The sequence below is a fragment of the Peromyscus leucopus genome, chromosome 6 (assembly GCF_004664715.2).
Source record: "Peromyscus leucopus breed LL Stock chromosome 6, UCI_PerLeu_2.1, whole genome shotgun sequence".
Lineage (NCBI taxonomy): Eukaryota > Metazoa > Chordata > Mammalia > Rodentia > Cricetidae > Peromyscus > Peromyscus leucopus.
Window position 1 is genome coordinate 69,950,679 of NC_051068.1, and position 70,783 is coordinate 70,021,461.

Below are 70,783 nucleotides of genomic sequence, written 5' to 3' on the forward strand. Positions count from 1 at the left end.
CGCGCACGCGCACGCACACACACACACACACACACACACACGCACACGCACACGCACGCACGCACGCACGCGCACACAACACTAAAAATTAAAAACAAGGGGCTGGAGAGATGGCTCAGAGGTTAAGAGCACTGGCTGCTCTTCCAGAGGTCCTGAGTTCAATTCCCAGCAACCACATGGTGGCTCACAACCACCTGTAATGAGATCTGGCGCCCTCTTCTGGTCATACATGCTGTATACATAATAATAAATAAATCTTTAAAAAAAAAAAAATTAAAAACAACTCCAAAGCGAGTTCCAGGAAAGGCGCAAAGCTACACAGAGAAACTCTGTCTCGAAAAACCAAAAAAAAAATTAAAAACAACTTATTAGCAGAAATCCATTTCCTCAAAGGCGCCGTCGACCGGGCGGCGGGGGAACACTATCCGGCTCACGGAAGGTCCGATAACAAAATCCGAAGCCCGAAAACCACCCAACCCAGGAGGAAACCGAGTCTCTAGGGGCGCGGCACGGCGGGAAGGCCTGGTCTGTCCCCCGATCTAACCGATCGAACCGCAGCGAGAACTCAGGCGGCGGGGATCCGCGCGCCGGGGCCGCCGCGCCACGAGCAGGGCTCCCGGCAGGCCTTGCGCAGCTTTGGGCGGGAACGGGGGGGGGGATCCCGCCTGAGGTCAAAGGGCGCGGCACGTGCCGGGCGGCAGTTGGCGCGCATGCGCGGGGCGCGTCGGCTGAAGCGCGTGCCGAGGGCCGCCCGTCGCGCCTCCTCTTTCCCCGTGGCCGTGGCCTGCGCCCCTCCGGCGTCGCGTGACACGCGCTTGCTCTGGGTTTGGGTCTGGTAAGCCTGGCGGTCGCCGGTCTCCGTCCCGTGGGCCCCCGCCCGCCCAGCCGCAGGGCTGCTGAGAGTTTGTGGGCTCGGGTCCCGGCGGTGCCTGAGGGGCGACGGGGGCCGGCGCCATGGCGCCAACGGTTTCCGGGCGCGATGGACGGCGGCGGCGGCGGTGGCGGCTGGTTGGCTCGGGTTAACGGAGGAAGCGGGACGCCAGGGCAGCCCCAGTGGAATCGGTTTACCGGGACAGCCCTGAGAATTTAACGGGCGGGCGGGCGGGCAGGTTTTAGGCCGCCGTGGTCTACCTAGTGAGGTACAGGCTAGCCCGGGCTGCGCGGTGAGACGGACAATCCTAGAAGAAATGAGGCGTGGTGGCTCTGGGGAGGCTGAGGTGGCAGGGTCAGAAGTTCAGGGTCAAGCCCGGGTGTGGCGACGCATGCCTTTAATCCCAGCACTCGGGAGGCAGAGGCAGGCGGATCTCTGTGAGTTCGGGGCCAGCCTGGGCTACATAGAGAGTTCCGGGACAGCCAGAGCTAAATAGGAAGACCCTATCTCAAAAGGAAAAAAAAGTTAAATATCATTCTTGGCTACCTAGGGTTGGAGTCAGCCTGGGCAACATGAAGGTCTATCTCAAGATTTTTTTGGTTGTTTTTGGTTTTTCGAGACAGGGTTTCTCTGTGTAGTTTTGGTGCCTGTCCTGCCTCTCGCTCTGTAGACCAGGCTGGCCTCGAACTCACAGAGCTCTGCCTGCCTCTGCCTCCCGAGTGCTGGGATTAAAGGCGTGCGCCACCACCGCCCGGCTGTCTCAAGAATTTTTAAAAATCTGTTTCTGAAGAAAAAATTTTCTATTTATCTATTTCTGTTGCCTTAAAAACATCTAAGTCACAGCCGGGCGTTGGTGGCACACGCCTTTAATCCCAGCACTCGGGAGGCAGAGGCAGGAGTGAGTTCCAGGAAAAGGCGCAAAGCTACACAGAGAAACCCGTCTCGAAAAAAACAACAACAAAAAAAAACATCTAAGTCACATTTTATGGGAGGTGGTAGCATACACATCGTGTTATGGCGCGTGTAGACGTCAGAGGACTTGTGGGGATCTATTTTCTCTTCCACCGTGTTGGTCCTACAGCGGCAGCAAGCTCCTGTACCAACTGAGCTGTCCTGTGTCCCCCTGCTTTACCGTTTTATAGTTCCAGAGTGGACAGTGTATCCTGAGCCCTGATAAAGGAGTCACCTGATTTGAATATTTTTGATATAAATATATTTTAAATTATCAGGCAGAATCTTCCCCCCCCAAACAAAACAAAACAAAACAAAAAAAAAAAAAAAAAAAAAAACAGGGTCTCAGGTAGCCTTGTCTGGTCTGCAACTTGCTAACTAGCCAAGGCTAAACTTGAACTCCTGATCTTCTTGCCCCAGCCTACCAAGTATTATTCTAGGAGTACACTATAGTACTGGGGCTATACATTGTCATTTTTAAAGGTTCTATTTTAAGTAAAATTCTGAAATTTATTAAGATAAAAACCTCATGTAATAGAGTTTTAGAGATAAAAAATTAAATCTGAAATTAAAATTTGTATTTGTGTTGTGTTACATGGTTGAAGACAACATTTTATTGGAAGATGGCCACTATGCAGTTGCGGAGGACAGCTTCCATGGTATGATTTCTTATGACTTAATCTGTATTAATTTACCTGGGTTTCTTTCTTTCTTTTTATTTTTATTTTTTATTATTTTTTTCTTTTTTTGGCTTTTTGAGTAGTCCTGGCTGTTCTAGGATTAGCTCTGTAGACCAGCATGGCCTCGAATTCACAGAGATCTACCTGCCTCTGCCTCCTGCGTGCTGGTATTAAAGGCGTGCGCCACCAGGGCCCACCTTAGCTGGGTTTTTTGGATTTTTTTTTTTTTTGGTGTTTTGCTGCATATATACAGACTGTGTGAGGGTATCAGATCTTGGAGTTCCAGACAGCTGTGAGCTGCCATGTGGGTGCTAGGACTTGAACCCAGGTCCTCTGGAAGAGCAGTCAGCCCTGAGTTTCTTGTTTCTTGAAGCCATAAATATTTTACTGTTTAAAAGAATCAAATATTTGCAGCTTTAATGATATCAGGACACCTTGTACTTTAAGGAAAAAAAGGAATGTAGAATTCTTTTGGACATTTGGTATGTTACCATAAACTGTTCATTCAGTGGAATCTCCTTTTTCCGTGGAGCTCTCACCAGCTGAATGTGACAGTTGTAAAGTACAAGTAAGGTTGAGTTCTGCTTGCTTCCACTCAACCATCTGTGTATGAACCCAGTGCTTGTGTTTTGTTTTAGGAAATTTTTTTTTCTTAATGAGTTTAGCTGCTGTTCATGAAGAGTGAATACTTAGAACTGTGCCAATAATTAGAGGAAATCCTATCTAAGAAAGTGCATTTCTCTTTGTTATTACTATTATTGTTGATACTATTATATTTAAAGATTTAGTATGTATACAGTGTTCTGCCTGCATGTATGCCTGTGTGCCAGAATAGGGCACCAGATCTCATTACAGATGGTTGTGAGCCACTATGTGGTTGCTGGGAATTGAACTCAAGGACCTCTGGAGGAGCAGCTAGCTAGTGCTCTTAACCTCTGAGCCATCTCTCCAGCCTCTGCTATTATTATCATTTTCAACAACATCTCACTGTGTAGCCCTGGCTGTCCTGGAACTCTCTATGTAGACCCAGACTCTGCTCACAGAGATCCACCTATCTCTGCCTCTTAACTAGGATTGAAAATGGATATGCTACCACATCTGGCTCAAAGTGCATTTCTTTTCTACTTATTTATAATGTACAGTGGTTTGTCTTAATATATGTCTGTGCACTATGTGGGTACAGTGCTAGCAGATCCCCTGGAACTAATGTTAGACAGTGGATGCTGTCCACCATGTGGATGCAGGGAATCAAACCAGGGTCCTCTGGAAGAGCAGCCAATGCTCTTGACTGCTGAGCCATCTCCCCAACCCCTAGAGTGCATTTCTTTACAGAGTTTATCATACCATCCTTTGGACCCTTTGCTTGAAAAGTTGAATCAAGTCTCAAATAATACCTCTTCACTTGTATCCTGAGTATTGTAGCTGTGGGCCAGCACTGAGTTATACCTCCGGATGTAAAATAGATACACCTGCTGTTACATAAGCTGTAGTGACCATGCTCTGTTAGAGCTGCTTTTAAGCTTAGCCGGACTTTGTTTTCAACAAATGTCAATTAAGATGCTTTAATTTCCCTTGAATTTCAGAGTGCATTGGTATTTCCCAATAAGATCTCGACTGAGCATCAGTCTTTGATGTTTGTGAAGAGGCTCCTAGCAGTTTCAGTATCCTGCATCACCTATTTGAGAGGAATATTTCCAGAACGTGCTTATGGGACAAGATACCTGGATGGTAATTTATAATATTTAAGACTTTCTTTGTTTTTACTTAGAGTGATTTTTGTTTTATGTGGTTGTTTTGACTACATGTATGTATATGTACCATGTGTGTACCTGGTGCTCTTGGAGACCAGAAAGGTCAACAGATGCCCTGGAACTAGAGTGACCATGAACTGCTACTTTGGTGCTAGGAATCTAACCTAGATCGGGTCCTCTGAACCAGCAGACAGTGCTCTTAGTACTGAGCTATTCATCCCGCCACTCTCCCCTTTCCAGACAGAGTCTTACCTGGGTAGTCCAGGCTGGGCTTGCACTGCTTACATAGCTGAGACCAGCCTCAGACTCCAGGTCCTACTTCCTCTGCCTCCTCTGAGTGCTGCGGCTGTAGGCACTGTACCCAGTTTACGTGTGCTCAGGATTCAGCCTAGGATTTGCTAATGTGAGGCAAGCACTTATGAACTACTTACCAACTAAAGCACAGAAATAGGAGAAGTTTTACCCATCAACTTAAATTCTTAATCATTATGATGGCATTTTATAATGAGTACCAATTCTTTTTTTTTTTTTTTTTTTTTTTTTTTTTTTTTTTTGAGACAGGGTTTCCCTGTGTAGCTTTGTGCCTTTCCTGGAACTCACTCTGTAGCCCAGGCTGGCCTCGAACCCACAGAGATCCACCTGCCTCTGCCTCCTGAGTGCTGGGATTAAAGGCGTGTGCCACCACCACCTGGCATGAGTACCATTTATTTCAAAGCTGCCACTAATGTTATGTATATAATGAGCCAGGTGGGTGTCACACACTTGGGTAATCCTAATACTGGACAGGCTAAGGCAGGGGAACTCTTGCATTCAAGACCAACCTGGGCTATACATAGTGAGACCCTGTCTCAAAAAATAATATACCTATCATTTATAGCTAAAGAAAGTAAATATACTTTAAAATTTACTGTTGAGACTGACAAAATGGCTTAGCTGTTAAAGGCACTTGCCACCTAACCTGATGATCTGATTTGGATCCCCATAACCCACATGGTAGAAGGAGAGAACCAGCTCCCCAAAGTCTCTGACTGCCACACATATGTGTTTTGATACATGTGTACCCACACACATGTGCATGTAGCACAAATAAATACAAGTAATTCATTAAACCAACTGTTTATAAGTACTTCTATATTTATTTCATTTTTTCATTTAGATCTTTGTGTCAAAATTCTGAAAGAAGATAAAAATTGTCCAGGTTCTTCACAGTTAGTGAAGTGGTAAGTAAAAGAATGCTTAAAGGCAGAAAATTATTACTTTTCCTTTTTCGTTGTTTTTGTTTGTTTGTTTGTTTGTTTTGTTTTGTTTTTTCGAGACAGGGTTTCTCTGTGTAGCTTTGCGCCTTTCCTGGAGCTCACTTGTAGCCAGGCTGCCTCGAACTCACAGAGATCCACCTGCTCTGCCCCGAGGCTGGGATTAAAGGCGTGCGCCACCAACGCCCAGCTTGTTTGTTTTGTTTTTTGAGACAGGGTTTCTCTGTGTTGCCCTGTCTATCCTGGAACTAGCTCTGTAGACCAGGCTGGCCTCGAAGTTATAGAGATCCACCTGCCTCTGCCTCCCAAGTGCGCTGGGATTAAAGGCATGCGCTATTAAACTTGGCCTCCCTCCCCGCCGGCTCCCCACCCACCCCCGTATTACTTTTTTTGGTTGTTTTTTTTTTGTTTTTCAAGACAGGGTTTCTCTGTGTAGCTTTGAGCCTTTCCTGGAACTCACTCTGTAGCCCAGGCTGGCCTTGAACTCACAGAGATCCGCCTGGCTCTGCCTCCCAAGTGCTGGGATCAAAGGTGTACGCCACCACCGCCCAGCGTTATTACTTTTTTAATCATACTTTTTGTGCATTGAATACTTTTCAATGTATAACCAGATTTTAGTAACTAACTCTTTAGCCCTGGGTACCATGCTTTTAGTTCTTTGGATTTATGTATTTTTTTATTTCATGCTCCATGTAATAGGATTCATTTTCCTATTCTAACTCTACAAATAGCTATTTGATATTTTATAGTTATCCTTCTGTCTTCCCATCTCCATATTTATGGTCTTCCTTCCTTCCTTCCTTCCTTCCTTCCTTCCTTCCTTCCTTCCTTCCTTCTTTCCTTCCTTTCTTTTTGCTTTTTGTTTTGTTTTCTTGAGATAGGGTCTCTCTGTGTAACCCTGGCTGTCCTGGAACTCATGCTGTAGACCAGGCTGACCTTGAACTCAGAGATTCACCTGCCTCTGCCTCCCAAGTGCTGGGATTAAAGGCGTGCGCCACCACCAATGCCGCCACCCCCGCTAGTTTTTCTTTTTTGAAGATTAAAAAAAAAAAAAACATGTATGTGCCTGAATACATGTATGTGCACCATGTGAGTTCAGAAGCCCAAGAAAAGCAAAAGAGAATATAAGACCTTGCAACTGTAGTTACAAGCAGTTGTTAAGTGCCTTGTGGGTGCTGGGATCAAAACCCAGGTCTTCTACAAGAGCAGTAAGCACTGTTAACCACTGGGTCATCTCTCCAGCCCCTGTTTCATTATGTTTTAATTTTGTTCAGTTTTAAGCTAGTTAGTAAGAAAAGATGCTTTAATTATTAGTTTTATTTCGTAAGGGTAAATACAGAGATTTATGAAAAGGACTATTTTCTGAAAATGCATTAAATATAAAAGTGAACCTTTGACTTTTTTTTAGGATGCTCGGATGCTATGATGCTTTACAGAAGAAATATGTAAGTCTTTGCCATCTATTCTTCCCTTCCCTATAGCTACAACAGGAGTTATCATGTAGTAAGAGTAATTTAAACTAACTTGATATAGATCAGTCTCAATTACTAAAAAACAAACAAAAAAAACTGAGCATTGGAATAATTTAAATAATTACTTTTATTTATTTATATGCATGTGCACGTGTGTGTTCCTGTCTGTCTGATGGTGCCCATGGAGGTCAGAAAAGGGTGTTAGATCTCATGGAGATACAGGTGGCTGTGAGCCATCCATTATGGCTCCTAGGAACCAAACTCTGGTCTCGAGAACAGCAAGTACTGTTTTTTGTTGTTGTTTTTAAGAGACGGGGCCTCGCTATATTGCCCAGGCTGGAGTGCACAGGCGCGACCCCACTACTGATCAGCACGGGAGTTTTGACCTGCTGTTTCCAACCTGGGCCGTGTCACTCCTCCTTAGGCAACCTGGTGGTCCCCTGCTCCCAGGAGGTCACCCTATTGATGCCAGGCTTAGTGCATAGCTCACAACAGGCCAGAACTCCTAGACTCAAGTGAACCTTCTGTCTCAGCCTCCTGGAGTAGATGAGACTACAGGTGTGCGCCATCGTGCCCCGCCAGCAAGCACTCTTAACTGCTCTTGACTACTGAACCATCTTTCCAGTCCCACATTTGAATTTTTTTATTTTTGAGACAATATCTCACTATACAGTTCTGGCTGGCCTGGAATTTGCTATGTAGACCAGACTGGCCTTGAACTCACAAGAGATCAACCTACCTTTGCCTCCCCACTGCTAGTGTTAAAGACATAGGTCACAATGTCTGGTGCATTTGAATATTTTAAAATCTAGTCTTCAATTCATTTAAACTAATGCAGTTATTACTAAATAAGTTTTGCCAAGCTAGGTTTAACAAATTAGCACTCACTTCTTAGCATTAATAGCACATATTAATTTACAAAAATGAATTTAAATGCTTTAAAATATTACACTAGTTTTACATGTATTCTGCAACCATGCTTATACTAGTATTTTAATAATTTGTTCTGGTTTTTTTTTTTGAGACAGAAAAAAGCAAAAAGAAAAAGAAATGTGTTTGCACACTGTTAATTCTAGTACTCTGGAGGCAGAAATAGACAGATGTCTGTGAGTTCAAGTCAGGGATACACTGTGAGACCCTCTCTCACTTGATAATAATAATTATTGTTACTTACTGCTCGCCATGATGGCACATGCCTACAAACCTAGAACTTGAGGGACAGAGACAAGAGGATCAGTAGTTCAAGGCTGTTTTCTACCATGTAGTTAATGCTAGTATAGGACACAGCAGTATTTACTTCTTTTACTGTTTTGTTAACCATTGCTCACTTACCAATGCTCCTATGTGCCAGAATGTATATGGTGTTCCATATTTACTGTCTTAATGGAAAAGTTAAGGACTAGGAATAAAAATTCACCATCAGAATTCTGCTAGAACTGGACTTCTCTGTTTATATTGCTTAAAATGATACTATGTAAAGGGCTTGTAGTCTATTGTAAAATCTTAATTAAAATTTCACTATTTCGGGGTCATGGTGATGCACACCTTTAATCCCAGCACCAAGGAGGCAGAGGTAGGCAGATCTCTGTTTGAGGCCAGCTTGATGTAGAGAGTGATTTCCAGGACAGCCAGGGCTACACAGAGAAATCCTGTCTTGAAAACAATCCCATAAATTTTACTATTTTCACATACACCATGAGTTCAAATCCAGCCTGGGCTATATAATGAGTTCAGGCTAGCTATGGCACAGAGTGAGACCCTGACTCAAAACCTGAAGCAAATATAAATTTAACCATTTCAGAATTTGTGACAACTTAACTTGGACTGCGTGGGAACATTTATTTTTGCCGTGCGTAGAAATGAATTCAGGGCCTTGTACATGTTAGATAAGTACTCTGCCACTGATCTACAGCCTCAGCACAAGGAAACTTATTTTTAGATTCTAATTAAGAAATATTACTGGGTAGTGGTGGCATAGGCCTTTCATCCCAGCATTCGAGAGGCAGGGGCATGCAGATCTCTGTGAGTTCAAGACCAGTTTGGTCTACAGAGTAAGTTCCAGGACAGCCAAGGCTACACATAAGAGACCCTGCCTCAAAAAACAACAAAAAGAAGCAAATTCTTTCCAATAGTGTTAAATGCCATTATAATTTTTAGGAAAGCTATAGGGAATTGGAATAACTTTATTTCTTTTTTGAGTGAGGGTCTTACTTTGTAGCTCTGACAGCCTGGAGCTCACTATAGAGACCAGGCTAGCCTCAGACTCATAGTATTCTGCCTTCCTCTGCCTCTTGAGTGCTGGGATTAAAGTGTGTGCCACCATACCTTGTAACTAATTCTATTTGATTAAGACAGTGAAATAAAATGCTGACATGAATTTTAGCCATTAGAAAGCCAAGTGAAGGCCGGGCGGTGGTGGCGCACGCCTTTAATCCCAGCACTCGGGAAGCAGAGCCAGGCGGATTCTGTGAGTCGAGCAGCTGGCTACAAGTGAGTTCAGGAAAGCGCAAAGCTACACAGAGAAACCCTGTCTCGAAAAACCAAAAAAAAAAAAAGCCATGTGAAAAGAAATAATTTGGGAGAATAGACATGATATGAATTGTATCTTCCACAATGATTACTTGCTTTTAGAAATACATGTTGAGTGCTGGGTGTGCTGGTACAGGTCTTTTTTATTTCCAGCACTCAAGGGGCAAAAGCAGGTGGATCTCCAAGTTCAAGGCCAGCGTGGTCTATATAGCAAGTTCCAGGACAGCCATCAAAAAGCGACACACACACACACACACACACACACACACACACACACACACACACACAACGAAATGTTGAGATAGAACAAAATTCTTCCTTGGGGATGGTTCCAAGTCTTGCATGTGCTAAATGGGTGCACTACTGCTAACCTATGCCCCAAGCCCCTGAATGAGTACAAAGAATTTTTATGATCAATCATAAAAATGCATTTTACAGAATACAATTAAGATTTGTTCTCTTGTATTTCAGCTAAGGATGATCATTCTAGCTGTAAGTACTTTTAAATTGTATATCTTAACACTGTCAAATTTTTCCCTTAATTAAGTGACACTGAAATTGTAAGATGATTTATGTCACTTTATTCAATCTGCTGATGTATCCAGTGGGGAAAAAGAAGTTAACTTTTTTAAGATTTATTTTTATGTGCATTGATGTTTTGCCTGCATGTATGTCTGTGTGAGGGTGTCAGATCCCCTGGAACTGGAGTTAGAGTCAGTTGTGAGCTGTCATGTGGGTGCTGGGAACTGAACCTGGGAACTCTACAACAGTCAGCACTCCTAACCACTGAGCCATCTTTTCAGCCCTAGAGAAAAAGAAGTAAACTTCTTATTGGGAGGGTCATTTTGTTTTTTTTGTTTTTTGTTTTGTATCATTGATCAACTCAATACTTTAATGTCCAATTTTATTCTTTCTGAATACTTAGCTTCACTTTACTTAATTGTAATGCATTTTTACATAGGTATACACCAATCCAGAAGATCCTCGGGTAAGTGTGCTTGAGTTAGAAGTGTTAGAAATGTAATGCTTCTAATATCTAAAACACAAATTCTTTTAAAAGTTAATGCTTCTTGGGTTTTTGTTTGTTTGTTTTTCTTTGTTTTTGAGAGAGTTTCTTTGTGTAGCTCTGGCAGTCCTGGAATTCACTCTGTATACCAGGCTGACCTCAAACTCACTGAGATCCACCTGCCTCTGCCTCCCAAGTGCTGGGCTTAAAGGTGTGCACCACAACTTCCTGGCATGCTTTTGTATTTTAATCAATATACTTCTATATTTTTTTCATATTTGAACTTTGTCAAACTTCTGCAGTGAGGCATCGTTTGTATTGTTATATTTTAAGAGATTAATATACTCAGTACAGGAGATTTTGTAACTGATTTTAGCCCATGAGTCTAATAAACTATTTGAAATAACCTATGTTACTTGGTTTCTGACTCCATACAGTATTTTTTAGTGGTTGAGACAAGGTCTCCCTATGTAACCTAAGAAGGCCTCAAACTTGCTGCATAGCTGAGGTTATCTTGAACTTCTGATCCTCATACCTCCTGAGTGCTGGGATTTAGAGACTTGTGCTACCAAGCCACGTTTCCTGTATGATACGCAAGCCCTCTACCAATGAACTACAAGTTCAGTACCTTCCCCATCTTTATTATAAAGACAGAGACCTCTTCCTTAGCATAGGCTTGCCTGAAACCCGGTATGAAGCCCACGCTGCCCATGAACTCACAGTGATACTAGTGCCTCCACCTCCTGGGGTTGCAGGCATAGGTGACCACATTCAGTTTTGGGAGGTTTATTTGTATTCATTTTATTTTATTGTTTTACTTGGGTTGAACCTAGGGCCTAGAACATGGTAGGCAAGCTCTCTACACACCACACCCCTAGCCTTCAGAAGATCTTGTGTGCTTATTCTATAATAGGCTTGGCTTTGGGTCTTTATGGGCATTATCCCTCATTTATTCACCATAACCTAATTAGAATTATCATCACCACTTTACAGATTAGGAATGTGTGTTTTGTATATCTGTGGTGCGTATACACACAGGTTGTGTGTACATGTTGGGTGTTCTGCTTTATCATTCTCCTTATTCCTTTGAGATAGGTTCTTTCTCTGAACCAGGAGCTAGGCTGTTGGCCAGCAAGCCCTGGTGAACCTCTTCTCCTGCTTCCTCACAGTGTTAGGATTGCCAGTTCATGCAACCACACTCAGCAGTTTTTACATGGGTTCTGGGAATTAGGAATCTGTTGCTCATAATTGTATACCAAGTTCTTTTACCAGCTGAGCCACTTCTCTGGATTCAAGGTTTCTTACCTAAGTTTGTGTGGCAGAGAAAACAAAACCAGTTTGGCCAGGCAGCAGTGGCTCATGCCTTTAATCCCAGCACTGAGAGGCAGAGCCAGGCAGATCTCTGTGAATTCAAGGCCAGCCTGGTCTACAGAAAGAGATCTAGGACAGGCACCAAAACTACACAGAGAAACCCTGTCTCAAAAACCAAACAACAACAACAAAACCAAAATTGAACTAGAAAAACAGCTCACCATGTGGTGGTTTTAACCATTAAAATGTAACCTTTCACTTAGTCCTGGAAGCATATTTGAACTGATCAGAGATAAGGATGTGGCTCAGTTGGTAAAAAGCTTATCCAACTTATCAAAGCCCTAAGTTAAAAAAAACAAAACAAAACTAGATATGGTGAAGTTGGGAATTTCAGTCAGGAGGATCAGAAGTTCAGGTTTATCCACTGCATAAAGAGATTGAGGCCAGGCTGAAATATTCAAAACTCTGTTATAAATATGAAATTATTGCCGGGCGGTGGTGGCGCACGCCTTTGATCCCAGCACTCGGGAGGCAGAGCCAGGCAGATCTCTGTGAGTTCGAGGCCAGCCTGAGCTACCAAGTGAGTCCCAGGAAAGGCGCAAAGCTATGCAGAGAAACCCTGTCTCGAAAAACCAAAATAAATAAATAAATAAATATGAAATTATTTTTTTAAAGAGAGCTTATCTCTATTCCAGAGAGTATACTGACATGCATTGAAAGCAAACCATCTCCACCCTTAGCTAAGGCACTATTGGTAGTTAATGGTTGCTTGGGGAAGGAAAGTCATTTTCTTCAATGGAATAACCACTGGTAAATTGCTCATGACTCATTAACATAGTAACCATGTGCATACAACTGGCCCTAATTAAACACAGTGGATTTTTAAAAATTATTTATTTTATTTTTTATTTTATGTGCATTTGGTGTTTTTGCCTGCATGTGTGTCTGTGTGAAGGTGTTAGAACTCCTGGAGCCTACAATTACAGTGGTCAGCTGGGAATTGAACCCACATTCTCTAGAAGAGTAGCCAGTACTCCAAACCACTGAACTTTCTCTCTAGCCCCACAGCAGATTTTTTTAAGCTAAATATTCTGAGCTTAAGGAGGGCTGACTGTGTCTTTTCTTTGAAATGCATGACAACAAGTAATGCTATATATGTCCATAATTACAAAGCAGATTGTTTAAGGGAAAGGCTATAATTAAGTTAATTGTTCAGAAAATATTCATTACTGGGTTTGTTTGATTGTTTTTTTTTTCTTCAGACTGGGTCTTTCCCTGGCTATCCTAGAACTTACCATGTAGACTAGGCTGCCCTCAAACCCACAGAGATCTGCCTGCCTCTGTCTACCAAGTGCTGGGATTAAAGGTGTGTGCCACCATGCCCAGCTTTATTACCATTATTACATTATTATTATTATTATTATTATTATTATTATTATTAGCTTTTTTGAGACAGGGTTTCTCTGTGTAGTTTTGTGCCTTTCCTAGAACTCACTTTGGAGACCAGGCTGGCCTCTAACTCACAGAGATCCACCTGGCTCTGCCTCCCGAGTGCTGGGACTAAAGGTGTGTGCCACCACCGCCTGGCCCATATTTTTATAGTTATGCCTTTTTCCATTAACAAGTAAACAGCCTTCCTGTGCACCTGAGTGGTACTTATTAAATAGTTATTGTGTGCTATCAACTTCATTAAGGGCTCTATAAAATAGCTATTTGATAATAACATGGAATTATTAATAAGACTCCTTTCTTAGGTGGGGAAATAGAAAGCTTAAATGGTTTGCATGTGGTTATAGTATAGCCAGGGTTAAAAAAAAAAAAACCTGGGCGCAATCCCACACTCACAGAGCAGCGATCTCTGTGAGTCAGCAGCTACAAGGAGCTCAAAAAAAAAAAAAAAAAAAAAAAAAAAAAAAAAAAAAAAAAACCTGGGTGTGGTGGCACAGGCCTAATATCTTTGATCCCCGCACTCAGGAGGCAGAGGCAGGCAGATCTCTGAGTTCAAAGCTAGCCTGGTCTACATAACTACTTCCAGGCTAGTCAGGGTTATATAGTGAGAACCTGTCTTTTAAAAAAGTTTTTTTTTTAAATCTGTTTTTACTGGTTGTGGTGGTGCATGGCTGTTATCATGGCACTTAGGAGGTAGAGCCAAGAGAGTTGAAAGTCAATCCTTGGTTACATAGTGAGTTCAAGGCAAACCTGGATTCATGACAAAAATAATAATAATGTAAATTATAATAAGCAGGGTGCTGGTGGCTCACGCCTTTAATACCAGCACTAGGGAAGCAAAGGCAGACTGATCTGTGTGAGTTCGAGGCCAGCCTGGTCTACAGAGTGAGTTCCAGGACAGCCAGGGCTCTTACACAGAGAAACCCTGTCTTGAAAAACCAAAATAATAGTAATAATATAATAATAATAACAAAATAAATCCTATACTTAGTATCTGTCTTAGTTCCTTTTCTTTTATAGAGATTTGGTAATTTATAAAGAATAAAAGTTTATTCCATTTATGATTCTGGAGGCTGGGATCTAAGGTTTAGAATTTATTTCTTTTAGTTGTAGAGGCTGGGAACAAAATTTAGTCCAAACAAAATTTAGTAATGACCTTCTTTGTCTGTCTGTCTCTCACATACATACATACATACATACACACACATACATACACACACACACACACAGAGAAGAGAAAAACGCAGACATCTTTTTATAAGGAACACACTTGCACAACATTTGACCCACTTCTGTGATAACCGAGTTAATTTATTTAATTAACTCATGAGGACAGGATCATTTTAATCCAGTGGTTCTCAACCTGTGGGTCAAGACCCCTTTGGAGTCAAATGACCTTTTCATAGGGGTTGCCTAAGACCATTCATAAAAGTAGAAAAATTACAGTTATAAAGTAGCAATGAAAATGATTTTATGGTTAGGGGATCACCACAACATGAAGAACTGTATCAAAAGAGTCCAGCATTAGGAAGGTTGAAAACCACTGCCTTAGCCTAATTATTTCTTTAAGATCATGTTCCTTTCCTCTGGATAGTCAGTTATAATCTAACTGTGTCAACTCAAAGCAGCAACTTTTGTATTTGATTGCCCTGTCTAGTGGGCTCATTTAGGTTAATAACAGAAATGCTATAGATTTGATGGATGTCTACCCAGTGCAGTCTTTTTGCTTTTGTTTAGCACTAGTTGATCAAATTGGCTTCAACTGCTTTTTCTGATAGAAGCAGCATTTTAGATACTGTGCAAAATCAGTGTCAAGAATTTTGACTTCAATTAAAACAGTCATCATTTTTTGCTTCAAAAAAAAAAAAATCCCGTTCTTCAAATTGTTGCACTGGGGACATGTATTTCCAATACATAAACTTTGCAGGCAATTCACACCACAGCCCTTACCAACTCTGCTGAGGTGTGGTTCCTCTCCAACCTCCCTGCTAAAGCATTCCTACCATTTAGTATCTATAACAGGCATAGTAGTGAGTCAGAGACTCTCTCTCTCTCCAAAACTAAAGTACCAAATCCCATACCATCAGCATTAACTATGAGAATTTGAAAACTCCAGTGGACCAGTAGGGGTTAACACATTAGAGAAAACTACTGACTGAATGTTTGAAGTCATATGAAAACCAGGGCAGTCAGAACTATGCATCAGTTACATAACTGCAATGTTTTCTATTTAAGACAATCTCAGAATGTTACCAGTTTAAGTTCAAGTACACCAAAAATGGACCAATCATGGACTTTATAAGGTATTGTTTTATAGTTTTATTTTTGCATTATCAATTATCACTTATTAATGCTATTTAGCTAGACGCCAAGACTATTTTTGAAACTTCTCAAACTCCCAGTTAGCAAAACTCCCAGTTGGCTTTACAAAATAGAGTAGTAGGATGTGAGGTCGATATGACTGTCAACCATTGTTGATCCCCAGGATTTTTTTTTTTTTTTTTTTTTTTTTTTTTTGGTGTTTCAAGACAGGGTTTCTCTGTGTAGCTTTGCGCCTTTCTTGGATCTCGCTCTGTAGACCAAGGCTAGCCTCGGATCCCCAGGATTAATTTGACTGTTCTGGGTGCCTAGCTTGGTGCTCCCTTCCTTTATCACCTGTCGGGTGATTCCTTCCCAATGCCACACACACACACACACACACACACACACACACACACACACACACACACACACTCAGTCAAAGAGGACAACCTTCCCTGATAGTGGAGGATTGTTCTTCATTCAGGGTTTATGAGTAGCTGTGATTTTTCTGCTAGAACCCCCAGACAAGCTCTCAAAATGGAACAAAACTTAGAATGCCACAAGATCATGTGTTAATTATGTACTATTTTAATTACAAAAAAATGAATTTGAGTGGTTAGAAATGTAATTAAAATCCATCGTTCATTTCCTTTAAACACCATGTATAAAATGTGTATTTAGCTTATAATAATGATGTTAATAATGATACTAAATTTTTATAATAGTGACATGAAAATATTTTTGTGGTAACTTTCAATCTAGTAACAATGTTTTAAAAGAATAATCTCAAATTGTTAAAATGTGAGATAATATTAGAAGTCATAAGTCTTATGAAAGAAATTTATTTCTGATTCTTTTCTAGCAAAAATCAAAACAATAAATCTAGTACAACATCTGCTGACACCAAGAAAGCAAGTATTCTCCTCATTCGGAAGATTTATGTCCTAATGCAAAATCTAGGACCTTTGCCTAATGATGTTTGTTTGACCATGAAACTTTTCTACTATGATGAAGGTACTACTTGCAGTATATCTTGATTTAGTTTTATATTTCAAAAACTGGTTTCTACTTATAATGTTTTGGCACCTAAATTGTTACAGAGTCTTTGAAATTAGAAAATTTGCATTTAATATAAGTATTTGAAAAAGAAACATTGGTGGCTGGGGAGACAATTCAGAGGTTAAGAGCACTTGCTGCTCTTTCAGAGGACTAGGGTATGATTCCCAGCACCAATTGTGGTAGGCGACAGAATTGCCTGTAACTCCATGTCCAGGGCAATCCAGTGCCCTCTTCTGGCCTTCTCAGGCACCTGTGGACAAAGACAGACAGGCAGTCACACATACAAAATGAATAAAAATAAAATAAACATTGAAAAACAAAATTGTAAGCCGGGCAGGGGGGGCGCACACCTTTAATCCCAGCACTCGGGAGGCAGAGGCAGGCGGATCTCTGAGTTCGAGGCTAGCCTGGTCTACAAATCGTGTTCCAGGAAAGGCGCAAAGCTATACAGAGAAACCCTGCCTCGAAAAACCAAAAAAAAAAAATTGTTGCTGGGTGGTGGCGGCACACATCTCCCAGCATCTGGGAGGCAGAGGAAGGTGGATCTCTGGCAAAAGTAGGATTTAAAATGCTTTTCTCTGGGCTGGAGAGATGGTTCAGTAGTTAAGAGCATTGGCTGTTCTTCCAGAGGTCCTAAGTTCAATTCCCAGCAACCATGTGATGGCTTACAACCATCTATAGTGGGATCTGATGCCCTCTTCTGGCTTAAAGTTGGTTAGGGCACTCATATACATAAAATAAATCTTTTTTAAAAATTCATTTCTCTAGTGATAAGAACATCTATAGGAAATGCAACTTACTCATAATTAAAGAAATGGAATAGTAAAATGCTACTTTTTATTTACCAGATTGATAAAACTTGTGAACCCACAATTGAGAAAATATGTGCTCTTAAACTTTCTTGAGCGAATGCACATAGGAGCAAAATTTTCTTTTTTTCTTTTTTCCCCGGAGCTGAGGACTGAACCCAGGGCCTTGCACTTGCTAGGCAAGTGCTCTACCACTGAGCTAAAGCCCTATCCCCTAGCAAAATTTTCAGAAGACTTTTTGTCAGTATTTTTAAAAATGTTGGCTTTTGAGGGGAGCTGAAGAGATGGCTCAGTGGCTAAGAGCACCACTTGCTCTTCCAGAGGACCTGGATTCAATTCCCAGCACCCACATCACAGCTCACAACTGTCTGTAACTCCAGTTCCAGGGGACCTAACACCCATGGCAAAACACCAGTGCACATAAAGTTAAATAAAAAATTTTTTTTAATGTTGGTTTTCAACATTGCATTAAAGAGCTGGGCAAGTCAGCCAGGCTACATTCAGTGTGACACTGGAGCTACCACATTCTAAAGTAGTAAGTATCAGCCACCCTTGTTTTGTTCTCCTCTCCGTTAGTCATGCTGGAACACCTGAGCTTGTTAACCATACAATGGATTATTACCATAATGTAGAAGCCAGCTGAACAGATGTTTCAGGGAATTATTCCTATTTCTGGAGTAGTTGGGCTTATCTGTGGATATGTGGCTGAATAGTTTGAATGGCCTGTCTATAAAGTTATAGGCAGATTTGCTTTCTCATGTTTGCTGACACTTCCTCTGTGGCCCTATTTTACCAACATCCCCTGAAATGTTTACCATGGGCTTAAACTGCCAAGTTTGAGACAGGGTCTCTTTGTGTAGCCCAGGCAGTACTCACTCTCTATATAGACCAGAGTGACCTCAAACTCACAGGGATCCTCCTGAGTGCTGAAATTAAAGGCACGCACCAGCACCACCTATGTTCTTACAGACAGCTTTGTAAAGATTTAGTCGTCTGTGCTTCATTTCTAATCTGGTTGTGTTTTAATTTTAAAACTATATCATATTATCATAATTTTTGTAGATAACAGAAAAATAAATATGCAGTGTTTCTTTCAGGTATACATAATGAATAAACACTTCATAACTGGAAAAAAAAGGTTTTGGTTTTATGGTACTGGGGCTTGAACTTAAGGTCTTATGCATGCTAGTCAAGCATTCTACCATGAAGCCATATCTCTCACTCCAAAATTTAATATTTTAACTTATAAATGATATACCTAGAAAAATATTTTGAGACTTGCTTGCACAATTATTCAAGATTATGTATTTATAAGAATTTTTATTATAACAGTGGTTAAAATAGGAATGAAGTGTAAACAAATAGAATATCTTCCTTGGAGACTTGAGTAAGTAAATTATGTTGCATCTATATAAAAAAATACTATATGAACTGTTAAAATCACAGAGGGGCTGCAGCAATGCTCTTGTTACTGACCAGCCCCTTGCACTTGCAAGTACTGAAAAAAGCAGAGCAAGGCATGATCTCCCTGAATTTTTCAAGGATGTTTAAGGATATATAGTGCATAGAAAGTATGCAAACATGAAATATTACTGTTACATGTATAATATATTTTCTATGTAAACACAAGGCATTCTTTTTATTACATGCATGATATTTTTTAGCACATAAGGCAACAACAAGTAACACCTTTTAACAATTACTTGCTATGTGCCTATTCAGTTCTGAACATTTTACACTTTACTATTTTATATCCACAGCGATCTCTTGTGGGTAGGTATTGTTATTTTCTCCATTTGACAAAGAAAATAAACCAAGAATGATAAATAATTTGCTCACAGTCAAATAGCCAGTCAAGAAAAATGTTACCCTTAAAGACTTGGGCCAGGTGGTGGTGGCACACGCCTTTAATCCCAGCACTTGGAAAGCAGAGCCAGGGGCTCTCTGTGAGTTCGAGGCCAGCCTGGTCTGCAGAGTGAGATCCAGGACAGGCACCAAAACTACACAGAGAAACCCTGTCTCAAAAAAAAAAAAAAAAAAAATGAGGACTTTGATATAGGAGTTGCATCTCTACATTTTTAGCTTAGGTTTTTCTGTCTGAATTTAATCTTGTTGTGTTTCTATATGACTATTTCAATTTTTTCAGTTTATACTTCCTTTTTTGTAGTTACACCCCCAGATTACCAACCTCCAGGTTTTAAGGATGGTGATTGTGAAGGAGTAATATTTGATGGGGACCCTACATACTTAAATGTGGGAGAAGTCCCGACACCTTTTCACACCTTCAGATTAAAAGTGACCACTGAGAAAGAACGAATGGAAAATATTGATTCAACCATATTAACACCAAAACAATCAAAAATACCATTTCGAAAAATCATAATGGACAAAGATGATGTAGAAGATGACAGTCATGTAAGTGGAACATATTTAATTATAAAGTGTAATAGTAGCAAACTTTAACTTTGAGGACTTTGATAGAATTTAATGTTTCTATAAATACTGTAGTAAAATCTTCATTCTGTAGAAGAAAAAACTTAAAAAAAAAAAAAAAAAAAAAAAAAAAAAAAAAAAAAAATCTTCATTCTGTAGAACTTCATTCTGAGACAGGAACAAATGGCTGGTTATACAGGAGATCAAATTCTGATTGCTAGGCCTATTCCTTGAGCACTTTGTCTGCTGCACTATCTCACAGGCTTTTGTTTTTAAAAGACAGGGTTCAGGCTAGCTGTTAACTTGCTGTGTAACTGAGGCTGCCCTTGAACTTCTAATCCTCCTGCCTCCACCTCCTAAATGTTGAGATTGCAGGTGTGAACCACCATGCCAGCTAGGAATTTTGTAGCATTCTTTAAAATATTTGAGTCTCAGGATGAGAGATAAAGTTCTTGCTGCACAAGCATAAAGATGTGTATGATCAGTTTCCTAGAACCCATGTAAAAGCTGCATATCATTGTGCAAATCTGTAACCCTTGCACTGGGAGGGTTGGGACTAGAAGCAGGATTCTAGGAACTTGCTGTCTAAAACACTCAGCTCCAGGTTCAGTCAGTGATACTCTGTCTCAAAATACATAAATAAGTTTAGCATGGTAGTGCACACCGTTAAATCTCAGCACTCAGGAGACAAAGGTATACAGATCTCTGTGAGTTTGAGGCCAGCCTGGTCTACAAAGCGAGTTCCAGGATAGACAGGGCTGTTACACAGGTGAATTCTGTCTCAAAAATTAGTTAATTAATTAATTAAAAAACAAAGTTGCCTTGTGGTAGTAATTGTAGCATCATTTGTATTCCTAGCAAACTTAAGATAGTTGTAGTTAACCGTTACATAAAGCAAATGTGTTTATTAATATTCATATCTAATGTTTTCATTTATTCTTAAAATGTGTTCAATTTGTCTTCATATTTATATAGAATAATTTCGACATTAAAACTAAAATGGATGAACAGAAAGAAAACTTGGGAGCTTCTGAAATTAAAGGTAAGAAGCTAACAAAAATGTTTATTAACTACCAATTCAATTTTATACCATTTTAACTTTATTTTTTTTTTTTAACAGAACCAACTTTAGATTATAAGGAAGAAGAAATTATGCAGTTCAAAAAAAGCCCAAGTCCTTCAATTTCTCATTGTCAGGTATAAACTCCATCTGGCTTTCAATTTTATTTTGTTTTGTCTTGTTTTATTTTACCTGTTTGTTTGAGACAGATTCTTGGTGCTGGTGGCACACATGCCTTTCTGGTGGATCTCTGTGAATTCAAGGCCAGCCTGGTCTACAGAGGAAATTCCAGGACAGCCAAGACTGTTACACAGAGAAACCCTGTTTTTAAAAAAAATAGGGAGGGGGAGAAAGAGATAGGGTCTTACAATATAGCTCTAGTTGGCCTAGAACTCACTATGTAGGCCACACTGGCCGCAAACTTGCAGCCATGTTCCTACCTCTGCTTCTTGAGTGTTGGGATTATAGATGTGAACTATCACATCTGGCCTTAAATTATTTTATGTGCATGGATATTTTGCTTATATATATTTTATGTATACTATATCAATGTCTAGTGCCCATGGAGGCTAGACGAGGACATCAGATCCCCTGGGACTGGAGTTAAAGCCAGTTATGGACCACCATGGAGGTGTTAGGATCCCTTGTCTTCTGTAAGAGCAGCCAGTGTTCTTTACCATTGAGCCATGCAGCCCCTGCTTTAATTTTTTAAAAGATGATTGCTTATATGCTTATTTCATTATTGCTCAGGTTTTCTTATCTTTTGTGTTATAGAATAAAAGTAGGTGTTTATTATATAAAATTATTAAGAAGGTTTTTTAGTATATCACTGTGAATTTATTTAATAATATACCTTATGATGGCTGATGAGATGGCTCAGAAGATAAAGGGAATTGCTACCAAATCTGATAACCTCTGATTCCCAAAACCCACGTGATGGAGGGAAAAAAGCCAATTCCTTCAAGATGTCTTCTGATCTCTAACATGTGTACTGAGGTGTACATGCTTCTTTCCCCAATAAATAAATACAAAATAAAATTAATGTTCATAGACTCTAAGAATTTCAGAACTAGATAAAATCTTACACATTTTTTTTTGTTTGTTTGAGGGATTGAGAGATGGTCCTAGTAAGTAACCTTAGCTAGCCTGGAACTCACTAGACTAAGCTGGCCTCAAATTTATGGCAATCTTCTTTCTGCCTCTTGAGTGTTTGTGACTAGAAGTGTGAGCTATGCAAGTCAGTGGTGTCGCACGCCTTTAATCTCAGCACTCAGGAGGCAGAGGCAGGCAGATCTCTGTGAGTTTGGGGACAGCCAGGGATACACAGAGAAACCCTGTCTAAAAAAAAAAGTATGAGCCACTATTTAGCACAAGATACTAAACTTTGTATGATTAATATTTTGGATCCCACTTATTATGGTATGTTATATTGTTTTGTGAAATATGTTTTCTAGGTTGAACAGTTAGTCAGTAAAACATCTGAACTTGATGTGTCTGAAAGCAAAACAAGAAGTGGGAAAATCTTTCAGAGTAAAATGGTAAATATAATTCCATCTTCATGTGTGAATTTATGTTTCTGTATTTTTGGGTGTTTTTTTTTTCCAGACAGGGTTTCTCCATGTAGTTTTGGTGCCTGTCCTGGAGCTCTCTCTGTAGACCAGGCTGGCCTCGAACTCACAGAGATCCACCTGGCTCTGCCTCCTCAGTGCTGAGATTATAAAGGCCTGTGCCACTGCCACCCAGCTTCTGTATTTTTCTGTTTGTTTGTTTTGGTTTTGGTTTGTTTTTAAGACAGGGTCTCTCTGTCTATCTCTTTATCTATCTACTCTCTCTCTCTCTCTCTCTCTCTCTCTCTCTCTCTCTCTCTCTCACACACACACACACACACACACACACACACACACACACACTCACTCACTCACAAACATGCAGGCACATAGGCTGTCCTGGAACTCACTATGTATGCCAGGCTGGATCTCAGAGATCTGCCTACCTCTGTCTCCTGGGTGCTGATCTTAAATGCATTCACCACCACTTCTGGCTATTTTCTGGTGTTTCTTTTTTTCATGATTTATTTTTATTTTATGTGCCTTGGTACTTTGCCTGCATTTCTGTCCATGTGAGAGTGTCAGATCCTCTGGAACTGAAGTTACAGATAGGTGTGAACCGCCCTGTGGGTGCTGAGAATTGAACTCGAGTACTCTGAAAGAGCAGCCAGTGCTCTTAACAGCTGATCCATCCTATCAGCCCCATATTCTCAAGTATTTCTTAAGTAGCTGTTTATTGTGTGTCAGGTACACACTAGGTGCCAGGGACACACACACAGATGGACACACACACACACACACACACACATATTTAGATGGATGGATGGATAGATGGTAGATAGAGGAATAGATAGATGAAAGAGAGAGAAATAGAACAATGATATAAGGTCATTATAGAAGTCTTAATGGCTTACATGGAGGTGCAAAGCAAAGAATAGAAATTTGAATCAAATACATCAGCATGAAGAATCTGAAAATAGTTCTGAGAAATATTATCTAAACTCTTAAGGAAAGTATTCTAGAATACCAGAGAGTTCCCATGTTCTATTTTGTAAATTGATTATTTACAAAATTGATTACATTACAGATTGATCTTTGTAGATATCTTGCATAAAACATATTAAGAAATCAGTTTTAGTTTTCATAACTAATTTTACTAAATAGAAGTTTAGATTTGATTTGATTTTTCAAGACAAGGTCTCAGGACACCCAAACTGGTGTTGAACTCACTGTGTAGCTGAGGATGACCTTAAATTCCTGCTCCTCCTGTTTCTGCCTTTAGTGCACAGTGACTATAGCTGCATCCTCCATGCCTAGCTCATATTTTATTTTAGACATTTAAGTTACTCTCAAAGATTTAGTTCTATGCTAGAACATAGCTTCCTAACATCTTGTTCAGTGACATCATAATGGCAGTTTGAAATTGGACATTAGGAATATTCACAGCATGGAAATCAACAAATGCCTCAGGAGTTCTCCCATAGAGCTGATTGTAAAACATCTCCCAGAGTCGCAGTAATTATGCTACCTTGTTTATGTGTCTTTTTCTTCCCCACATTCTCAGTAGGAAGTTAGAACTAGTGGAAGGCAATATTGAAGCTAGTATGCTGATGGAAGCAAGAAACAAAGAAATGTAAGCTGGGTGTGGTGGTGCACACTTGTTATCCCAGCACTTGAGAAGGGGCATGTAGAAGATAGCTGTGAGTTTGAGGCCACCCTGGGCTACTTGGCACATTGCAGGCCAGCATGAGCTACAGGGGAAAACTCTGTGGAGGGGAAGGGCTCAGAAATTAGAGATATCAAGAATTATTACTTCCAGCAACAAAACATTCTTTCTAGCCAGCTTCAAGTTAGGATGACTATCTTTTACTAGGATATAAGAAGATAGTCAGAAGTTGGGCAGTAGTGGTGGCCCTTGTTTTTAATCCCAGCACTCAGCAGGAAGAGACAGATCTCTATTAGTTCAAGGCCAGCCTGGTCTACAGAGTTCTAGGACAGCCAAGGGCTGTTACACAGAGAAACCCTGTCTCAAAAAACCAAAATAAGGAAGAAACGAAGAAAGGGAGAAAGGAAGGAAGGAAGGCAGGAAGGAAGGAAGGCAGGAAGGCAGGAAGGCAAAAGGATTTAGCAGTGTTGAGAATCCAGGGCCTCACATATGCAAGATACTGAGCCATGCCTCCTGCTGAAAGGGCAATTTCAAGCATAAAAAAAGATGTATCAGGTATGGTACCAGACACCTATAATCTCAGCACTCAGGAGGCAGAGACAAGAAGATTGTAAATTTTCAGCCAGCCTGGGCTACATGGCAAATTTGTGTCTACATAGTAAGACACAGTATCCAAAATTTTTTTGAAAAAATACTGTTAAATACTGTAAAACAAGAAGTGTATGTCTTTTTTAAGCAAAGTAATGTTAACAATTTTTTACTTTCCAACATTTATTTTAATAATTATGCATATGACATTACTCACTATTGTCAAGTAGAAAAAAATAATGTCCATCAACAGATTGGATAAATAGTTATAGCCACACGACAGAATTATTCAGCCATAAAAGGAACAAAACATCAATATACATGCAACAACTAATTGAAAGAAGTCAACCACAGAGGCCACATACCATGATTCTGTTCATATGACAGTCATAAATTTCACAGAGAAACATTGTCTCAAACAAAAAGTAAGTCAGAATTGGAGGCTGGACAAAATGACACGTCTTTAGTTCCAGTACTAGGGAGGCAGAGGCAGGCAAATCTCTTAAAGTTTTAGGATAGCCAGGACTACATAAAAAAAACCAACCTACTCTGAAAAACAAACAAAAAAGTCAGAATTTGGAAAGCTATTGAAACAAAGTATTAGGAATGGCAGGAGATTAAAGGATAGGAGACTGATAGCTGAAGATGGGCCTTCTATAGTGCTTCCAGAGTGAGAAAATGTTCTAATACTGACTATATTAGTAAATTATACAACTATGAATACTCTTAAAATTATTGAACTGTACACTTAAAATAGAAAAACCATGCAGCATCTTACATATCATGTGTCAGTGCATAAGGCTGAAAAAAATTAACTGTTCTTTGAGAAATAATGAAATAGTAATTTTTCTATCTTTGGGAGGTAAATGGAAATCAAGTACAAACTTCTAAAGAAAATCGAAAGAGAAGTCTTCGTCAGCCTGGGAAAACAGTAAGTCTAATGATAGTGTATGGATTGAATAAAATGGCAGATATCCGAATGTCATGACTATAGATTAAGATAACAGATTTGGTATTCCTGAACATACTTCAAAGCTCTGATACTCAAAACTTGTTCAAATATCTGAGGCTGCTGGGTATGGTAGATCTTTCCTGTAATCCTAGTTCTTGGGAGACTAAATAAGGAGGATTACCAACAATTGAAGTTCAACATGGCCTATATAGTAAGTTCCAATCCGGTTTGAGCTATAGTGTGAGACACTGCCTCAAACAAATAAAATGTTTTCTGAATGTAAGTAGCTCCTGTCCATTCCATGAGCAATTCAGTTATTAAAGAAATTTATAAAATAAAAATCTGTATCTGGAAAAATATAAGTAGAATGATACAATGACCTAAGAATATTCATGACTTTTGGGCTACATAATTGAACAGAGCTTTTGGGAGATCAAAACTAAGAAATAACCAAGTTGCCATATCCACATGTTCCTTGAAAATATAGTATCTCAGGAGAAAGGAAACTACTTACCTAAACTCTGTAGTTGTTTTATTTTTGGAAACTTATTTTGCTGAATCAGATAATACATTTGTCCTTTTTAAAAATATTTATATTTTAACTAAGGTTTGAATATTACTAGTTAAAATTAGACAACTGAAGGACTGGGATGTTAGGAGTAGAGTGCTTGTGTAGTATTTGTGAGGCATTGAATTTGATTTCCAAGAACAAAAAGAATTTAGACACCTGAAGTCTTAAAACTGTTTGAAATGTTTAAAAGAGAATCTAAATTATATAAGGGTTAATTAATGTTCTTTCGATTTAGACACAGGTCTGTGTAGCCCAGGTTGTCCTTGAACTCCCCAGGAGGCCTAGTATGACATTGAACTACTAGTCCTCCTTCCTTCTCCTGAGTGATGGGGCTACAGGTATGCACCACCGCACCCAGTTTATGCAGTGATGGGGATAGAACCCAGAGCTTCCTGCATGTTGGGCAAGCATTCTACTGACTGAGCTACATCCCTAACTGATATTTAAAAACAAAACAAAAAAGGTTTTATTACATTTAGTTATGCATTCATTCATTCTGCATATGTAGGTATGCATGTGTATATGTATGTGCATTCACTTCCCACAGTACCCATGTGGAGGTCAGAGTACAACTAACGTGCCAAAGTTGGTTTCCTTCTTCTACCATGAGGGTTCCAGGGATCAGACTTAGGTCATCATGCTTAGTGGCAAGTACCTTTACCTACTGAGTCATTTCACCAGCATACCCCTGCCCCAGTTAGTGTTCTTTTTTTTTTTAAACTTTATATATATGAGTACTTCATCTGAGTATATGGCTATATACTACATACATGAAGTACCCATGGAGGCCTGAAGAGGGCATCAGATCTCCTGGAACTGGAGTTACAGACAGTTGTGGGTGCTAGAAATCAAACCAGGGTCCCCTAGAAGTGCATCCTGTGCTCTTAACCACTGAATCATTTGTCTACATCCCTTGTCATAGGGTTTCTGTTGCTGCAATGAAATACCATGACCAAAAAGCAAGTTGAGGAGGAAAGGGTTTATTTTGTCTTACACTTAGCATTGTTTACCATCAAAGAAGTCAGATCAGGAGCTCAAACAGGGCAGGATCTTTGAGGCAGGAACTGATGCAGAGATCATGGAGAAGTGCTACTTACTGGTTTGCTTCCCCTAGCTTGCTCTGCCTGCTTTCTTATAGAACCACCAACACAGGGATGGCACCATCCACAGCATGCTGGGCCCTCCCACATTGATCACTAATTGAGAAAATGCTTTACAGCTGAATCTCATAGAGGCATCAACTGAGGCTCCTTCCTCTCTCATGACTCTATTTGTGTCAAGTTGACACACAAAACCAGCCAATGCACCCTGCCAGTCAGTATTTTTAATATACATCATTTCAGAAGGGAATGAATGGAGCAGGATGAAGTGACATACTCCTGAATTTCTCAGCAGTTGAGAAGATAAATCAGGATGACCATGAGTTTGAGGCCAGTTTAGATTTCAGAGTGAGTTCCATGCTCTGGGCTACCCAGTGAAAAAGAATAGAATAACTTGACACCCCACTAAAGATGTTAGGTTTCTTTCATTTCTCCATTATTGAAGAAGATTTGTATGGCGTGGTGGTGCACACCTTTAAGGGAGGCAGAGGCAGGTGGATCTCAGTGAGTTCAAGGCCACCCTCGTCTCCTGGTCTACAAAGGAGTTCCAGAACAGCCAGGGTTGTTACACAGAGAAACTATGTCTTGAAAAACCAAAAAAAAAAAAAAAAGATATGTGGTATATTTGCCTCCATGTATATATATGCACTGCATGCATGCCTGGTGCTTCTGGAAGTCAGAAGAGGGTGTTGAATTCCCTGGAATGGAAGTTATGGATGGTATGAGCCATGTGGGTGCTGGGAACTGAAATGCTCTTAACCACTGAACATCTCTCTAGCCTCCCAAAGATTTATTTTTTGTAAAACATATATGTATGTGTGTATGTTTGGCCAGGCATAGTGGTCCATGCCTTTATTCACTCCCAGCACTCAGGAGGCAGAAGAAGAACTCTTGAGTTTGAGGCCAGGCCAGTTTATATATCGAGTCTCAGGCCAGGCTGGTTTATATAGCAAGTTCCATTTCAGTGAGGGCTATATAGTAGACCCTGTCTCAAAAAAGAAAAAATAAATAAATAAATAAGGATAGCTGGACATAGTGGCACATGCCTTTAATTCCAGCATTCAGGAGGCAGAGGCAGGTGGATCTCTGTGGGTTCAAGGTCAACCTGGTCTGCATAGTGAATTCCAGGATAGCCAGAGCTATGTAGAGAAACCCTGTCTCACAAATAAAATAAAATAAAATAAAATAAAAGGATGTTTATGTGTTTGTGTCTCTGCATAGATAAATGCACATAAGTGCTGGTGCCAAAGAAACCAGATGTCCTGTACCTGGAGTTACAGGTGGTTGTGAGCCACCTGACAGGGGTGCTGGAATGGAACTTAGGTCCTGGAGGAGCATCCTCTTAACCACTAAGCCATATCTCCAGTCTTAATTTTTCTCAATGTTTTAAACCTTGATACTTGATGCTTTCTTAGGAACCACAATCCAATTTGTCATTATACTTTAACTTTTCCGGAAAATGATAGTTCAATAAAGAAATTTTGTTAGTTCTCTAATTCATTCTTTCGTTTATTCAAACTTACACTCTGAAGCTAAGGATATTGTACTTAACCTTTCATTTGTGAGGGTTTAGATTTTCATCTTCAGCACTGCAAAAGAAAAAGAAGTCAAGAAAATGGGTTCACTGAATGTCTAATTTTTATCAAGACTTGATGGGGGGCGGGGGTTAAGTGAGATCATGTAGCTGAGGCTGGTCTTAGATTTGTGATCTTCCTGCCTTTGCCTACCAGTTGCTGCAGTTATAGGTATGAGCTGCCCTGTCTGCCTTAAAATGTGATTTAAATCGTACATGGTCCCAAAGTAAAATATTTTCCTATTATGATTAAAATCTTTATTCCCTTCTCATTTCTCCAATTTTTTTTTTACTATTTCAAAGATACAATGTTATAATTATTTTTCCTTCTATCTTCAACAACTCAAATGAGTATCTTACCTTTTGTGAGTATATGCTTTTAGCAGCTATTCATAGGTAAGTTATATGTCAATAATAAATTGTACTCTACTTTAAAAATACCCTGGGTATCCTATTTTAGTAGAAAATACCTATGCTGGGCTGGAGATGTAGCTCAGTTAGTAGAGAGCTTGCTTGGCATGCATGGAGCCCTGTGTCAGACCTTCCGCACCACATCAACCCATATGTAGGAGCACATCACTGTGATCCCAGCACTGAGTATATCATGAGAGATAAGAAGTTCAAACCAACCTCTGCTACATAGTGGGTAGGAAGCAATCCTGGACCATGGGAGACTCTCAAAAATAAGAACAGGGCGGTGGTGGCACATGCCTGTAATTCCAGCACTCTGAAGGCAGGCCGAGCTCTTGAGTTCGAGGCCAGCCTGGGCTACAGAGAGAGTTCCATGACAGCCAGGGCTACACAGAGAAACCCTGTCTTGGAGGGAAAAAGGGAAAAAAAGAAAGAAGGAAGGAAAGAAAATTAAACTGGAAAGTCTCTAAGTAGTTGTTTTCTTTTGACAGGTCCTTCATCTCTTGGAATCTTCTAGTCAAGAGTCAGTGACAAAAAGAAAGAGAGTTAGTGAACCAAAGGAACAGACCTAAAAATTATTTTTCTTATGCAGATTTGTAGTTCTCAACATTTAAACTGAAATGTATTATTATTTGAAGGTGTGCTTTCTGTACCTCTGAAAATTATTTTGTGGCTCACACTAATCAATGTTTTAGGTATTATATTGTGTTTACCTGAGCTAAATCCAAGGGAACTTTTGGCTAAACCAAAGTATAAATGTCACCATTAATTCTGCTCATTATCCACTGAATACAATCTGCCTTCCATTTTAAAGCTTTTTAAAAATATGTATTAACTTTTAAGGCTCTCTAGAACCATTTCTGAAATGTTTATTCTAACATTAAAATTTTGTAAGGATTCTCTTTTTATATATGTTAAAACTGTACCATTTAATTGGTGTTATTAAAATAATGTTTGATGTTTTGATATAGTGTGTTATTAACATAATATACAACATTCAACTTTTAAACATGTATTTAGGGCAAAAATATGACTGAAAGCAATGGCTAATAAAAGACTGGCATTTTACTAGCATGATTAAGATACTTAGTATGCAGGCTCTTTCTTAACTTCTAATTTTTATTTAATTAGCACAAAGTGTTTAGCTACTAATTTTGAGAGAATTTAGGTAAGCATTACCTTGCAAGAGTTGAACACACTTAGAACTTTTGAGTGGTAGCATGAGCGACTTCTTTGATGAGAGACCTGGGACCTAGTTACAGCCTTGCCATTTTCTGAAGCAAAGGAAGACCTAAAACTTGATCTGTTTGTGTCTTGTAGTTTCAGCAGCCATATTCCAAAATGCACAGTAGCCACAGGATTATCAAAGTGCCCCATAGGATATTGTGTGTGTGTGTGTGTGTGTGTGTGTGTGTGTGTGTGTGTGTGTGTGTATGTGTGTGTAATGGTAGGAATGTACCCATCCGTTCAGTGTAAACCGGATAACGTCCACAAACTGGTCAGATCAGGTTTTTTCTAGAGTCAGAGTTAAGACATGGGGGAGGGTGGGTATCTGATTTTAGCCTTATTTTGCTTGGATGCCAACATTTCTTACACAGTTGTGCCAATACTCAAAGCTACAGAAACACACCTGCCACACTGAAATTGGCTAACAGAATCCTTTCGTGATTGGCAGCATTTGTTGTCTCACGGGATACTTTGATTGGGTAATTTCATTGGGGTGGGGCGCAGCCTTTTCCTGCCCTCCACCGAGGTTTCTTCATTGGATTGACCAGCTGTCAGGTTGAACCCAAACCTGCCTCCTTTTGGTGATGTTTGTCTGGATCGCAACACAATAGCCGGGAGGGCCTCCCCTCGTAAGCTCCGATTGGCTAGGCTCAACCTTGGGGGATTCTGATTGGCTCAATGAAGAAACACCAAGGTAGGTTGCCTAGTGATCCTGAGGAAGCTGATGTGTTATTCCCTCTCTGCATCGAAGGATCAGGAAGTTTGTGCTCTCTGCGTGGCTGAGAAGTTTTTCACCTACTAGTACCGGGCTGGGGTGAGGGAAACAGGTGCCCTCCAAAAAGAGAGTGCGAACTGCAGCCTACGTCCCACTGCAGCCCCAGAGCAACGTCAGGTAAGGAACAGAAAATAACACTTCTTAACGTCCAACAGAGCTGCTCAGTATTTTACTTTAGAGAGAAAGGGTGATTTTTACTACTCATTGTTGGTCATCATGTCTTCAAATAAGGTGTTTTAACTAGTAAATGTCCACGGGGAAATGATAAATTCCGCAAAGAAAATTGCCCCCATTCCCTCGAGGGTGTAAAGTTTCTTGGATTGGGTTTGGAAATAACCCCAATTCAATGCCAAATAGAATTAGTACCCTAAGGCATTATTCCGTGTTCTGTTCCTTCTTCACTTTTCTTACTTCCCACCAAAAATTATATTTGAAATGTACCCTTGTACATTTATTTGTAAGACACTTAGTGCGTATTTCTATTTTTAATGTCCACATGCCTTTTTGAGTGTCCATTTTACTGAGTATATATTTATTAAGCAGTTACAACGTTAACGATATTGTGCTAGTTGCTATGGAAAATATAAAAACTCAAGATGACAATATCTCAGCCCTCAAGAAGTTTAAGTTAACATAAAGCCATAACAAAAGAGGGACTATAATAAATATTGAAAGAGAGTAAGTATGAATAAATTTCTGTACGGCTGAGAGAGAAACCAGTTCTAGCCATGGGATATATGCATAATGGAGAGATAGAAATTGACCTTAAGGCCTCACAGTGAGTCTTTGGTAGACCTTCAAAGACTGGGCAACATTTAGGAAGGAAAGGAAAAGGGAAAGAACCCCAAAATAACAAGGATCAGAGGCAGAAAGAAAACAAGACATGCTTGATTAAATTGTTATAAGGTGGAACAAGGAGCAGCCATAGCATCTTTTAAATACTGTTTTTAAGGATAAAAATTGACATTTAAATTTGTATAAGATGTGCTAACGTTAAGCTTTATCACAGGTGATTTAGAGTGTAATGCTGAAAACAGGGGTGTCTACTCTGATTTTTTCCACCATTGCTGGGAATGGCACTTAGGACCTTATATATGCTAACACATGCTGTAACACTGAGCCACATTCCATCCTCATTTTCTTTTGAGAATTTGATAAGCTTTACACAGTCTTGCTGGATTTTTTTTTTTGTAGCTATTTGTGTATTCACAAGATAGCCAGATAGAACAAGGATGTTAAGTTATTATACTTGATATTCACATAAGTGTTATTTATACTCTAGTGATTTCCAAAATGAATGCATGAAATGAGTTGTTGTGATAGAAAAAAGAAAATAAGTTGGCTCAGTGGTTAAGAGCACTTGTTCTTACAAAGGACCCGGGTTTGATTCCCAGAATCCACATGGAGGCTTACCACTTCCTCAGGCACCAAGCATGCATGCAGTAATACAGACATACATGCAGGCAAAAACACTCATGTACTCAAAATAAAGTAAATCTTAAAAAAAAAGAAAGGAAATATTAAAACACGGGGGGCATGGAGAGATGGCTTAGTGGGCAAAGGAAATTACTGCACAAGCCGAGCAACCTGGGTTCAATCCCCAACACCCAAGTAAAGGTAGGAGAGAGGGCTCCAAAAAATTGTCCTCTGACCTCCACATGTGCATGTGGCACAAGCACCCACAAATATGCACACACAATAATTTTAAAGTATTGAAATGTGGGTTTTTGTTATGTATATTTTTGTATATTCCATAATGTGCCATTAACTGTTTACAAAAATTATAAATTATGTGTACTCAAGGCCACATGTTCATGAAGTTTTGCTATTCCATTTTATTTAACTTGGGGACCCATTTTAGGAAAGAGGAGTAATAGTGTTAGAAATTCACTCCTGGGTTGTAGGTGAAATAAGCATACTGAAAAGATGGTCATTTCTAATGGACTTTTAAATTACTGTTGATCACTTTTTATTGCTTTCTGGAATTTAAGCTGTTATGCTTTGAAAAAGAAAGCATGTTATCCAGTGTTCCTATTTACTACCTCTTTCTATATTTGCACTTATATATTTTCCTGTGTGTGTGTGTAGGTCTTCTGTGGACTTATATTTGTTCATTTGCTAAAACACAGGTGTTTTTCACATCTCTCCATAAACAGGTGAGAATGACCACATTAACTCACCGTACCCGTCGAACTGAAGTCAGTAAGAGTGCTGAAAAGAAAGTAGAAAGTGAAGAAGACACTAATCAAGAAAGGAGTCCAGATAGTGAAGACCCTGGAGACTCTAAGGATATCCGCCTAACTCTTATGGAAGAAGTATTGCTCCTGGGACTAAAAGATAAAGAGGTAATGACATTAGGTTTGCTAAGTTTAGCTCAAAGACACAAATCTTAGAATGTTTTAGGAAATAAACTTTAGCCACGCTGATTTTGGAGGAACATGGGAAAGAGAATATCTACAAGGTAAAATCCAAAAATACAATTATTTGAAGTACAATTTAATTGAAAAATTATGGAGGACAGAGATGGATAACATAGTGTTAGCACTTGTAGTTTCCCAGCTCAGTTTAATGGTTAATGGTGGAGTAATGATCTCTTATTAAAGCAAGAAAAAGAGGCCCATTCAGTCAAGTCTTCTTGAGCCTGGAAGAGAAGTCTCTAATTGTTTTGTTTTGTATTTTTGAGACAAGGTTTCTCTTTTGTAACCTTGGCTGTCCTGGATCTTGCTCTGTAGACCAAGCTGGCCTGGAACTCAGAGATCCACCTGACTCTGCTTCCTGAGTGCTAGGTTTAAAGGTATGAGCCACCACTGCCGGTTGAGGAATCTTAAAAGACAAGAACAACAGCAGGTATGGTGGCATAGGCTTGTGAGCTCAGTATTCAGGAGATAAGAGCAAGACCATGAGTTCAAAGCCAACCTGATGTACCTAATGAGTTATAGGTTAATCAGGGCTATATAGCAAGACCCTATCTCAAAATTAAATAAGCAAATAAAAACAACAGAAAATATGTGTGACTATCTGTTTTATGGAAACAAATGATGACTGAGTTTCTTGTAGTAAAAATAATATTTTTCAGCTTAGGATTGATGATACAGATCTATAATTCCAGCACTGGGGAGGTGGAGGCAGGAGGACCAGGAGTTCAAAGTTATCTCACTCACATACTGAGTTGAACTGAGGTACTTGACAGTTTGAAACCCTGTCTCATAAAACCAAAGGGGATCTGGGTATGGCAGTGCCACACACCTTTAACCCCAGCACTCGAGAGACAGAGGGAAGCAGATCTCTGAGAATTCTAGGCCAGCCTAGTGCACATATTGAGTTCCAGGTTAGCCAGGGCTATGTAGAGAGTCCCTGTCCCCCCCCCCCAAAAAAAGGGGGATTAGAGGAGGAAGAACAATAGGTTTTATTTTGTTTTCTTGTTTTTTCATTTTTTTCTGTGGATCTTTAAAAATAACAATTGATTAAGGGCTTGTTTTTGTTTTTCATTTGTATATACATTTATGTGAATATATTCCATTTGTGTGTCAATGCCTGCAGAGACCAGAAGAGGGGCCAGATTCCCCTGGAGCTGGAGTTATAGACATTTGTGGGCTGCCTAATGTACGTGCTGGGAACTGAGCTCAGGTTGTCTGGAAGAGCAGAAAGCAGTCCTGTTGTAATTACTGAGTCATTTTACCAGCCTCAATGAAGATTAATTTTAAAAAATCATTTTTCAATAGCAACCCCCATTTTAAAAAAAGTAATGCCTATTATCCCAATATGTGGAAGGCTAAGGGTTGTTAGTCCAAGGCTACCCTGTACTGCATAATGAGGCCAAGACCACCTAGGTAACATGTCAATACTCTGTCTCAAAAGCAAAACAGAATAATAATTTCATTTCTTTATTTCTAAATTTCTCCTTACTCATAGAAAATTTAGGCCAAGTATCATGGTGCGGTTCTGGCATTGAGGAATCTTAAGGCAGTATAATCAAGGATTCAGTATCAGCCTGGGCTACATAGCAAGTTTGGGGACAGCGTAGATTACTTGGTGAAACTTTGTTTATTTTTTATTATTTTTATTTGAGTCTCATATAACCCAGACTATCCAAAGTCTTCTATATTATATCATATAGAAGATGGCCTTCATGATCCTCCAGTCTTCACCTCCAGAGTTCTTGGATGAAGGCATATGTCACTGTGCCTGTTTTATGTAATTCTGTGAATTGAACTCAGGGCTTCATACAAGCTAGACAAGTACCTTATCAAATGAGTGACATTCCCCAGTCCAACAATTTTTTTCATTGTTTTTTGTTAGAGACAAGTTTTGCTATGTATTCTTTTTTTTTTTAATTTATTATTATTATTATTATGTATACAGTGTTCTGCCTGCATGTATGCCTGCAGGCCAGAGACGGCACCAGATCTCATTGTAGATGATTGTGAACCACCATGTGCTTGCTGGGATTTGAACTCAGGATCTTTGGAAGAGCAGCCAGTGTTCTTTTTTTTTTAAAGATTTATTTATTTATTTATTATGTATACAGCATATATGGCTGCAGGCCAGAAGAGGGCACCAGATCTCATTATGGATGGTTGTGAGCCACCATGTAGTTGCTGGGAATTGAACTCAGGACCTCTGGAAGAGCAGTCAGTGCTCTTAACCTCTGAGCATCTCTCCAGCCCAAGCAGCCAGTGTTCTTAACCTGTGAGCCATCGAGCCATCTCTCTACCTCCCAAAAGGTCTCTCAGAGTACACAATTTTTTTTTTTTTTTTTTTTTTTGAGACAGGGTTTCTCTGTGTAGCTTTGCACCTTTCCTGAAACTCACTCTGTAGCCCAGGCTGTCCTCGAACTCACAGAGATCTGCCTGCTCTGCCTCCCAAGTGCTGGGATTAAAGGCGTGCGCCACCACCGCCTGGCTTGCTATGTATTGTTAACTGTACTAGAACTCACTAGCTAGACCAGACCCTCAAACCCACAGCAATCCTCCTGTTTCTTCCTAGAGAGAACACTTACTTTGTAGTAGATTGGTCTTGAGATAGTTTTCTGAGTTTTGGGGTTAAAGGCATGTGCCACCACTGTCTGGCTAAGAGTTTTTGTTATCTATTAGAGTCCCAGCACTCAGGAGGCAGAGGCAGGCAGTCTCTGTGAGGCCAGCCTGGTCTACAGATCAAGTTCCAAGACTGCCAAGGCTACTCAGAGAAACCCTGTCTTGGGGGGGGGGGGGGGGGGGGGGAAACAAAAACAAAAAAAACCCAAAAAAACAAAAACACCTATAAGAGAAGCGAGCCTATTAGTTTTAACTTGGTAATAATTTTTAAAATTTTTTTACAATTATTTGTTTGTGTGAGTTGTGTGTGTATGTGTGAGTATGTGAGCATGCCACAGTGTACAGAGGTCAGAGAACAATTTATGAAAGTTGGTTCTCTTATTCTCCAATGATATTTGTTTTTACATTTATTTAGAGTGTGTGTAGTTGTCTCCTTCCACTGTGTGGGTCCCAGGGATGAAATCTAATTTGTCAGCCTTCATGGCAAGCACCTTTACCTGATGAACCATCTCGCCACCCCTTTTGGTGACAATTTTTTAAGCTTACGTATCCAGAGTCAGGTGTGGTGCTCATGCCTATAATTGCAGCACATTGGAGGCTAAGGCAGTGGTACATAGTAAGTCCCTATCTCACTTAACCAACACTTGAGCCAGGAATGCGGCTCACTTAATAAAGTGACTGCTTACTATACAGGAAGCCCTTGGTTTGACCCTAAGTACCGAAACCCCAGACCACTCAAGAAGTGGAGTAAGGAAGATCAGAAATTTAGGGTTATCTTGTTCTCCAGAGGGAGTCTGAGGTCAGCATAAGCTACATGAGAACCTGTTTCAAAAAAAATTTTTTTTAATGAAAATTTTTAAAAAATTGGAAGTCTGCTGAGCAGTAGTGGTGCACGCCTTTAATCCCAGTACTTGGGAGGCAGAGGCAGGTGAATCTCTGTGAGTTCAAGCCTGGCCTGGTCTACAGATCGAGTTCCAGGACAGCTAAGGCTGTTACACAAAGAAACCCTTGTCTGGGGAGGTGGGGGGATTGAAAGTCTAATTTAGGTCACTATCTGCATTTTCCTTTTAGTTTCCTGATTGTGTAGAATGAACACTGAGTCTTGTTAGTAGTTACTGCTCATTGTGAATAGTGCAAGTATATTAGAAGGGCCATTTGCCTTTGTGTGTGCACTTTACATGGGCTTAAAAAAGAAGAACTTTGTCTTGCTCATTATTATATCCAGTTTTAAAGCCCAAAGAAATGAGCCAGAGATCAAAGTTCTATTTTGAGTAGGAGAATAAAGCTTAAGCTACTTCCTTCCTGGTTCCTCCCAGTTCTAAAATGCACACTGTTCTAAAATATATGATACCAAAATTAAGATAAATCTACCTACCATTTAAAATTGGGCCTTTGGCTATAACCGCTGAGCCTGTAAATTTACTGTGAGCCTTTTGTCTCCTTCATAGTTTGATTAGCTTGCTTTAAAGTTTTTTAAATGCTTTACTTGCTTCACCCTGCAAGGTAGGGAATATTCTCTATGAGGGTGGAAGCAAAATGATTATCTGGGAGTTTATTGTTGGAGTTTACATTTAAATTTACTCTAAGGTTAACAAAGGAGCTTGAAAACAAATACCATACCAACACATAAGTATTTAAAGATTTATTTTTATGAGTATGAGTGTTTGTCTGCATGTATGTGTATTACCATATGTGTGCAGTACCTGCAGAGGCCAGAAGAAGGCACTGGGTCCCCTGGAACTAGAGTTACAGATGATTAGCTGCCAAATGGGTGCTTGGAGTCAAACCCAATTCCTCCGTAAAAACAGCCAGTGCTCTGAACTTCTGAGCGAGATAGGACTCCACAAAGTTGACCTTTTGCCTCCATACATGCACATGGTATGAGTGCCTACACATACATCATGCACACTCACAATAATAAATTGTTTATGTGAAGAATTGTAATGTTGTCTCTTCAGAATAGACTGTGGTTCTGCTCTGGAATTATTGCTGTTAAAATGACTGCTTTGTTTCCTTTCCTATGGCTGTGATAAAATACCCTGACCAAAGCCACTTAAAGAAGACAAGGTTTATTTTGGTTCATAATTCCAGGTTACATTCCATTCTGTGAAGCAACTTGTCACATCATATCCAGTCAAGAGCAGAGAAAAATTAATTAATACATGCATTCTAGTGTTTAGCTCCCTTTCTCAAAAGAGTTCAGAATTTCCTTCCTAAGTAATAATACGACTCAATTCTTCACAGGTGATTCTAGATTATGTCAAATTGACAATTAAAACTAATCATCAGAGATGGAGAGATGGTTCAACAGTTTAGAGCACATACTGCTTTTCCACGTGACTTGAGTTCTGTTCCCAGCATCTTTATTGGGGAGCTCTCAGCAGAGTTCAGTATCACATGACCTGTAGTCCCAGCTGTCTGAATGTTAAAGGCCAGCCTGTTTTACATAGTAAGTTCAGAACAAACAGGAGTTACATAGTCAAACCCTGTATCAGGATTTAAAACAAAAACAAAAACATAAGGGAATCCTGGTTTAAAGTAGAAAGAATTGAATTACATTACATCATTTTTTATTCAACTTTATCATAAGCATTTTCTAAGATTTGGGGTGGGGGTTAAAAATATTCTTCTTTATTTTTAATTTATGTATATGGGTGTTTTGCCTGCATATTATGTCTGTGTACTAAGTGTGTGCAGTGCCTATGGAGGCCAGAAGAGGGTGTTGGATCCCTGGAGACTGGAGTTACAGACTTGTGAACTGCCATGTGGGTGCTGGAAATCGAACCAGGTCCTCTTAACTACTGAGCCATCTCTCTCTCCAGGCCCAATTGGTTTTGGGTTTTTTAAATAGTCTCACTGTCTTGGAAATCACCATGTAACTCAGGATGGCCTCTGGTGTTTGGGGTAGTTTTTTTTGAGACAGAATCTCTTGTAGCGTAGATTGGTCTTGATTTCTGTAGTCATGGATGACCTTGAACTCCTGACCGTTCTGCCTCCACTTCTCCAGTGCTGGGGTTATAGATGAGCAGTGGCACCATCCTCAGCTGGATACCTGGTTTTTAATGATGCTTTAATTTTTTTTTCTTTGCTTCCTCATTTCTATTTGCCACTCTCAGCTGCCAACTCTAAGATATTTAACATTCATGGTTGTTTTAAGGTGTGTCTTCCAGGATGTTTGACTAAGGACGGGCACTTTGAATGCTTGACTAATTGGAAATTCCGTATAAAGTGTTGACTCTTTGTATGTAATGAACTCCTTTTGCTTAGGCTTTTTACAGTATCAAAATTATCATAATTATGTATAATCTTTAAAATGTTTCTCTTAGGGGTTTATTTAGAAATACACCGACAAAAGAATATTACCTTTCTTTTCATCTTTTTTTTTTTTTTTAAAGACTGGTTTTCATTTACACCAGGCTGGTCTAAAGTCACAATGTAGAGGACCTTGACTTTCCGGTCATCCTGCTTCTACCCCAGTGCTAGAATTTCAGGCAAGAACCACTAGACCCGGTTTTGTTTTGTTTTTGTTTTTTGTGCAGAGCTAGGGTTTAAACCCAGACTTCTTCCATGCTAGACAAGAACCCTACCAACTAAGCTACATGCCTAGCCCTCCTTTTTTTTTTTTTTTTTTTTTTTTGGTATACAAATAAATATGTGTTAAATTAGAAAAATTACCCATTAAACTAGTTATAATAGTCACCTGAAGGAGGTTTTTTTGTTTTTTCTTGGTTTTTCAAGACAGGGTTTTCCTGTGTAGCCCTCCCTGGCTGTCTGGTTGGTTGGCCTGGAACACACCATGTAGAGCAGGCTGGCCTCTAACTTAGAGATGTATTTGTCTCTACCTCCAAAGTGCTGGGATTAAAGTTGTGGGCCACCATGCCTGGTTTAGGCTTTTACTTTTTAAATTAGTGTTTTCATGTGTGCTTCTTTCTTTTTAAAAATTACCTATTTTTATAATCAGTACAAAACAAAATTACTATCCAAAGATCTCATTCTGACCAGGTATTGTGTTACATGCCTGTAATTATAACACTCAGGAGGTAGAAGTAGCAGGATAGCTGTCCATTGCATCCTGGTCTACATGATAAATTCAAGGCTAGCCTGGGCTACAAAGTAAGACCCTCTCTCAACCTTTCACCCAAAACAGGAGTTTTTTGGTGGTGGTGTTGTGGTTTTCAAGCTGTCAGCCTGCAAGTGTCCTTGGACAGTCCCCAACTGGTACTGGAGTAGTATACAATTCCATCTATCTCTTTCTCACAAGCCCCAAAATGTTTTCTTTTTTCTTCCTCATATATGTAGTTTCTGGTAATGTATTTTAGTGATTCAGCGGTGACCTTTGTGTGTGGTAGTTCTTCCTGCTCGGGCAATCCAAAGAATTGGCCCTTTAGCATAGAATCTTAGTTGTGTATGCATAGTATGGGTAGTTTGAGATTTCACCAAACTATGTACATGAAGAGAAAATAACCTTGGAAAGGTAAGGAACGATATAGTCCTTTCTCCCTGGCTACTCTACATCTAATTATGACACAAATGTACTCTTGTTTAAGATTTTACCCTAGAAAATGATATGATGGTCTGTATTGTCATCTGTGGTCTTCATAAATGGGACATATGCCTACTGCTTTTTTTTTTTCCCTCAGTCGTTATCTTTTCTAAATTGATGTTATAGTTCCACAAGTGCTTTTAATTTTTAAACTAAGTATGTTTTTACACTTTTTTCTATTGCATATTAATGAGTTTAATGACTCATTTGGAGAGTTTCACATGTTTTGAAATGCTGTGATGGGACAGAGTAATATTTAAAGAGTTCCTATGAGCCTGGAGGATAGCTCAGTTGGTAAAAGTCCTTGCTGAATGTTCACAAAGCCCCGAGTCCAATCACCAGTAAATAGTGGTGCACACCTATAATCTAACATTCCAGAGGTAGAAGTAGTAATAGGTTCCATTCAGAGTTATCCTCAACTACAGTGAGTTCAAGGCTAACCTGGACTATATGAGACCCTGTCTCAAAACAAAAATAAAAAAATCTACATCCTGGTTGCCATTTTGTCCTTACTTACAGTGCTTCTCTTCTATAATTCTGTTGACAATCTGAATTGTCCTTAAAACAGACGCTACATGTGACAAGGAAGAAATGGAAAAGGAAAAATTCTCTCCAGTTAATTCTAGCTGTGATGTTTGCACACCTGTTGAGGATATGTATGTTGTGCCTGAGTCAACTGTCTGTTCTGAAGTAAATTATAGTTTAACAATCTAATTGAGCAGCTAAATTGTATAAAAATCAAATATTAAGCTAAAAAAAATACTCTATACTTTCCTTCAAGAGGAATCTAGTGTGTCCCTGGAGTGGCCATGGCTTGGGCAGGAGAGAAAAGTAACCCCTGCCTTGGGTCAGAGATCTCAGGCCCTCAGGAAATACAGAGATGTCTCATGAATGTTTATGACCTTAGCTGAGGTTTTTGCAAGCTAACATATTTGCTTACTTGCTTTTTCCTACTTTAGATTTTTGAGACAGCATCTCATGTAGCCCAAGTCGCCTTCAATTCCTGATCTTTGCACCTTCCAAGTACATGTGCCACCATTCCTAACCCTAACAAACATTTCTTGAATTGATAAGTTTATGATTGAAAGTTTGTGCCTTAGGTTTTATCCCCACCACTACAGAAAAAAAAAAAAATAATTTATTGAGCAGATAATATATGTCAACCATAAAGGATATCATTCTCTTTTTTTTTTTTTTTTTTTTTTTGAGTCAAGGACTGGCTTTGTACTCACGGAGATCCACTTAAATGGATTAAAGGCATACATTACCATGCCCAGCAAAGATATTCTATTCTTAAGGTATAGTAAAGACAAACACGCTAACCGTGATATAATATAACAGAGGCTTAGAAAAGAAGTGTGTGTGTAGGCACATTCAGGTAAGGAGCATAACCCAGATGATGGAGTGGAGAGAAAAACAACTTTAGAAAATGTTACACAGATGTGATCCCTGCACTCAGTCCTTAAGTGCAAAGAGAAGTTGGAGAAGGAACAACATTGGTTCCATGTGTACAAAGGCATTTAGAGCACTTAACAAGAAGGGCTTGGTATGATACAGGTCAGTGTCTAGAGTGCTCATGAGCATGCATGAACCTCTTTGGTTCCATCCCCAGCAATACAGACACCAAGAGAATCAGAAGTTCAAAGTTATCCTCAGTTACATATTGAATTCCAGGACAACATAGGCTACCTGAAACCCAGTCTTATTAAAAAATAAATAAATAAGAAAGAAAGAAAGAAAAGAATGCTGGGTAGTAGTGGTGCATGCCTTTTTTTGTTGTTGTTGTTTTGTTTTTTTTGTTTTTTTTTTGAGACAGGATTTCTCTATGTAGCTTTTGGAGCTTGTCCTGGAACTCACTCTGTAGCCCAGGCTGGCCTTGAACTCACAGAGATCCGCCTGCTTCTGCCTTCCCAGTTCTGGAATTTAAGGCGTACATCACCACTGCCCAGCCATGGTGCATACCTTTAATCCCAGCACTTGGGAGGCAGAGGCAGGCAGATCTCTGTGAGTTTGAGGCCAGCCTGTTCTATGGATCGAGTTCTAGGACAGGCACCAAAACTACACAGAGAAACCCTATCTTGGAAAAAAAAAAAAAAAAAAAAAAAAGACAAAGAAGAAAGAAAAACATCCAGAGCACTCAATACAAAGTGGAGTTCGCAAGTGGGCCTGGGTAGGTAGCTTAAGTGCTAGAGGGCTTACATATATGAAGCTCTAGGTTTGATTCCTAGCACTATATACACCTATATCATGCTGAATTCCTGTAATCCCAGCACTTGTGAAGCAGGAGAATTGTCATGAGTTAAAGGCTAGCCTGGTCTTTATAGCATGACCCTTTCAGGGGAAAAAAGTCAATTGATAAATATAAATAAAATTGTTAAAAATATATAACAAAAATATGCGGTTAGAGAGATAAATAGCAATTAAGAGCACTGACTGCTCTTCCAGAGGACCTGAGTTCAATTCCCAGCACCTATATGGTAGCTCACAACCATCCAGTTCCAGGAGATCCAACACCCTCTTCAGGCCTCTGTGGGCAGCAGGCATGCACATGGTACCCAGACATACATGTAGGAAAACCACTCACATACATAAATAAATAAATATAAACAAAAACACTTAAAATAATTGGTGATAGTTAAAATATAGTGATCCAGAAGAGGGAGACCTGAGAGCAGCTGGTCTCTTTCTATATCTCTGTTGATAAAAATGAAGCCCTGGCTAGATCCGCAGGACTGCATAAACTGCATAAAGCTAGTATGGTGGCACATGCCTCTGGACGTGAAAGCAAGAAGAAAAAAAATTTTTTTGAGACAGGATTTCTCTGTGTAGATAAGATTAAAGGTGTGTGCTGTCATGCCCCCCATAGGAAGAAACGTTTAAGCTATATAGTTTGAGGCCAGCCTAGGCAGCATTAAACCCTGTCTCATAAAATATAACTAAGTAGATGCTAGAGAGATGGTTCAGTTGTTAAGAGCACTTGTTGCTCTTGCAGAGGACTCAGGTTCAGTTCGCAGTACCCACCTCCCAAATCATCCATAACTCCAGTTCCAGGAGGTCTGACGCCCTCTTCTGACTTCTGTAGCCACCAGGCATGCACATAGTGCACATGCATACAAACAAGCAAAACACTAAGACACATAAATAGATATTTGTTTGTTTGGGGGGTTCCTTGTTTATAATTTTTTTTATTTTATGTGCATTGGTGTTTTGCCTGCATATATGTCTGTTGTGAGGGGGTCAGATCCCTTGGAACTAGAGTTTCAGACAATTGTAAGCTGCCATGTGGGTGCTGGGAATTGAACCTGGGTTCTCTGGGAGGGCAGTCAGTGCTCTTAAAGGCTGAGCCATCTCCCTAGCCCCATTTTTTGGTTGTATAGGGTTTTTTGTTTTGAGACAGGGTTTCTCTGTGTAGCCTTGACTGTCCTGCGACTGGCTCTATAGACCAGGCTGTCCTCAGACTCAGAGATCTGCCTGCCTGTGCCTCCTGAGTGCTAAGGTTAAAGGAATGCACTACCACTGCCCAGCTTTCCACATAAATCTTTTGTTGTTTGTTTGGTTTGGTTTTTTTGTTTTGTTTTGGGGGGCGGTATTTTTGTTTTTTTCGAGATAGGGTTTCTCTGTGTAACAGCACTAGCTGTCTTGGAATTAGTGGTGTAGATCAGGCTGGCCTCAAACTCACAGAGATTCACCTGTCTCTGCCTCCACAGTGCTGGGATTAAAAGTGTGCACCACCAACGCGGGATGTTTTTGAGGCTTCTTTTTATTTTGTGTGTATTGGTGTTACAAACTAAACTTTTATCAGCTGTTTAAACCTATTTCTTCCACTCTTTCAGTTCAGCTTTTATTTAAGTTTCCAGCTAGATTCTTGGCTCATTTTGGTAGTGGCTGTCTTACATCTTTGTGTATGAACTAACAAGTATTTTTTGTAGTCCATGCCTTATACTCAACCCTTCCTCATATAGTTCATTTTATTGAGTCCTCACAACAAATTACAAAAATATGTATTAGTGTCCCCATTTTATCAATAAAGATATTGGGCTTCAGAAAGGTTAAGTAACATACCCAGGGCCCTTAACTAATCAGTGGGTTTGTCCAGTGCCTGCATCACAATAGTTTGTTCCAAGCCATGTGATCCTCAGGACCTACATCGTGAAAGGAGAGTTAACTTTTGTAGAGAGTCAACTTTCAGCTCCTGAAAGCTGTCCTCAGACCTCTGCATGTCCCTACCTCCCCCCTTAAATAGATAAATAAATGTTAAGAAAAATATTTGTTTCAAACCAGAATTCAATTGAAATCAAAATCTGACATGCCAGTTGTCCACTTATATCAAGTCATAGGAAGTTGTAATCATATGCCCAGTCCCAAATAACCTACTCAGAGGCCGAATATGAATAATAAATGTTTGGCCTATAGCTCAGGCTTGTTACTAGCTAACTCATAGCTTTAAAATAACCCATATTTCTATTTATTCTTTGCCACATAGTGGTACCTTTATTAGCATGGGAAGTTCATCTCTTGCTCCCTCTGCCTTTGGCTGGCGACCCCTCACTCCACCCTTCTCCTTTCCATCCTTAGTTTGGTCACCCCACCTGTATACTTCCTGCCTGGCTACTGGCTAATCAGTGTTTTATTAAACCAATTCAATAAATCTTTACAATATACAAGAGGATATTCTCCCATAGCATTTCCCCCATTTTGTTTAATTAAAAAGGTTTTAACTTTAACATAGTAAGATTATATACAACAAAAAGTTATCAAGTAAGAATTACAGTTATAATATCCAGTCTATTTGTATTTTGCAAAATTGGAGAAAATACTCTATTATCTATCTTATCTTTGTGAGTCCAAAGTTTTGTACCTAATTTATCTTTTATCATAACTAAAGAAAACTAAAGCCGGGCGGTGGTGGCGCACGCCTTTAATCCCAGCACTCAGGAGGCAGAGCCAGGCAGATCTCTGTGAGTTCGAGGCCAGCCTAGGCTACCAAGTGAGTTCCAGGAAAGGCGCAAAGCTACACAGAGAAACCCTGTCTCGAAAAACCAAAAAAAAAAAAAAAAAAGAAAACTACAGCCTTTCTGACTCTTTCCGGGCATCCAAGATGTCAAAGCGAGGACGTGGTGGGTCCTCCAGAGCGAAATTCCGGATTTCCCTGGGTCTTCCGGTAGGAGCTGTGATCAACTGTGCTGACAATACAGGAGCCAAAAATTTGTATATCATCTCTGTGAAGGGAATCAAGGGACGACTGAACAGACTTCCTGCTGCTGGTGTGGGCAACATGGTGATGGCCACAGTTAAGAAAGGCAAACCAGAACTAAGAAAAAAAGTCCATCCAGCGGTGGTAATTCGACAACGAAAGTCATATCGAAGAAAAGATGGGGTGTTTCTTTATTTTGAAGACAATGCAGGGGTCATAGTAAACAATAAAGGCGAGATGAAAGGTTCTGCTATCACAGGTCCAGTCGCAAAGGAATGTGCAGACTTGTGGCCCAGGATTGCATCCAATGCAGGTAGCATTGCATGATTCTCTGGTGTATTTGTAAAATATTCATTAAAAAGTCTTTGCTAAAAAAAAAAAAAACTATAACTATCTTGTCTTTACCTCCGTCAAAGACCCCAGAAGGGTGAAATATTACCTAATGACAGGGACATTAGGCTGCCTGGATAGTTACCCAAGTTTCCTCTTCAACGTTGGGGCATCCATCTTTGGCCTACAGGCCTAGCATATCTGATAGACTCCTGTGAAGCAGGACTTTCTAAAGAGCCTTCCTACCTTGTCTTGGCAAGGATTGGCAGTCCTTTTGTGTCCTGCTTGTCCATTTTGGACAGCATACTGTCAGCAGTCAAGGCAAGGGCACTTTCTTGCCCAGTGGCTAACTTTTGCCACAAGAAAAGTAAACCCTATGAAGTTTCTTCAATGCCCATCATCTTTTCTGAAGTAGATTGGTGCTGCTAGGAGCAGTCATGTCTCATAGTCATAAGAAAAAGAAAAAAAATCTATGTTATTAAAACATCTTAAATGCTATATTCTATAGATCTCTGAAATATATGAAGAAAAAAAAAAAAAAAAAAAAAAAAAAAAAAAAAAAAAAATAATAGATCTCTGAAATATATGAAGATGACCTGTATATCTAAGATATATCTGTTTGATCTTGAAAACATACCTAACATAACTACAAGTTTGATTGTAATGACTAACTACTTGTATTTCTTTATATCCTAATTAGTTGGTAATAATAACTTTCAAGGACTAGCAATTTGCATTACATTGTTAAATGAACTGTATAGGTAAAATATCTTGAACAAGATTAGATCTAACAAAATCAATCTCAAATTTGCATCAATATATATAATTTGTGTACAATATACAAAAATCCAATCCAATGTAAAATATTTAAAATAGTAGTTGCCTTTTAAAAGTAGATTCAAGCGGGGTGTGGGCACGCTTATAGACTCGGAGCAGAGCAGGGATCTCTGTGAGTTCGAGCAGCTGCTACAAGTAGTAGAAAGGCAAACTAAAGAAAATTCTCAAAAAAAAAAAAAAAAAAAAAAAAAGTAGATTCAATAATCTTTTTGTGTTATCAGAAAGTCATTAAATAACTCAAAAGTCCAACAGAAAATAGTATTTTGGGTGTTAAGGCAATTAGAGCTGGATAAATGGTTCAACAGAGAAAGGCACTTGCTGCCAAACCTAACGACCTGAGTTCAATCCCCAGAGCCCACATGGTAGAAGGAGAGAACCAACTCCCACGGTTGTGTTCTGATCTCTATAGGCTCACCATGGCACTAATAACAAATAAATGTAATAAAAATTAGATTTCAGTGACTAATGAAATATTGTAGTGGTTCAGTATAGAGCATTTGTTAGTATGTGTAAGGTCCAATGTTCGGTCCCAAGCACTGCTCAAACAATAGCACAACATGCCCTCATCTTACTCTGTACCTTGCTTTGAGTTCACGAAGTGTGATGTGAAGGGAATCACAAAAATATCACACCTTATTCTTAAGGCATTGGTGGAAGTCAGTATTACTTTCAGAATATTCTTTATTTTCTTTTTCCTCTCCTAGGGCTACACATCTTTCTGGAATGATTGTATATCCTCTGGGCTTCGAGGAGGCATCCTGATAGAGCTGGCCATGCGGGGTCGAATCTATCTGGAACCTCCCACCATGCGTAAGAAGCGACTCCTAGACAGAAAGGTACAGTATCCTCTGAATTGTGGCGAGTCAAATAACAACAGTACATTTCAGAAGAATAAGAATATTTGAGAGCTGAAGAGATGGTTCAGCAGTTAAAAAGCATTTGTTGTTCTTACAGAGGACCCAGGTTTGGTTCCCAATACCCACTTGGTAGCTAACAACTGTCTCTAACTCCAATTCCAGGGCTCTTAGTCTCTTCTGGCCTCCACAGGCATTGCACACCTGTAGTGTACAGAGTACATACATACAGGCAAAACACTCATATACATAAAAGAAAATGAAAATTTGAATACTTAGACAAGATAAACACTGATTCCACTGTCCCATTGTCTACTTGGTTTAGTTATAGGGAAAAAAAATAGATATCCTTAAAGAGTCATATAAGCATAGTTTTGTCTTTTTTTAACACAGAAAAGTCACATTTTAGGGTGCTGTTGATTATCTTTCCCCTCTCTAAGTATGAAATAAAATATTACCTAGATTGAGGAAATTATGAGTCAGGCCTGTCTTAATTATCCCAAGGATATTCTCTGATAATCATTCAGATCTGATACATTTACTGAAAATCCCCTGTACCAGGCTGAGGTGGCGCATGCCTTTAATCCCAGTACTCAGGAGGCAGAGGCAGGAGACAGAGACAGGTGGATCTCTGTGAGTTCGAGGTCAGCCTGTTCTACAGGGTGAGTTCCAGGGCAGCCAGGACTACACAGATAAACCCTGTCTCAAAAAAAGAAAGAAAAAAGAAAATCTGCAACAGATGAGTTGTCTCTTAGACACATAATTCTTTTTTTTTTAATAATTTATTTAAATTTCTTTCATGTGCATTGTATAAAGGTGTAAGGTCCCTGGAACTGGAGTTACAGTCATGTGCTGCCATGTGGGTTCTGGGAATTGAACCCCGGTCCTCTGGAAGAGCAGTCAGTGCTCTTAACCACTGGAGCCATCTCTCCATCCCCAACACATATTTCTTAGTTATTTCTTTTCCACTCACAATGCCTGTCATTCCAAGTACTCTGCTGAAATTACATTCTTAAATAGAACCATCTTTTTTTCAGTCTTAGTCTTTTTCTTTTAAAGTACATACATTATTTGGCACTTTAGTTTAGACAGGCTCTCACTATGTAGCTGTCCTGGGACACACTCTGTAGCCCAGGCTGTCCCTGAACTCTCACAGATCGCCTGTTCTGCCTCCTGAGTGCTATGATCAAAGGCGTGTGTCACTACACCCAGTGCATTGGGCACTTTCTGCCACTCCCTAGTTGACATTCTTGTCCTTTTTCAGATTTTTTTTTCCTCTGACTGTACCCTGTTTCCTTTACTTCTCCATTCCCTGATAGCCAATTATCCTGTTAGGTGATTTTTCTAGCCTTTTGGAAATGCCATTCACCTTTTCAGCTGTATCTGTTACCTCCTGGAAATTCACTTCCAAATTTGTAGACATTTCTTTTAGCTTTAGCTTCCAGGAACATATTAACTGTTGACTAGACATTTCAACTTGGCTCTCCCAAAGCAGTCAAAGGCCAGGCTTGACAAAATCCCCCAAATTAACTTACTTTTCCTATCTTCCTGCCTTTATTAGTGGTTTTCCAAACTCAGAAAGATACTATGGAATCTTTTGTCTGTTTTATTTATAGCATTTGCTACTAGGTCCCAGTTCAAATGTAATTTTGTCTTCCTACTATGAAGTCATACTACATATTAAATAAACTCTTCCATGACATGGGCAGTATGTTCTGCTTCCTGACACCTCCTAACCAGCAGTGTGTATATTGTACACAGAAGGATTTTCATCTGAGTAAAGCCGTGTCCTCTGTTTCTTTCTTTAAGGTCCTGCTAAAGTCAGACAGCCCAACAGGTGATGTTTTGCTGGATGAAACTCTGAAACATATCAAAGCGACTGAGCCAACAGAAACTGTCCAGACATGGATAGAGCTACTCACTGGTGAGCTGACTGAAAATCTCGCCCCAGCCCCACCCTTGGTTATCTTAGCCTACACGTAAGGTTAGAGGGAAATAGACAAGAGTAGCATGCTAGGTAAGGAGAGTGGCCAACCAGCACCTAAAGCTTTCACAAGCATGGCAGCTTAGCATCTGCAATCCTACTCTGAAAGATTTTTTGCTTTCTAACAGGATCTCAGATAGCCCAGGCTTTCCTTGAACTTGCTGTGCAGCCAAGGATGACCCAGAACTTATCCATCCAAGGAACTTTTTTTTTTTTTTTTTTTTTTTTGAGACAGTATCTCATATGTCCCAGATTGGCCTCAAACTTGCTATGTAGCCAAGGCTGACCTTGAAGTTCTAATCCTCTTGCCTTCGCCTCCTAAGTGTAGGATTATAGGCATAAACCATCACTCTACTTCCTGTGGTGCTAAGGATCAAACCCAGGACTTCAAGGATGCTAGGGAAGCACTGGACAAACTGAGTTTTATCCCTAGACCTTCCCAAGAAACATTGTGTTTATATATTTTTTATGATTGTGTATGTGTGTACTGACCTGTGGGAGTGCACATGCAAAGGTCAAAGGACAACTGTTTAGAGGTGGCTCTCCTTCCACCTTTATGTGGTATCCCAGCATTAACTCCAATTGTTAGGCTTTATGCTAAGTGTTTTTACCTGCCAAACTATTTCACCAGCCCTTTTTTAAAATAAACACTAGTAAAGCTTATTAAGCTTTTTAAAAAAGCATTACTAGCCAGGAATGGTGGTATATACTTGTAACCCTAGTACTTGTAGAATTACTGATAGTTCAAGGCCAATCTGGGTTACATTTGAAAACATTGTTTAAAAAACACCAAAAAATGGGTTCAATTCCCAGTACCCTCCCCAAAAAAGCATGTACATAAAAACTAAAGTAAAAATCGGAGTCTGGAGAGATGGTTCAATGGTTAGAATGAACACTACTCTCAAAGAGGATGCAAGTTCAGTTCCTGAACCCATGTCTGGTGGCTTACAACCCTGTAACTGTAGCTACAGAGAATTTGATGTCCTCTCTGGCCCCTTTGGGAGTGCACATGCTCATGAGAGTACACACACACACACACACACACACACACACACACACACACGATAAATTTTTTTATTTAAAAAAAGTTAAATCAGCTGTAGTAGCAAAGCTCGTAACCTCACCATGTGGGAAGCTAAGGCGGAGAGTTTCAAGATCAGCCTGGTATTCATAGTAAAACCCTATCAAAATAATAATAATATTTATTGAGATGACAACCAGGGCATTGACATAGTAAAATCTTTCCATCTTGAATATCCCAGAATTATCTGTTTTTACAGCTAATATTTTATGAATTTATATACCACATTTGTTTGGTCATTTAGCTGATGGATATTTGTATATTTGAGTTACACTACTTTTTTGGGGGGGGGGGAGGGGGGTTTACACTACTTTTTAGCTATTGAGACCAAGGCTACTGTAAACATTTGTGAACAATTTAAATTTTTTTTTCAGCTGGGTGTGGTGGCGCACGCCTTTAATCCCAGCACTCAGGAGGCAGTTCCAGGACAGCTAGGGCTATTACACAGAGAAAAGCTGTCTAGGGAAAAAAAATTTTTTCTTGCTTTGTTTTTTATGCATGTACACGGCCCCTCCCCCAACCCCCACCAAAATAGTGCACATGGGGAGGTTAGGGGACAACTCTGAGGAGTTGGTTGTCTGGTTTTACCCTCTGGGTCCGGGGATTAAACTGAGGTAGTCAGGCTTGGTTGGCAAGAGCCTTTGCCCATTGAGCTATCTCACTGGCCCCATTTGTGGACAACCTTCTGAAACCTTGTATCAAAGTCAACAGTAAAATAGGAGTAATTCCTGGTGTGGGGGCACACTTTTAGTCCTAGTACTTGGGAGATGGAGATGAGTTTCAGGACAGTCAGGTCTACGTAGAGAGACCTGTGAAAAGAAACAAAAGAAGGCTTTTGGCTGACAGTTTTGTTAGTAGTGCTTTGAACTAACCGTTTTCCTTTTCTGGACCCATTTCTTCTGACTCTGAGTCAGCTGTTGATCTCACTGCAGCTCTGATGTGACAAGTCATTTTCTCAGCCCGCCTTCCAAGACTACCTCTTAGTACGTGGCTTAGATATCATTCTCTCTACATGTATCCTAGGTGGGGTTCATTGAGGTCAAAATGTGTAGGCAAGTGTTTTCTGTGGAATATGGGATTTATTATCCCGCCATTTTTATTTCCTCTCCCTTTCTTTCCATCATTTCTTTCTCTGTACTTTTTACACAGGTGTCCTGAGGGCACCTCACATTTCTCTGAGGCTCTCCTCAGACTATACAATCTCATTTTGTATTGTTAAACAGGATTTCACATAGCCTGGGGTGGCCTCAGACTTACTCTGTAGCAGAATATAACGGTGAACTCCTGATTCTCCTGCCCAGGAGCTTTACAGGCATTCTTCACAATGCCCAGCTCAAACTACATAATCTCTGTTGTCTCCAAGACTGCTGATTCTTGTGCTAGCTCAATTTTGTTGTTGACCTCTTCAGTAAATTTTTTATTTTGCTTATTTTTCTCTCAAACTTCAGAATTTCTGTACGGTTATACAGCTTCTGATATCACTGTTGAGATTTTTTTTCTCTAATTTTTATTTTATTTTATGTTATGAGTCTGTCTGTATGTGGGAATGTTCGTGTAAGTGCTGATGCCTACAAAGGCCAAAAGAGTGTGATCCCCTGTCCCCCATAGCTGTCATTTGACATGGGTGCTGGGAAAGTCTTAAGGGTTAGAATAAGCCACTTGCTAGTCAAAGGTTTTGCCAAAGACCCTGTATTACTTTTCTTACTGCTGTGACCAAGAAGTAGTTTAAGAGAGGAGAACTTATTTTGATGTAAACATTGGGAGTGGGAGGCAGGAAGCAAAGATGTGTATGCTGGTGCTCAAAAGGCTTTTCTTTGTCTCCTTTTACTCAGTCTAAGTACACATCCAGTGTCTAGGATGGGTCTCTCCTTTCAGCTACACCTCTTGGATATGCCCTCACAGACATGCCAGCAATGTGCCTCCTTAGCAATTCCTTTTTATTGTTACTAAATTTCTATTTATATAGTTGGTATGTGGGGTGTGCACAAGCAGGTGCCACAACACACATCTGGAGGTCAAAGGACAACTTATAGGAGTCAGTTTTCTTCCACCATTCAGGTCAGAGTCCATACTCAAATAGTCAAGCTTGGCAGCAAGTGCCTGGACTACTGAGCTATCTCAACGGTCACCCCGTGTGTGTGTGTGTGTGTGTGTGTGTGTGTGTGTGTGTGTGTGTGTGTGTGCGCGTGTGTGTGTGTGCGTGCGTGCGTGCATGCGTGCGTGCGCCCATGCTATCATGCCACTGTACTCACAGGGAGGTGAGAGGACAGCTTTCAGGAGTTGATTCTCTCCTGCCACCATAGGTTCCAGGGATCAGCCCCAGGTCACCAGGCTCTCCCAGCAAGCGCTTTTTACATGCTGTACCTTCTGGCCAGCCCTCTCCTGGGATTCTAAATCAAGTCAACAATGAAGAGTAACTGTCGTAGCCCCTTTAGCCAATTACATTTTGGTTTTTAATGTGTATGAATGTTTGCCTACATGTAATTAGTGTACTACATGTGTGCAGAGCCTGTGGAAGTGAAAAGAGGTGTCAGATTCCCTGGAACTGGAGTTACAGACAGTTGTGAACTGCCATTGTGGGTGCTGGGAACCAAACCTAAGTCCTCTAGAAGAGCAACAAGTTCTCTCAACTCCTGAGCCATCTCTCCAGCCCCACTTTTTGGAGTTTTGTTGTTACTGTAATTGTTGTTTACTGATACAGGGTCTCATGTAGCCTAGGCTGATCTTGAAACTCATTTTATAGCTGAAGATGACCCTGAAGTCTTCATCCCAGCTCTGCCTCCCAAGTGCTGGGATTGCTGGCATAGGTACCATACCTGTCCCAATTAAATGTTACTGTTCTTATCTTTTGGGGATTCATTTTAAGGCCTCACACATGCTAAACTACTGAGCCGGACTCCAGCCCCACTCATTAGATTTTCTTACTGTTGAATATGTGTGATATGTGATTTTGACACAGGTAACATAATTCAGAAAGTTTACCTTTTTTGCCCCATACAAGAATAAGGGCTAGTAGCTTGGAAATTCCTTTTCTGTTTTCTTCTGAGGAAGACTAGTGTCTTGATTATGAACACAGCTTGCCCCTTCCAGTACAGAATGTCTCCTCAAAGTTAGAATGGGACAATTAGGGTCCCAATGTTGCCAGCCTACCATATCAGGAATACAGCATCTGTCCTTTAAGCAGAGGACGTAAACCTCAGTCTTCTCAGCTTCACCAGGTCAAATAGAGCTTCTGCAATATAGAAAATCAGCATTCCAGAAGAACCTGGATGAGTCTACCAGAGATGCATGATTATATTTTAAGCCTAGCATCTTAGAGTTACAGCAACTTATTATCTGGGCATGGGAAAATGCACACCTGTAATCCTAGCACTTGAGAAGCTGAGGCAGGAGGATCACTAGTCTGAGGCCAGCCTGAACTACATAAGGAAATCAAAGCCACCCTGTATATGCTGAGATGTTGTCTCTGGAAGGATATTTGGTGGTGAGGGGGCACACTACAGCTTACTGTTATGTGTTCTGTCAGAGGTTATGTTTAAACTCCTGGTGTCAGTGACATCCTCTAATCGAGCCCCAAATGCTGTTCCAATTGCTCCTGAGTGTGTGCATCTAGTATAGGCACACACCCTTGAACCCACCAGGGCTGACCATGAACCAGCAGGGTTCTCCTGCTTTTTCCTCTTATTCCAGGAGGCTTTGCCAGTTGATATTTGCTCTCAGCATCCTGGCAATTATTCTGCACCAAGAAGATGTCTGTGGTTTTCAGCAGCACCTTTAGATTTAGGATTCTCTACACTTGATCAAATGGACTTCTTGGGTACAGTTGTGGAATCCTTCCTCCTTTAGGCTTTGAGTCTATTTCTCCTAGTGTGACACCCTCTTGCTCTATTAGTAGTGGAATGGTGGCCTCTCATCCTCTTGTCTTTCATTTTCTAATCTAGGACCTCTACTTTTCAAAGAAGATAGAATGGGGTAGTTTGAGCCCCAACATTGCCAGCTCACCATTCTGGGTAGGCCTTCTACCCGAGAGACCCTGTCTGAAAGAAAAGGGAAAGGGGTAAGGAAGGGCTGGATGACACCTGAGGCTGTTCTCTGACATCCATGTACACATACACACAAATCCAAGAACGATTAACAACATCACAGAGAAGTCATATATGAACTGAAATAAGGGGCCAGAGAGATGGCTCAGTGGTTAAGAGTGCTTCCGCTCTTTCCAGAGGACCTGAATGCAGTTCCCAGAACCCATGTAGGTGGCTCACAACAGCCTATAAACTCCAGCTCCAGGGGATTCAACACCTTCTTTGGCCTCTGTGGACCCCTGCATACATACATAAGTACAAATAACAACAAAAAGTTATAATGACAAAAATAAAAAGTCCGGAAGACTGCCAAGATGGTTTTATCAAGTAAAGGTACTTGCTGCCAAGTTTCACGACCTAGATTTGATCCCTAGAAGCCACAATGTGGAAGGAGAGAACCAGTTCTGACCCCCACACAGGTACCATAGCACACATGCTTTCATGAACACTGAATAATAAATGAGTGTAAAAAAATTACTCCATGAATACTAACATGGAAGCCCATGATGATATGTGTGCTCTTGCATGCACGTATGTGTGCAGATATTGTTATCTGTATGCATGTATGTACACATGTATGTGTGTTTGTGTGCATGTGCATTCATGTATGTGTGAGGACAATTTTTGAAGGTCGTTTAATGTGAAATACATTTGGAGTCAAACCAACACATAAAGCATGAAGGATGGTTTTAAAAAAAGTTGGCATTGTTCCCCCATGAATGGAGATTGTGCTTTTACATTTTTAGACAAGGTTCAAATAACAAACTGGCCTTTTCTTTTTGTTTTCCTCTTGTCTGTTTTCCAAAGGTGAGACATGGAATCCCTTCAAATTACAGTACCAGCTGAGGAATGTCCGAGAGCGAATTGCCAAGAATCTAGTAGAGAAGGGCATTCTAACCACAGAGAAGCAGAACTTTCTGCTGTTTGACATGACCACTCATCCAGTGACCAATGCAACAGAGAAACAGCGGCTTGTGAAAAAGCTCCAAGACAGTGTGCTGGAGCGGTGGGTAAACGACCCTCAGCGCATGGACAGGCGAACACTGGCCCTGCTCGTGCTGGCCCACTCCTCCGACGTGCTGGAGAACGTCTTCTCCTGTCTGACAGATGACAAGTATGATGTGGCAATGAATCGAACCAAGGACCTAGTAGAACTGGACCCCGAAGTAGAAGGGACAAAGCACAGCGCCACAGAGATGATCTGGGCTGTGCTGGCAGCCTTCAACAAATCCTAAAGCCAGCAGGCGGGTTTCTCCTTTCCTCTGGTGGCTGGTGACTGTCAGAGACCCCATCACTGAGTTTTGTGTAATGAGATATTGTCATCATTTTTTCCTCTTTTTTGAATCAGACTCGTGACTTGGGGAGGACAACCTCAGGGCCTCTTCATGGGCCATGACCATTCTAAGCAGACTATTTCTCCTCGTACTTCCATTCCATATCCAAATGAAAGCAGTGAGGCCACGCACAATCCAATAAATATCTCCATTTCTGGGTTTAGTTTTAACCAATGTGCTTTTGGATCAACAGGAGTATCTATGTGGGGTTTAGAGTTTTCCAGCAACAAAATGTGAAGATGAAGAGCAAACTGTATATCCATTTTTTTTTCTCCTTATTCAGGTTTTCTCAGCCTTTGTCTCTTTGATTCTGCTAAACAATGATGCTTACTGACATCACTGTCTCTTTGAATGAGGAGCAATAGAAATAAGACTAATTTTTTGCCCCTGAGATTGTACCTCCTGCCCGTGATTTTCTCATCTTTATCTAATGAAAACACTCCAAGTTTGATGACCTGACACCCATAGTTCTAGAAGCAGAAATGTATCCCATGCTCCTTTTTAGCACTATCCTGCTTCCACAATCATTAAGACAAAGTCTGAATTTAAAAAGCAATGTGCCTCAGTCACCTCCTTCATGGAGCCAGCGTTAGAACTTGTAGGGAAGGGAGGCAACAGGAGAATTCACATCTTTGAATCCAGGTGTAGAGGAACACAGCTGACATCCCAGCAGTTGGGAGATAGTAGCAGAAGGATCTGGAGCTGAAAGTCAACCTCAGCTAGATTAGTAAGTTCAGGGCTAGCCAGGGCTATATGACACCATCTCTCAAAAATTAAAGACTTTTCTTTCATCCTTTAGCATGTGTCTGTCTTGTTTGCTCCAGACTACTTTAAGTATCTCTACTCTGATTAAGGGAATTGTAAGTTTCAATTCCTAAGTAACAGCACTGAGTCCAGACAATGTAACCAAACTCCATGTCTTCATAATCCCTGTTTTTATTTCCTATATAAATTGATAAATTCTCCCTATACTTAAGGGCTTTGACAGTAATTCTGTCTATATTTAATCTACAGGTACCCTCCATATTGTGTCTTCTTTCAACACAGTCTTCATTCTGGCAGATTTTAAATGTTTCTGCTTCAGTAGTGAGGGTGAAGAGAGACTTTGTTAGAGGAGATGCTATTTAGATGGGTAGTTGAGTGTCAGTGGCAGCTGATACAAAGCCTAGGTTTAGGAGCTCTGAAGAGGCCAGCACTTGGTTGTGCTGATTGCAAGCACCCTGTTGACTGCCGGGGAGAAACAGACTGCCACACAGCCAACACAGATGACTTGAACTCATACCAAATCCCCCTAATCAGAAGTAAATTGCTCTAACTTCATCTGCTCCCCTGAACCTACCTAGATCCATGAAACTCGTCTAATTCATTGTTACTGTTTTCATTTCATATGTCTCTTAGATTAGTTGAGATATAAGTTGTAATTTGAGAAGCAAGTAGAGCCTTAGTCTGGCTCTCTAGAAGTACAAAAGTCCGCCCATGTGATATCTAGCGGCTTAGCTTGTCTTCCCATTAGAACAATTCGGCATGAATTGAAACCAGGTTTTCCTGTGGAAAGCTTCAGCTTGGTTGGGGGGATAGAAGTTGAGTTCTTTCTTGCAACTCTCAATGTTTATTTTTATATGTCCATAAAATGAGGATGTCATCACTTCAAATCTGTGTAATGTTCACTGCCAAACACTCATTTAGTGTATAATTGCCATCACATGTCTGTATAATAAAGATCAATAGTTATGGCCCTGGTCTCTCTGTACATAGTTTATAACTTCATTAATTGTGGTATGTATTGACAGGGCACAGGAGTGCTGACTTGGGCTCCAGCTAACATCCCATTAGGGACTCCATCTCAGTCAAAGTAAGTTACCCAGTAATACCATATTACCACTGAAGAGAATGAGGAGGACTTCTGTGAACACATTGCTAATGACACGAGTATGTCTTAAGAGATGAACCTAACAATGCACTGGATAGCTAATGTAACTGTGCAGAAGCCTATTATTGGCAGAAGCCAATGTGATTGCCTATTACTCCTCCCTCAGAGTGTCTACAGCACAAGTAACAGGAAGAAATGTCCTTATTTGGACTGGCTATACTTTGCTATGTAAAATGAACCATGTGGGAACTAATTCTCCCCTAATACCTTAGGAGTCCCTGGGATTGAACTCCCACCATCAGGCTGAGCCATCTCTCTGTCCTGGTTCCTTGTTTTTAATTTACTGCTTCTACAGATAGTCGATTGGAGAAACATAGCTTTCTCATCCCTTGTATTCAATCCACTGCTAAACTAATAAATCACATGCACACATGCAGCCATTGATTCCCAGACCCTCTTTATTATTTTAAAATCTTTCTTAAAAGATTTATTTTGGCTGGGGGATGGTGGCACAAGCCTTTAATCCCAGCACTCGGGAGGCAAAGGCAGGTGGATCTCTTGAGTTTGAGGCCAGCTTGGTCTTCGGAGTGAGTTCCAGGACAGCCAGGGCTACACAGAGAAACCCTGTCTGGGGGGAAGGGTGAATAACGGGAAAAAAGGAAAAGTGAAGCTGGCAGTGTTGTTACTAGATAGAGTTTGTTTTTGTTTTGGAAAATTTAGTATACCACAAGAGAGCAGTGGGTTGTCAGCATCAAGACAGTGCCTATAGCCATTATTCCTTGTTTTTTTCTTTTTCTGTTTTGTGGCAGGGTCTGGCTTTGAATTCACTATGTAGCCAAAGATGGCCTTGAACTCCTGATCTTCCTGCCTATGCCTCTCAAGTGCAAGAATCACAGGTGTAGTCTAATGCCCATCTGTTAGTGTAAGTAAGCATTGCAGCTCTGATGGAAAGGGATCCTGACAGTTGGGAGCCAAGAAATACCACAAAGTCACCTAAGGTAGCAGCTCTGCTCCAGGGAAAGGTTTCCTTGATTTAACAACTCTGCTCAGGCAGGAGAGGCTTTCAGCAGAAGAGGGTTTGTTAGAGCTCTGCTCGGCTCCACTTGGCCTCCAGGGAAAGTTGTTGCTCCCCTGCTTCACTCCACTTCTATAAAAGAAGGTCACTCAAACCTCATTTAAGAAATTTATTGGGAGGAAAGAACCCAGGAGGGTGGCTGCCTCTAGAATGAGGAAGCAGCAAACTGAACAGGGTACAGAGTTTATATAGGGATTGTTGGGGTCAGTGGAACTTTCCAGGGTAGCTTGGGATTCCTGGGTTTTCGTGCTCAGGGATTGGTGGGATTTCAATCCCTGTTCTCAAGTCAGGGTCAGGGTGTTTTTCCTTGGCCCTTTTCACCCTACAGTTAGACCAAGTATTCAGAATATAAATATGTAATACTTTTTGACTAACACTCTTAGAAGACTTAATGTTGAGAATTAAAATGCTTTGAAGGGCAGAGGCTGCCTTATGTATATATTCCTATAAAAGTAATACAGTACTATCTACTGACAGATACTAAATTTTCCTTGGTTACTTTTAGTTTTTGAGACAAGGTCGCTTTGTTTAGCCTAAGTTGGCCTCAAACGCGAGAGATCTTCCTGCTTCAGCATCCTTTGTGCGAGTATCACAGGTTTAGAACTATTGTTGAACTGTGATTCTGTTTAACAGGTATTTAATATATGTGCTAAATGTTTACCATGTACCTAGGATTGCACTCCTAATTCCAAGGATTTAGGTCTCCACAGAATGACTTTTTGTTTTGTTTTGTTTTTACGAGACACAGTTTCTCTGTGTAACAGTCCTGGCTGTCCTGGAACTGACTTTGTAGATAATACTGGCCGCAAACTCCCAGTGATCCACCTGCCTCTGCCTCCCAAGTGCTGGGATTAAAGGCGTGCGCCGCCGCCGCCGCCGCCGCCGCCGCCGCCGCCGCCACCACCACCACTACCACCTAGCCACAGAATGACTCTTAATTATAATGCCTACATAAAGACTAAAGTGTGGAACGAAAGCCATACAAGACAGCTGGTACAAGCTAGCACTCAGTCCCTGAAAACTGATGAATTACCAATTTGTCCTCCCAATTTTTATTTGTGGACGTCGGAAACTTTCTTTGTAACACCTCTCAAAGCTTAATCCTTGGCACCAGGGTTTCCATGTTGGCCCTCTGGTTTGACATTCGAAGGCCTGCCCAAGACCTGGCCAAGAAACTGAAGGAAGGTTCTGCCCACCCAAGAAGCAAAAATACCCAAGCTAGCTGTCCTGCCCCTAAGCTCCCTGCAGGCTTCCAATTGGCTCTTGCGGCTTGCTCTCTTTCTCAGTTGGTGTTCTAGCTTGCCTGTCAGCTCTGATTCCGCGCCCCCTCCAACCAACGCTTATTGGTGTGTCGTTACGTCATTGCCCCATCAAGCCCTCTTTGATTGGCTCGCATAGGAGGGGGCGGTCTCAACGTCACGGGCTCGGGCCGCCATTTTGACTGAGCAACCATAGTGACAGGAGCCGAGGCAGCCGCTCAGGTTGTCCCCGTTTCCCCTCCCCCTTCCCTTTTCCGGCTGACTTCCCGGGCCCGGCATTGCACAGTCCCGGTCCTGCCATGTCCCAGAAACAAGAAGAAGAGAACCCTGCGGAGGAGACTGGCGAGGAGAAGCAGGTGAGAGGAGGGGGAGGCGGGGGTAGCCGCGCGGGCGGAATCCGCCCCCGCCGCCGCTGATTGGCCGCCTCTGCCTCGAGCTCCACAGGGGTTGGCCACTGCCTATGTCGCACAGGCTGCATTTCGGCGCGGCCTGGTACTCTGATGTCGATTCGTCAATCCGATTGTCATTCTGTGCGACTCCCTTCCTTATTGGCCAGTCAGCCTTCTAGTCAGCCCTTGGAAGCTGTTCTATCATTGGCCGAGCTCTGGCGTGGGCGGGTGTTTGGAAAGATGAGGCGAATGAAAGGGGGATGGCTGGTGGTCCTAGGGTGTAAATGGGCTGCTTGATTAGTAGAGGTAAGTGACCAGCCATCAGACTGGAACTCACCCTCAGCCACAGAAAGATGCAGGTCAAGGTGAAGACGTTTAAAATAAACGGGAATTGGGGGAGGGGGGGAAGAGTAATTATTACCTTGGCTAAGTTCAGGTAACAACTTCCTCAGACCTATTTTGATAGGGATAGTTGGTTGTTCACCGTCAGTGCCTTGGAGATCCCCTTGAATTCCTCCTTAGTGGGATATAGTCCACCCACCATCGCATGATGAAAACACGAATGCCAACAAAACCCCTTCTTGTGCTCTCTATACACTGAACTTCAGGACGCATTAAATACACTTTCTGTTACATCAGTACCTGAGTTGTCAAGAGAAAAATCCACTAGCCAGGCAGTGGTGGTGCAAGCCTTTAACTCGGGAGGCAGAGACAGGTGGATCTCTGAATTCAAGGCCAGCCTGGTCTACAGAGCGAGTTCCAGGACAACCAGGGTTACACAGAGAAAACCAAGCAGGGGAAAAAACAAAAACCCAAATCGTTAAAGTGCAGCCAGGGGAGCTGGAACTATAAGTAAATGGTAGACTGTTTTGTTAGCATAACGAGGCTCTTTATAACCCAGTACCAGAAAAAGAAAAAAGAAAGCAGCCAAGTGTGGCACACCCAGCACTCCAGAGGCTGAGGCAGAAGGTGCCTTGGTCATCAGAGTGAGACCCTATCCCCCCAAAAAATAATAATTAAATGAATAAACTAATAGACGCGCCCACAAGAAGCAAGAGACCAGCCAGTGGTAGTGGCATACATTTTTAATCCAGCACTAGGGAGACAGAGACAGGGAAATCTGTGAGTTAAGGCCAGCCTGGTCTACATAGAGAGTTCCAGAATAGCCAGGGCTACATAGGAGAGGAGGAGGAGGAGACAGTGATGAGAACCTCTGTAAACAATTTGAGCTTTGGTGTTTCCCAGACTTCTATCACCTACCTCTCACTGGAGTAAGCATTAATCTTTTTATTATTTTTATGAGACTGTTATATAAATACCACAGTGAAACTAGTTTCTTATTTTCTTGAGGTTAAAACTAATGTCACGTTAACTCTGTTTACCTCCTGTCTGCCTACATTTATGGAAGTGGATTACTCAGGGGGATATCTTTGGAATAGGCCGCATGTCTAGCATCCTCCACACTGAGACCAGATGGCTTCTTAGAGTCTGAATGAGGACGGAGCCTCTCAGAAGACTCAGCTCCTTTGACCTGTAGGATGGCCAGAAACTCTCCCACTTACCTGGTATTGCTAAAAGGGCTGGCCAGTTCCTTTTGTGTCTTTCCTGCTGTTGGTGCTGAGTGAGCACTAAGATTCAGGAACCGTGTTTAGATATTGCCTTTAGCCTAGTGCTCACAGGTCATCGGGTGGTTCCCTGGGTGTAGTATAAGAACTAGCTTGTCTTTTTCTTCACTAGATACGGTTATCTTGAACCTTGGGGATTTGAACAAGGGTCTAAATTTAAGATCAGAGGAGCTGGAAAGATGACTCAGTAGTTAGGAGCAGTTGTAGTTTGTAGTGGGTTTCTCTGTGTAGCCCTAGCTGCCCTGGTACTTGCTCTGAAGCCCAGAGAGGGATAAAGGTGTACACCACCACTGTCTGGCTGCTCTTGTTGCTCTGCAAAGGATCTGGGTTTGATTCCCAGCACCCACATGGTGGCTCGTGACCATCTATAGGGTCTAGTTCTAGAAGATTTGATGTCTTCTTAACCTTGAGGGCACCATGCATATATGTGATATACATTCATACATGCATGCAAACATATTCATATAAAAGAAATAAATCTTTAAAACATACACTCTCTAAAAAGAGCAGAGTGGAGATGGCATGTTTACAAGCCGATAGGTCTTCAGGAATAAGTTAATGATGTAAAGGTTATCAGATTTTAGAAGTCATTGTTTTTCAGTCTTTAATTTCAGTTGGCTTGTTTTCTTCAGGACACCCAGGAGAAAGAAGGTATTCTCCCTGAGAGAGCTGAGGAGGCAAAGCTAAAGGCCAAATATCCAAGCCTAGGACAAAAGCCTGGAGGCTCCGATTTCCTCATGAAGAGACTCCAGAAAGGGGTATGCGGCACCCTTTTACTGTGGCACCTTGGATGAAGTCTGTAGAGGTTCTACGCATGTTTTTCTGTAGGTTTGGTTATTGGGCAGTCGTTGAGATGAATTAGAAACTTGAAAAGACGAAAAGAGATTATTGTGCATCTCTGCGATGATGTCAGTTCCCTTCTGACTGTAGGGAGTGAAGGCTTTAGTGTTGGACGTTCGGGTGGGTGGGAGATGGGGAGTGCAGACAGGGTGCTAGAGCCTGGAAGTGAGTCTTGTGCCGAGCGTTTGCCTCGTTGAGTGGTGCTGGGGTTAAGGGCTGTGGCCTTACTAAGGCTGAGAGACAAATTTTAGAGCAGATCGTGTCAGAAGATTCACAGATCTTCAGCCTGAGCACTAGGTTTCTTCAGACTAGCACCAGACATTACCTATACTCCCCCAAGAAACTTACTGTAGCTGGGTGGAGCTCAACACCTAAGCTGAAGCAGGAAGATTACCACAGAATCAAGAACAGCTTGGTCTACAGAGTAAGTTCAGGACAGCCTAGGCTAAAATGAGACCCTGCCTTTAAAAAGAAAAGGAAACCAAACAGAAACAGAGAGGGGCTAAGGGATGGCTCACTGGTAAAGGACACCTGCTGTTCTTCTAGAGGATCAGGTTCCGTTTCCAGCATTCACGTGGCACCTCATGACAATCTGTAATTCCAAGATCTGACATCCTCACACACATACCTGAAGGCAAAACACCAATGCACATAAAATAAAAGTAATTTAAAAACAAAACAAACAAACAAACAAACAAACAAAAAAAAAAAAAACAGAAAAAGAGGGCTGGGTCAGCAGTTGGAGAGCGGGGCTGCTGCTGTTCCGAGAGCCAAAGCTTTGTTCCCAGCACCCACATCAGGCAGCTGACAATTGCCTGTGACTTCAGGTCCCGGAGGATCTGACCCCTCGCTGGCTTCCATAGACATATATGCACACATAAATAAAAAATGTTTCAAATCTTTAGAAATAGAAAAGTACATGCCTTTAATCCCAACACTGGGGAAGTAGAGGTATACAGATCTCTGTGAGATTGAGGCCAGCCTGGTCTACATAGTAAGTTCTAGGACAGCTGAGGCTACATAGTGAGACTCTGTCTTCCAGAGAGAAAAAAAGTAAATAAATAAAAGAATAAACAAAACACGCAGCCAGTTCTTTTTCATGTACAGAATGATAAGGGATGAAGCCCCAAGGGAAAGCACTTGTTCAGCCTGGATTCAACCTATAAGATCACAGAAGTTTATAAAACCAGCCAACCAACCAGAATGGCCTTCCGGTCTGCCTCTGGGTCTGGTGTCTCTCCCAAAGCTGACAGGCAGACTAAGGATTAAGCTGGAGTGTCTGGGAGCAAGTGGCTTCCTCCGGAGAACCCCAGGTGCTGGTCTTAGTCACAGAGGATGGCGTGGTGCTGATTTGCCGCTTATCTCGCCTCAGGCAAGCCGGGCGTGGGCAGACTGTCTCAGCATAGAACATGTGTGGGAGTGGTGGGGGTCCAGAAAGCACACTGCCTCGTGGGCACGCCCACTTCCTGTTCCTGGTCTGAGAGAGTCATTCTAACTCGGAGTTGGTCCAGGTTGGTTTCTGGTGCTGGTAGCCCCAGATTGACCTTCTTTGAATCTTACTCATTTGTTTCCCCAACACCAAGGTATTGCTTTGCCCTAGCAAGGCCCTCCGTAAGCTGTTATTAATGAAGTAAGTGGTTCTGATTGTGTGCATCCTGTACAGAAAGGTGTAGGAGCTGTCACCAGGTTTGGGGATAGAACTGCCCCTGAAACTATGAAGGTACACGTTTCTTCTAGGACAGGGTCAGAACATGCTAGGAGAGACTGTCAGTACAAGTGAGTAATGTGGACTGTGCGTGAGGAACTTGGACAGCCGGGTGGCATGAGAGCCTGTGCTGGTGGTAGGTTGGAGTCTGTGTTTGAAGCCGCCGGAGTGGCACGTTCATCTAAGCCTCCTTCCTGTCTCCTAGCAAAAGTACTTTGACTCAGGAGACTACAACATGGCCAAAGCCAAGATGAAGAACAAGCAGCTGCCGAGTGCAGGGCCAGACAAGAACCTGGTGACCGGAGACCACATCCCCACCCCACAGGACCTGCCCCAGAGAAAGTCCTCGCTCGTCACCAGCAAGCTTGCGGGGTAACCTGGGCCCCTCTCTTCCCCTTCCTCACCCACTGGACTTTTATATATTATAGGCAGGGAATGGGCACCTAGTCAGAGCTCAGCTTGCCATCCCGGAAGTCATTCTGCTGGGGGCTTAGGTTGAAGAGGGACTCTGAGTTCGTTTCTTTGGCTAAATTGAAACTTGTGCACCCTCACTGTAGCCCAGTAGAGACCCCAAAGTAGGAAAGACTAGGACTGTATAGTGCTGCGGCTGTTCCTGTGCTGAGAAATGTGCAGGGTGTGAGGTCTCCTTTTGGAGGGCCGAGTCCTGGGACAGGCTGAGTCTCGGAGCAGTGAGGCAGTTCAGCGTCCCAAGGCTGAGCTGACACGTTGGGAAAGGTAGAGGAAGGAGATGCTCTCTGTGCTTCTAAGTGTGTTGTCCCTGAGGCCTCTGTGCTTTGTGTTCCCATTGTGGGGGTTCGGGGGACCTTCAGAGCCGAGAAGGGTTGGCTTGCCCACAACCACAGTGTCCCCCGAACCTCCGACAGTCGTCCTGCGGCCCAAGGAAGGCAGAGTTTGGTGAAAGTTACTCATGGAAAATTGGGTTCTGTTCTTTTCCAGCCTGTTGCTTTTGAAAGTATTATGGGATAGTGGAAAGAGTTTAGGAGTTGAAATACCTGGGCTGAAGTGTTGCCCATGCTCAGCAGCACCTGTATATGAGCTTGGCCGGGTCATGTAACCTCTGTGGATTCTGTTCCTCATCTCTAAAGAGAAGGAAACGTGTATAGGCTAATTCTGACTCTAAATCCTACACCTGCCGGAACTGCTCGTCATCATAAAACCAGAACTGAGGCAGGCCTGTTGCCAGAGGACGGGAACAGGAGGGTGCTACTTGGGAAGAGAGGAAGTTTGAGATTGAAGGGCCAGACCTTCAGACTACAGAATCTCATAGGTATCATAGCCTTCTTGAGAGAGGGAGAGCCGGAGCAATCCCGGAGAAGCTAGCCCTGCAAGTTTTTTGACTCCCCCCATCTTCCTGGGTCGACAGGTGACCCTAGCTGCTACAAACCCGCTCTGGCAGCAGATTGGATGGGCCTGAGGAAGTAGGCTGTCACGTGGCATTCATGCTTCAGATCTAATCAGATGCTAGGTGTGTGTTAGGCATGGAAGAAGAAAGGGGATGAGCGGAGCTGGCCCCCAGGAGTGAGTGCTCCTGCCAGCTGGAGCAGCTGGTCCTTGGCGGATGATTCACTGGTGGAGGCTGGAGAGAGGGTGTGGGAGGGAGACAGCAGCCTGGCTTGCTGTCTCATCGCTAGTTTGGCCTGGATCTTACTGAATGCCACCTGCTTGTTAACAGCAGAGAGGACCCGAGTGGGAACTGCTCAGAAGAGCAGGCCGATGCAGTCTGTCTCCCCTTCAGAGTCCAGCGTGCCCGTAGACTGTCCAGCGAGTTCGTTGCTGTGTGTGTCGGGGGAAAGGGTGTAAATACGCTCTCCTCCTGACTGGCCGCTCTGGTCTCTGGCTGTCGTTCAGATTGGGTAGGCGTAGGTTGGTGAGGAAGGAGTGGAGAGAGCAGGATCCCTGGTCTCCCTGGCCCCGATCTCCTTGACCCTCATTGTAATTGTATATAATTTTGTGTTTTTGCTCCATTCTCTCATGCTGTCATCCTTAACCTGAAGTCCATGTGGGAAGGGGACAATGCTGAACATCATTGTATAGTTTCTTCAGTGTCCCAGCCATGTTGTACATAGCTATGTCACGTTATTATATATATAAATATATATATAATTTTGTACGTTTTCTTCATCTCCGATCTTCTCGAGTTCTGCACCTTTTCTGTCTGAGCTGCCTTCTCTATTGGTCAGTTTTGTGTCTTCAAGGCTGGTGTTCACGGTGAGTCTGGTTTTTAGGAAGGGACAGGAGGAATAAGAAAATCAAGCTAGCTTGTAATCCTAGCTGTTAAAAAAGCTGAGCCACAATGATTTGGTACTTCAAGGCTAGCCTGGGCTACAGAGTGCATTCAAAGCTGGCCTTGGGAGTTTAATCAGACCCTGTCTCACATAAAAAGCAAAGAGAGGGCTAGAGAATAAGTTTAGATGTACATACTTTCCTGTCCTGCAGGTGGCCCTAGTTACAGCCTCCAGCAATATACACAATAGCAAGTGGGTACACACGTGCGTGCACACACACTCACTCATGAGCACAAGGGTACACACGTGCGTGCACACACACTCACTCATGAGCACAAGTGGGTACACACGTGTGTGCACACACACTCACTCATGAGCACAAGTGGGGCCAGAGACAGGAGAGGGAAGGAAATCACAATCAGACTTAGTCTCGCGCCTCCATGCTAAGGAAGCAAATAAGCTTTGCTTCTCAGGCTGGTTTCTTAGCAAGGAAGGGTAATTGCATTTGATTAAAACCAGGCTATTTAGCCCCTCCGAACAAGTGTGCAGCCTGACCTGGTGTCTGCCAGTCACCACGTCGTCACCGCTGTGTTTCCTTCTCCACAGCTGCTGCTGGCTGTGCATGCATGACTCCTGAGGCAGGCAGGCGTCTTAATCTCCACTGGAGACTTCCAGTTACCTGAGGTCTCGAGAAGCGTTTTTCTGTTCTCCATGAGTATATCAAAAAGACAGAAAACATTCTGTTTGTAAATAGGAAAAGACTAAGTTTTTTAGGTTTTTGTTTTTTTCGACTTCCTTGTGATTAATATCCAGGCATGTGTTGGGTAGCCTAAAGAAGTATTTGGAGAAGCCATGGGGTTGAGACTGGGGTGGAATTCAAGAGGTTCTCCCCTTTACTTGACAGCGTTTTTTTGTGTGTGTGTTTGTTTGTTGTTTCTTCTTGTGTTCATCCACAGTGGCCAAGGTGAATGATGCTGCCTGGGGCTCCACCAGATCGGGAGATGCCGCCCACTTGGGGTCCTGTGCTGGCTCCTGCCCCTCCCTGCTTTTGCAGCCAGGGGTCAGGAGGTGGCCCAGGTGCAGGCTAGAGAGGCAGAGACCCCTGCCCACTGGTGTCCCAGCACATGGAGCCCCTGGGGCTGAGCACCAAGACCTTGAACTTTTTTTTTGTTCTACCTTTTTTTCCAAATACTTGTTGGGAGAAATTTTATTGAAATCCCAAGGGTGGGGTTGAGGGGGTGGAGTGGAAGATGTGGGGGAAATGAATTAGGATTTGTAGCTGATAAAAAAGAAAATTTCCTATCATTCTCCTTAACCACAGGTTTGGGATGGTTGTAAGGTGAAGGGATTGTCAGCAGACTAATGATAAGGGCCTCTGGTTCAACTCTGAAGAGTGACGCATTACTGGAATGCGGCTAGTGACCTGGAGTCGGAGAAAAGGAATTGTGCTCTTTACAGTGTACACAGTTTCTCTGGTTCTGCAGAGCAAGCTGAGGGTTCAGTGTTAATTGTTCCTTTAAAAAAGTACTGTCCTTGAAACAGGTTTGCTATGGGGAGAAGGGCAGTGAGTGGGGAGCCCCACAGACCCCTGGGGGATTTTTTTCAGTATTTGAAATAAAACAAGAATAACAAAAAACACCCATGGAAAAAACCAAACCCAGAAATACTCTGAAGCAGTTGGTGTGTTTTATTGGGGTTTGGGAGGGTGAAAATGTGATTGAGGGGGAGATTGGTGTGGTCCCTGAGTTTGTAAGGAACACAGGGCTCTCTTGGGGCAGACAGTCTGACCTCCTGACTGTGTTACTTGGGAGAGGGAGCAGGAATGTTGGCACACAGATCGGGCCTGTGCTAGCCACTGTCCATCCTCTGTAGCTAATACAGAAGGTGCATCCCCCTACAAGATGAGAGGTTCAGGGCACTTGATTAAGTGGTATACTTATACCCAAAGCTTAGTACAGGCTCCCAAAACTGGGACCCGTTCTTCCTTTTCCCCTTCAGTTTCTATTCCTGCGTTCTGAGTCTATGTGGAAGAAATTCGAGTTCCTAGTAATAAGCAAAAGAAACTGGCCTTTCTGTTCCTGACTGGCAGGAAGCAAGTGACTTATCCCCATGTGATGTCCAAACCTGCCTTCTTGAAATCCTGCCACTGAAATCATTTAAGGGAAGTGCAAGAGACAGAGCTGCGTGAAATCACCAGTATTCTGGGGTGGGGGTGGCTCTGCACTGGAGAAGATGCCTTGCTCTCAGTATCCAGGACATTGTTTTTCTTAGTCAAGCTTGTCAAGTCAGTTTGTAACTGCTTGAGATGTCTCTGGATTTCTCTCTTCTGGTTTAGCCAGGGATTATGATACATCCTGAAAAGTTTGTCCTGCTGAACAGTGAGCCTGGTTGAATGAAAAAGCATTAAAAAGAAGTGTGCTGAGCTGCTATACTGCAGCATATACTGGCACGTGCCTGACATTCCAGCCATTGGGAAATGGAGGCTGGAGGATCAGGAGTTCAAGGTCATCATCAGCTGCATAAACATAAAACCCTATTTTGAAAAAAACACCTGGACATGGTAGTGCTTGCTTTTAAACCTAGTACTCCAGAAGTAGAGGCAAAGGATTGTTAAGTTCAAGGGTCAGCCTGCTCTGTATGGTGAGTTAAGGTCAGGGCTATGTGGTAGGACTCTGTCTCAAAACAAAACATGGTTAAGGGGACTTGCAGCCAAGCCCGAGTTTGATTCCTGGAACCCACAAGGAAGTTATTCTCAGCACCCAGTAGAGGGCACTGTCACATGCATGATGACATGTGTACACCCAACAACAAGAACACGGGCAAAAAAAGTTTATTATGTAGCTGAAAGAATACTAGGTGAAAAGGTTCAGTACTTGGACAGGAACAAACGGAAGGCTCTGTATTCCTGGTGTGGGCAGTGCTGCTGCTGCATGGAGCCCGTGAGAGCTCCTAGTTCTGTGCCTTTCCCCAAACCCTAGGCTTGTGTCCACCAGGCACCTCTGTCTGGGGAGTGGGAAAGTGTGTCAGAGCATCCAGTGGTGCAAGTTCATTTCCATACAAGTGAGGAAGTTGAGGTATGGAAATAAGTTCCTTGGAAAGCAGCACACCCAGGAAGAGCTTGCACTAGACCCTTAATCTTAAAACCTCTCTGCTCTTC

General features: G+C 41.5%; 4 protein-coding genes across 6 annotated transcripts; all 4 read left to right on the forward strand.

Moving 5' to 3' along the window:
* The first annotated feature begins 728 nt into the window (after positions 1-728).
* On the forward strand, positions 729-30,426 carry Hormad1 (HORMA domain containing 1). 3 transcript variants are annotated; one of them, XM_037206897.1, is made up of 15 exons: positions 729-835; positions 2,428-2,481; positions 4,086-4,230; positions 5,410-5,473; positions 6,915-6,951; positions 9,979-9,999; positions 10,469-10,495; positions 15,509-15,576; positions 16,437-16,588; positions 19,610-19,857; positions 20,851-20,917; positions 20,996-21,072; positions 22,390-22,473; positions 25,596-25,667; positions 29,835-30,426. In XM_037206897.1, exons 2-15 carry the CDS (start codon positions 2,446-2,448, stop codon positions 29,913-29,915), a joined length of 1,179 nt encoding a protein of 392 aa, XP_037062792.1. In that variant the 5' UTR covers positions 729-835; positions 2,428-2,445; the 3' UTR covers positions 29,916-30,426. The 3 variants fall into 3 exon arrangements, with proteins under 3 accessions (XP_037062792.1, XP_028712098.1, XP_037062793.1); XM_028856265.2 differs by having other exon boundaries at positions 25,599-25,667; XM_037206898.1 differs by lacking the exon at positions 25,596-25,667.
* An 825-nt stretch (positions 30,427-31,251) lies between these two features.
* On the forward strand, positions 31,252-58,357 carry Golph3l (golgi phosphoprotein 3 like). Its single transcript, XM_028856224.2, has 5 exons — positions 31,252-31,462; positions 33,502-33,690; positions 47,987-48,118; positions 49,946-50,060; positions 56,091-58,357. Exons 2-5 carry the CDS (start codon positions 33,508-33,510, stop codon positions 56,516-56,518), a joined length of 858 nt encoding a protein of 285 aa, XP_028712057.1. The 5' UTR covers positions 31,252-31,462; positions 33,502-33,507; the 3' UTR covers positions 56,519-58,357.
* On the forward strand, positions 45,983-46,492 carry LOC114682374 (60S ribosomal protein L23-like). The gene has a single exon (XM_028856225.2). The coding sequence runs from the start codon at positions 46,020-46,022 to the stop codon at positions 46,440-46,442; it is 423 nt and encodes a 140-aa protein (XP_028712058.1). The 5' UTR covers positions 45,983-46,019; the 3' UTR covers positions 46,443-46,492.
* Positions 58,358-60,973: 2,616 nt separating the features above from the next.
* Positions 60,974-69,293, forward strand: Ensa (endosulfine alpha). The gene is made up of 4 exons (XM_028856226.2): positions 60,974-61,177; positions 63,468-63,593; positions 65,586-65,752; positions 68,583-69,293. Exons 1-4 carry the CDS (start codon positions 61,121-61,123, stop codon positions 68,596-68,598), a joined length of 366 nt encoding a protein of 121 aa, XP_028712059.1. The 5' UTR covers positions 60,974-61,120; the 3' UTR covers positions 68,599-69,293.
* The last annotated feature ends 1,490 nt before the right edge of the window (positions 69,294-70,783 follow it).

Excerpts from the sequence above, each read along its gene's own strand:
- Hormad1 (XM_037206897.1), top strand. The coding sequence starts at position 2,446 with ATGGCCACTATGCAGTTGCGGAGGACAGCTTCCATG. Across the intron at positions 5,474-6,914 it reads TCTTCACAGTTAGTGAAGTG|GATGCTCGGATGCTATGATG; the intron begins GTAAGTAAAAGA and ends ACTTTTTTTTAG. Across the intron at positions 21,073-22,389 it reads CTTCAATTTCTCATTGTCAG|GTTGAACAGTTAGTCAGTAA; the intron begins GTATAAACTCCA and ends TATGTTTTCTAG.
- Golph3l (XM_028856224.2), top strand. The coding sequence starts at position 33,508 with ATGACCACATTAACTCACCGTACCCGTCGAACTGAAGTCAGTAAGAGT. Across the intron at positions 33,691-47,986 it reads TGGGACTAAAAGATAAAGAG|GGCTACACATCTTTCTGGAA; the intron begins GTAATGACATTA and ends TTCCTCTCCTAG. Across the intron at positions 50,061-56,090 it reads ATGGATAGAGCTACTCACTG|GTGAGACATGGAATCCCTTC; the intron begins GTGAGCTGACTG and ends TGTTTTCCAAAG.
- LOC114682374 (XM_028856225.2), top strand. The coding sequence starts at position 46,020 with ATGTCAAAGCGAGGACGTGGTGGGTCCTCCAGAGCGAAATTCCGGATT.
- Ensa (XM_028856226.2), top strand. The coding sequence starts at position 61,121 with ATGTCCCAGAAACAAGAAGAAGAGAACCCTGCGGAGGAGACTGGCGAG. Across the intron at positions 61,178-63,467 it reads AGACTGGCGAGGAGAAGCAG|GACACCCAGGAGAAAGAAGG; the intron begins GTGAGAGGAGGG and ends TGTTTTCTTCAG. Across the intron at positions 63,594-65,585 it reads TGAAGAGACTCCAGAAAGGG|CAAAAGTACTTTGACTCAGG; the intron begins GTATGCGGCACC and ends CCTGTCTCCTAG.